The 72,089-nt window shown below is 36.4% G+C and overlaps 2 protein-coding genes across 5 annotated transcripts; one reads left to right on the forward strand and one right to left on the reverse strand.

Annotated features, from left to right (window-relative positions):
- Positions 1–964: 964 nt before the first annotated feature.
- Positions 965–47,843, reverse strand: PLCZ1 (phospholipase C zeta 1). Of its 4 annotated transcripts, XM_077778401.1 has the most exons (12): positions 47,715–47,843; positions 35,675–35,906; positions 31,656–31,857; positions 26,972–27,116; positions 22,399–22,548; positions 19,666–19,896; positions 18,274–18,421; positions 14,259–14,375; positions 12,759–12,931; positions 6,280–6,412; positions 2,090–2,239; positions 965–1,094 (listed from the first exon to the last, which is right to left on the reverse strand). In XM_077778401.1, the coding sequence occupies exons 2-12, from the start codon at positions 35,727–35,729 to the stop codon at positions 1,009–1,011; spliced, it is 1,590 nt and encodes a 529-aa protein (XP_077634527.1). In that variant the 5' UTR covers positions 35,730–35,906; positions 47,715–47,843; the 3' UTR covers positions 965–1,008. The 4 variants fall into 4 exon arrangements, 3 of the variants coding, with proteins under 3 accessions (XP_077634527.1, XP_077634526.1, XP_077634525.1); XR_013338642.1 differs by lacking the exons at positions 965–1,094; positions 47,715–47,843 and adding an exon at positions 5,533–5,657 and having other exon boundaries at positions 2,182–2,239; positions 35,675–35,795; XM_077778400.1 differs by lacking the exons at positions 22,399–22,548; positions 47,715–47,843 and having other exon boundaries at positions 35,675–35,795.
- Positions 47,844–49,658: 1,815 nt separating this feature from the next.
- On the forward strand, positions 49,659–50,723 carry CAPZA3 (capping actin protein of muscle Z-line subunit alpha 3). The gene has a single exon (XM_077778403.1). It carries the CDS (start codon positions 49,807–49,809, stop codon positions 50,704–50,706), a length of 900 nt encoding a protein of 299 aa, XP_077634529.1. The 5' UTR covers positions 49,659–49,806; the 3' UTR covers positions 50,707–50,723.
- Positions 50,724–72,089: the final 21,366 nt, after the last annotated feature.

Below are 72,089 nucleotides of genomic sequence, written 5' to 3' on the forward strand. Positions count from 1 at the left end.
GTAGTAAAATATGGCAAATGGGTTATTCTGTATTTTTCTGGCCAGCAAAAGATAATGTATTAGTAGACATCTCAAACCATCATTTTTGTTATTTTAGCTAGAAGTTCAGATTTAATTTCAACAAATACCTATCAGGATCCCCTAATCAGTCATAAATTGTGCTAAGTACTTTTGCTTCACTCCATGCAACAATGCAGTAGGATAAGTATTAATATGCCTGGTTTTTAAAGAAGAGTTCATAAGAAACTATATTATTCTCCATATGTCATTTAGTAAATCAAAGTCCTGCTGATGGTGAGAAGCCCAGCATAAGAAATAGCACAGGAATCTCACCTCTGATCAAGACACAATCTTCAAAGTACATTTATCATAGATTCAGAAACATTGTGAGTTAATTCAGAGATGCAAGCATAGAAGCCCACGTAGTAGATTTCTTTTACAGGTATGGAGATTGAATTCTGTTTGACTGCAAATCAATTTCATATACACTCATAAGAATGTCTGTGTAATTACAGAGTACCAAATCTAATGCACAACATCTAAGAACTAGCCTGAGAAGGCAGAGGCTAATTACCACCTAGGATATAAAAGGACACAAAGCACCTGGGAATCTAATTCCTTTTCACTACCATATGCAGTAGTGGGTGTCAAGAAGTTAAAACACTTAGATTTCACATTTCTTTTTACTGATAAATATTTGCCAACATATCTTATATAATCAGACATATTTTAAGAGCTTGTAAGCTCTAGCAATTTAAAATGATATGAGCAGGTGGCAAGAGCAGCCTCAGCGGCAGCACAACAGGAAAATCTGGCTGACAAGAATGCCATACTGTCGCGACTCTCCGAAGGGTTGGTTCCTTTTTTTCCACCGTTCTATTCTGTACATTACAGGTGAATTTGCTCAATATTTCTGTTTTGCAAATAATTGTTTTGCTGCATGTTAAAAAAAAAGATATAGACATTCATTTTGACTGTTTTATTAGATATGTCAGGTAGTATTAGTTGCTATCTGATGTACCAAACGTAAACAAACAGTGAGGCAGGCTCAAGACTCTCGCCCAGTTTGGAAAAGAGAGGAACACGACGGTAGCCTGCAAAAGGAATCAGAGCTCATTAGAACGGTAAAGATAAATCGGCAGTGTTCTCGATAGCACTGCTGAGAAAGAACGTTACCTTTACTAAGCACAGGTAAAAATCACGACGGCATAGTTATATTCATCTTGCATGTTAATTCCCCACGGAAAAAAAATATATTTGAATCTTTTATTCTGACTTCTTACTGCCTAACACTGAACACACAGCTCACACTTCTCCTCTCTCAAAGTGCAGTGTGCTAAATTAGCCACCACCCTCTGCTTCAGAAAGAACGGAGGACCAGTGGGGAGAAGAAGGGGGGAAATAGTGGGGGAGAGGGAGGGAGGCAAACCATGAAAGACTTTTGAATACAGAGAACAAACTGAGGACTCATGGGTGTGGGGATGAGGGGGGAGATGGGCATGGAGGAGGGCACTCGTGGGGATGAGCACTGGGTGTTATATGGAAACCAACTTGACAATAAACTATTTGTAAAAAAAAAAAAAAAAAAAGACTGTTTCTGAGGTACAGTTCAGATGGTGTCAAGAAGTAAACACGTTGCCACGAGGTACTTGGGGCATAGTATAAATCACCTCAGCAAGCTGACTACAACATAAAGGCAGCCCTGAAAAGAGTCAAGAAGGGATTGTCTTAGGCTCCAGTCTCTTCTTGGGTGGAAGAATGAGTCACTGCTTCTCTTTGATTCCCATGCTTTATTTCTTTGTGTTAGTCATGACTACTCTTAATTGAAACAAAAGAGCGATGATCCATGTAAAGAAATGCTCATACATGCCAAGTTGGTCTAATTTGTCTTCCCAGCAATCCCAACCCACAACCCCACCTTCTGTGTGAGAGCGCATTTCTATAATACCACAGAGAGAAAATGTGTGTCAACTCATAAAATTCCCTTTACTTCTATCATGGATAGAGCTATTTGTTATATCAATGTGTGTCTTTGGTAAATTTTAAGTTATAATTGTTATCACAATCCTCTTACTTTTAGGAATATTACCTTTGTTCATGCTTAGAACTGGTAAAGTATATTGGCCAAGAAATTCATTTCCAGCTATTAAACCTTGACTTTCAACAACAAAACGCATCAATGCCAATTCTGGCACTTGAATAATAAATGTGAATGTTTCATTCCATCTTGGACTGAAAGCTGAAATATAAAGGAAGATATGATCAAAAAACATAGGTGCATTCTTTAGGGAATAATACATAATATCTGTACTCTGAAATTTTTCTTTTCAACACTTAGTAATATTAATAGCTTATGTTTTAGAGCACTTGAATTTTTCACACATCCAATGAGAAAGGAATAATAATGACAGTAACAATAATTATTAGGTCCTTAGTATTGCTGAGCAATGTAAGACCTTTAAGTAGATAATCTCATTTAATCCTTACAACAAACCCATCAGGGTTATTACAACCCACATTTACAGATGAGAAAACTGAGCCAAAAAGATGTTACATAAGTTCCTCATGGTTTCACATACACAGCCATTAAGTGGCAAGACAGGAATTTAGACAAATGGAGTCTGATTTCAGAGCAGAAGTGATTGATCATTAGGCAACATGACTGCTGTGTTTAGGCATTTCATTAACAAATATGTTAAATAACATCATTGTGCTCTACCAGCTCTTATTATGGGAAGAACTCAACAGACCATTGTTGGCCTAAAAGCTAAGTGCTCCAAACCCAGCCTTTGATCCTTCCTTTGACTAAGTGCTCATTTTAAAGTCCCAAGTTGATGAGTAATTTAGATCTCTAGCAAAATAAATCATCCCAAACAACAATTTCTTGCCAAATAAGAAATCCATCACAATATGACCCAAATCATCCAATTCTTAAGTGAAATTTAATGGAATCAGGAAATTCACATCCAGATAAAATATACAATCTACTTCATAAAGACTCAAAGGTGCAGAGAGAAATAATATGTATTGTTTTCATGTACAAAGGTAATGCCATGCCTGCTATGTCAATAGGTTTTGCCCTTTAGTTACCCTTCCAGACGCATTAAAGAATTTGTGACTATTATATTTTATGTGTTCTGTCATATATCTGTGGTCAGCAAGCATACATTTACCTGAGAGTAATCCAGGATACAGCCTATGCCCATGAAAATATTAAACCAATTGAGTCATGCTGGTATAATGAATTGCCTTAAGAAAAGAAATAATTCTGAGGTGCCTGGGTGGCTCAGTCAGGTAAGCATTCAAGTTTTTATTTCCACTTGGGTCATGATCTCATGGTTCATGAGTTCGAGTCCCACGTCCAGCTCTCTGCTGTTAGCACAGTTTCCACTTCAGATCCTCTATCTCCCATTCTCTCTGCTCCCTGCCTCCCACTTGTGCTCTCTATTCAAAATAAATTAATTAATTTTTAAAAAAGAAAAGAATTCCATAGAGTACAGGAGCAGGTGTAAGAGTCAGTTCTTTATAGACATTGCAATGTGTCTGCACAAAATTCTTACACGGATTTATCTTCCTCTTCCAGCCCTACTTTACTATAAACTGTTTCTCTTTCTCTCTCACACATATATCATATGTATTGTATGAGAAGGGTTTTTTAGTTGTGAAAGAAAAAAGAAAGAAAGAAAGAGTGGGAGAGAGAGATGAAGGAAGGAAAGAAAGGAGGAAGGAAGGAAGGAAGGAAAGTAAATCAGGATACCAAATTTGATAGTTACAAAATATACTTTTCTCTGCATGACCAAAACTGAAGAATTACTTCCACATCTTATCCAAATATGATCTTTTTCCTTCTGGAAAAAGGAAATATGATCTTTTTCCTTCCTTTTTCTTCATTTTGTATATCAAATATAGAAAAGAAAGTACCTAACACCTCCTCATGGCTCCCGGGATTTTCCATGACCATTTCCAACATAACTTGTACATTTTATCTCACGCTGATCCCTCTTAAGTACCTTGTACTCCACACATCTTAAAATTCAATACTTTCACCTAAAGTGTTTGAATTTAGTCTTCTCCAGGTTTTAGCATTCATATTATTCCTTTTGCCTGTAATGCTTTCATCCACAATCTCCATTAAAAAAATCCTATTCATTCTCCAACACCATCTCAAAACGTGCCCCTTCCACTACAATCCCTGTACTTTCCATAAAACACTAGTGACTTGGGACACCTGGGTGGCTGAGTTGGTCCAGTGTCTGGCTCTTGGTTTTGTCTCAGGTCATAATCTCACCGTTCGTCAGTTCAAACCCTGTGTCTGGCTCCAAGCTGACAGTGCAGAACCTGCTTGAAATTCCTTCTCTCTCCCTCTCTCTCTCTCTCTCTCGACTCTCCCCTACACGTTCTTTCTATCTCTATCTAAAAGAAATAAACTTTAAAAAAACACTAATAACTCTATCATGATAGTTTTTTTTTTTTAATGTTTTTATTTCTAGGAGAGAGACAGTATGAGGAGGGGAGGGTCAGAGAGAGAGGGAGATACAGACTCTGAAATAGGCTCCAGGCTCTGAGTTGGCAGTCAGCACAGAGCCCGACGCGGGGCTCGAACTCACGAACCGTGAGATCATGACCTAAGTCGGACGCTTAACCGACTAAGCCACCCAGGCGCCCCTCTATCATGATAGTTTTATTGCATCTCATCTCCCATACTGAACCGAAAACTATGTAAAATAGTTGGCACATACGTAATGATACCTTTAATAAGTGGAGATCTTAAATTTTTTTATACTTAGCACCAGGCTTCTAATAAAAACAGGCTGAGTAATGTTAGATAAACCAAATTTAATTTCTGCAGGAATATTTCCATAAAACCCAGGACATAATCTAAATTCTAGTGGGAGCTAGAAACACATTATAAGAGGTGTGCTATATAAATAAATGTTCTGTGCCTCTTGCCATTAAGATTCCAGTATGGGGATGAAGAGAACCAGAGATAGGTTACTATAAGCTTCCTGACATTAGCAATTACCGTTTCTTGACACCATTGTAATGTACCTTCAGCTCTAAGGAGTGCCAAAGAAGGCAGCAAGTCATCACCAATATCCCTTCCCATTGACAACCTACAATGAAGTAGCCAAACTTCCCACATCTCTTTTCCATGCCCTTTGCACAAGGGGTCACACTGGGAGAGTATTCGGGGTGTCAGTGCAGGGGGAAGACGGTGGATATTACTGGAAATTACTACCCAGAAAAAACAGAGTAATAAAACTGCACCTGTTTTTCTGTCAGTGCCATTTAATCTGGTACATATTTTTAGACTCTGAAATGAAGTCCACTATACTTTGGGAATACCCACTCAAAGAAAATTACAGACTCAAGAATCAGTTCCAAGGTCTCCTCCAAGGCGATCCAGACTAAAGGTCAATCCCAGGAATCTACACTTTAATGTCCTTAACGGTTTCAACCTCAACAAAGAAGTGACAATGTCAGTACTGTATTATGTAAAATATCGCAGGAGGCCAGAACTGAAAATCTTACCCAAGTCACTTCTTCCATTTCTACATTTCCCTTCTGGCAAAAATGACTGGATTATGAATCCAAATATTGTATGAGTGGGTTTCTATGGCATCCTTAGCCAGAGCCAGAAGCCACAGATCTTTGATCTAAAATAATTCAAACAGCGAAGTAAAAATGGGTAACATGCTGTATCAGAACAATTTTATTTTCTTTATTTTATACAAAGGCTAGAAGCTAAGTAGATTTGCAGCCATAAAAATGCCTCTCGACCTCAGCAATATGGGACATAAAAAGGAGGTCAAAGTGTAAAAAAATTCAGTAATTTGGGGTGCCTGGGTGGCTCAGTTGGTTAAGCATCCAACTCTTGATTTCAGCTCAGGTCATGATCTCATGGTTTTTTGGGTTCAAGCCCTACATTGGGCTCTGCACTGACAGCACAGAGGCTGCTTGGGATTTTCCCTCTCTCTCTCACTCTCTGTCCCTACCCTGCTCACACTCTGTCTCTCTCAAAATAAATAAACAAACTTTTAAAAAAGCAGCAATTTTCAGACCAGCTTAATTTTTGTATCTGTAATCTGAAAATATATCTGAACAATACATTGAATCTTTATCAGATTTTTGTTGCATATAACACTTAAACAATAAACCTAATGCAAAGCCCTTGCCTTATGAATAATAAATATGTATCAAAACTCTATCAATAGATGAAGTTTAAGATTTCCAGCAAGAAGTATAGTAGAAGTTCAATAAAATATATTAGGAGCTCACCATTTCTTTTAATGACACGAGTCTGCTGTTTCGTTTGATCATTTGGAACACCAAAAAGTTCTAGAATCACTAGTGTGTCAGCTTTGTTAGATGATGAATGGCTACTGGGAGGTAACTGGGTACCACTGATGAGCTGCACAGAAGCATTTGAACACAAGAATTTAGCAGGATATCAAACTGCATAGTCACATAATTTGAAAATAAAACATGTTATTCCAGAAAATATTATAGACTCTCAGTTCCCACAAAAAAATTAAAAGTGGAACATAGTGCCTATTTTAAATTTTAACCTTTTTATCCTCAAGTGTCAATAGGAAAATACTAGGAATGTGTCTACATTATTCCATTTTCACTATATAATTATAGTAGAATTCACATTGACTTTTATTGTCAACATATATTTTATTTTAAATATGTTTATTTTTATTTATCTGCTATGGGGGTGCTGAGATGGCTCAGTCAGTTAAGCATCTGACTCTTGATTTTGGCTTGGGTCATGACCTCATGGTCATGAGTTCGAGCCCCGCACTGGGCTCTCTGCTGTCAGCATAGAGTCTGCTTCAGATCCTCTGCCCCCTCTCTCTTTGCCCCTCTCCTGCTTGTGCTCTCTCTTACTCTCAAAAATTCAATGAATATTAAAAAATAAAATAAATCAAAGCATTTGTTATGGCTATTAAAAACCTTTTCTTAAAAGTGCTGTTACAAGGAGCACCTGGATGGCTCACTCGGTTGAGCGTCTGACTTTGGCTCTAGTCATGATCTCACAGTTTTTGGGTTCGGCCCTGCGTCGGGCTCTGTGCTGACAGCTCAAAGCCTGGAGCCTGCTTTAGATTCTGTGTCTCCCTCTTTCTCTCTCTCTGCCCCTTCCCCACTTCTGGTCTCTCTCTGTCTCTCAAAAATAAATAAACATTAAAAATTTAAAAAAAAAAGTATTTTTATCATCACAGTCTACTGCAAATCAGACTGAGTTACTCTGATAACATGAACTATTGTGAAATTCATATTGTTTGTCTACAGCCAAAAATTAGAAACAATATGAATACTACTTCTGAAATGTAAGAAAAAACACTGCATAATTTCCTATGACAGCATTTTTTGATAGCATAATTTATGTTTGGATAATTTATCACAAAATCTTACATTATCTCTGTTGTCAATATTATCATAAGTAACCTGAGTCTGACAAAATCCATGATTTCATATGTATATTAAGGACTGGGAATCAGAACACTAAAACTAACTAATCTTAGTTTTGTTTAACCTTTTGTTAGTCAAACTAACTGTTGAAGTTTTTTCTTAGTTTAAGGAGCAAAGTCCAAACAAAAGATAATATTTCAGGTGTATTAATTTGTAAAATATACTAATGTAAAAATTGAGGTAAATTTCAATTTCTGAAGATTGTAATAAACAGGAAGAAATAAATAAGTTTGAAAAAGAAAAAAGAAGGAAGGAAAGAACAAAAGAAGAGAAAAAAAGGAAGCAGAAAAAGTGCCAATGTGTAATTTTCCCTACATCCACACATTTAAACATTAGCTGGAAACCAAAGTGACTGTACAAATATTTAACAACTGGTATGGAATGGGCATTGATCAACCTGCATAAATTAGACATCAGGATAGTTAGACAGAACATGGGCCATAAACAACTAGACACTGACACCAGAACCTACCAGCTGAATATCCCCTGTGTAGGTAATAGACCCTTACCAATTTGGAAAAGGTTCAGCTTTGGTGTACCTCATGCCAAAAAAAAAATTGTCTTACTAAAAATAATAATAATTGAACATGAGAACTGAAAGAGAATTTAGAAGCTATTATTCAGAGAATTTTTACACTCTGATTCACAGAGCCCTTCCAGGGGCCCCCACAGAAGACAGATGTCAAGCAGAAAGCCCTTAGTGGTCAACGAGAGTACCTCTGCTTTCATCTGTTCACCTTATGCATAAGACTTTGGACTTGGAAAATGGTTGCATTGTTTTTATAACTTTGAAAATGGCTGACCTAATCCAAAACTTTTAATTTGAGAAATGACAAAAATTAAACCAGAAATGTTGAAATGTCTTTACCGAGGACACAAAGCTAATGGCAAAACAAAGACTTTTGATCCGCAAGTCATGCCTTCTACAATTTGTACAAGTTGTATTCACAAAGCTCCCTAGGATGATCAAAGCAAGCAAGCAAGACCCACGTGATTATGGCGGCAGTTTCCTGGGAAAATCATTAGTCCTGCCTGTTTTATATCATGCCACTTATGTCCCTGCATGAGACCCTTCAGAAACAGACAGGTGGTATTTGTAAACATCCGTCATACTATCTTCCACCTTCTCTTTCTCAAACAAAGAGCACGTATCTTCTCGTTACAATTCTTAACTTGAAAAAGAAGTCATTCATTCCATTAACTTACATATATGGAGCATACACTTTGTGTCAGGCACTGTGGATAAGACTTGAACAAAACACAGTCCTTATCCTTACAGGGCCTTCAGACAAGTGAGGGGAAAAGACAAGTACAAGTAAATAAACAACTACAGGCATACCTTGTTTTATTGAGCTTCATTTTATTCCATTTTGCAGATATTGCATTTTTTACAAATTGAAGGCTTGTGGCAATTCTGCATCAAGCAAGTCTATTGGCACCATTTTTCCAACAGCATTTGCTCACTTCATGCTTCTGTGTCACATTTTGGTAACTCTCACATTTTAAACCTTTTCAATATTATTGTATTTATTACAGTGATCTGTGATCGGTGATCTTTGATGTTACTATGCTGATTATTTGAGAGTGACACAAACCATGCCCATGTAAGACAGCCAACTAATAAATGTGTGTGTGTTCTGACTGCAGATGTGGTGGAGACAGCAAGAGAATTACAATCAGCAGTGGAGGCTGAAGATGTGATTGAATTACTCCAATCTCATGATAAAACTTGAACAGATGGGTTTCATCCTTGTGAAGATGCTGTGACGATTTTTGAAATGACAGCAAAGGATTTAGAATATTACATCAACTTAGTTGATGAAACAGTACCATACCACCCCAATCTTCAGCAACTGCCACCCTGATCAGTCAACAGCCATCAACATTGAGGCAAGACCCTCCACTGCAAAAGGATTATGACTTGCTGAAAGCTCAGATGATGGTTAGCATTTGTTAGCAACAAAGTATTTTTCATTAAGGTATGTACATTGTTTTAGACAGAATACTATTGCACACCTAATAGACTACAGTGTAGTAGAAACATAACTTTCATATGTTATAGGGAACCAAAAGATTCATTTGACTTGCTTTATTATGATATTCACTTTATTGTGGTTGTCTAGAATGAAACCTGAAATATCTCTGACATATGCCTGTATAATACCGTGGTTAGTATATGCATGTATAGGGTATTATGGATAAACAAAACTATAAGAAGAAGCGTAACTAATTTAGTGGAGGAAAAAACCTTCCAAAAGAAGTGACTCCATAAGTCTTGAAAAGTAATTGTGAATATGATCAGTTAAAGCTGGAAGAACAATCTAGCCCAAAGAAAAGCATATGCAGTGCATGAAAGTATCATGTGGATGGAGAAGGCTTCTATATGGTTACTGAAAAAGGTACAAGACTGGAAGTGGTGAGAAGTGGGGCTGGAGAATTAGGCAAAGCTCCAACTAAGAATGCAAGCAAGAAGCACAAAGAAATAGTAAGTAGGCATTATGAGGTTAGTACTGAACACAATCTCTCCAGGCAACTTGTGGAAGATGGGTCAGGAGGACTGAGACAGACTAAGTGAAAACCCCTTAGAAGGCCAAAGGAATAAATGTGATGACAGGTGACAAATTCTTTAAAAAAAAAAAAGTAGCATATGACATCAGACCAAAGATTGGATGAGGAAGACATTTCAAAGTAGGATCAGTGAAATTTAGAGATGGATCAAACACAGGAATTGATAAAGATGTAGAAAGAGAGGAATGGTTCCCAATTTTCTAGGCTGAGTTAATTGACAGAGTGAATTTGAGCAAGTTCATTGACATTTAAGGAAAACAAGATTGGACCAGGCAGGGATGTTCAGCCTTTAATATTTTTAAGTTTCACAGAACAGGGATTAAACAGGTAAGGATGCTAAGTAGGATATTTAAAATATGTCTTTGCATTCCAGAAATGAAGTCAGATTAAAGATTTGGGCATTGTTGGTAGCTGAAACCATGAATGTATATAAAAGGACACAAAGAGAATAGTATGAGATGAGGATTAAGAAAAAGCCTTAGCAGTATAAGTATTTCAGAGCTGGGTAGAGGAAGAGGAGTCCACAAATTTGAGTGAGAAAGAATCGTTTGGGGGTGACACAGGTGGGAAGAGGTGAGAAAGCCCCAGTACAGTAAGGAGATTTGTGAGGAGTAGGAGAGGATCACGCAAAGTGGCTGATTCATCCCTTTTTCTCACTAGAACAGCAATGACAATGACTAGACTAGGTGTTTAGAGTAATGCAGACTTTTGCATTTTTTCATTCACGCAAAAAGGCATCGGGGAGACCTTGGTTCAGATGTGGAAAGAGGTTGAAATACCACCTACCTATTGAGTCTGAAGAAATCAACAGAAATTTAAAAGGCACTAAAGGAAATCAATGGAGTCAAAATATTAATGTATACCTTTCAGCTAATACCATAACCAAAAACTAAAAGAAAAAGCTACTAATGTTTTAAATTGTTGTATTAAAAAATACAAAAAGAATGCCAGAGTTATATTTGCAAAGGCAGTTTAATGGACACTATTTTGCTGGATCCTAGAAAGAGCGCCAACTAATTGATTTGGGGCTGCATTGGTGCTAAAGGCAATATCTACCTAGGTACTGTATGCCCCTACTTTAGAGTCTCAAAATCCCTAACAAACAAGAAAAAAAGTCAGTACAATACTTCGCTGGCACTATGCGCTGCAGTGGCCAGCATCATTTCTGTCTCATTCAATTTTGCTATACTGTCTTTCTACCTCCATCTCTGGAAAACAGCAACATCTCTTAAGTTTCTGTTCTGAGCAGGGACAAAAAGGCTAGGGCCTGAAGTGGATGAAAATAGTCCCCTAAACCCTGGGACATCAGGACAGTAGAAGAAGCCAGCAAAGGAAGACTTACGGGGCATGCATTCTGGGTGATAGCATTTTCCTGCACTCTGACAGCCAGAGAACCAGAGAAGGGAAGTTCTTACCAGCCAGCACCACCAACACACTCCCCTAAGTGAGGACAGGAGACAAAAAAAAACCCTGACAGGGCAAGGGGTGCTACGTGGCTCAATTGATTAAGCGTCCTACTCTTGATTTCAGCTCAGGTCATGATCTCATGGTTCATGAGATCAAGCCCTGCACTGGGCTGTGCACTGACAGCACCAAGCCTGCTTGGGATTCTCTCTCTGCTCCTCCTCCGCTTGAGTACATGTGTGCGCTCTCTCTCTCAAAATAAATAAAATAAACTTAAAAAAGAAAAAGAAAAAAAGGAATCGAGGATGGTTCATATTGTTCTAGGGGGAACTAGTTAAATAAAGGGAGGGACCAAAGAGCCCTCTCCACCCAATTTGTTGCAAACCGCAGCTGCAGATACAATCTAAAATAGAATTGCTTATAACTAAATGGAGGAAAAAAGTTAGGGGCTTTTCAGATGATACAGTGACATTGAAAAAAATATATAGCACTTACGTTATAGAAGAATAAGAAAGTTTTCAAAAAAAAGTTTGTACTGTTGGAAACAATAAATTTAAGACAGCTACTTTTGCTCCCAATAAAAAGACACGGGCTATATAATAAAACAAAAGATGAAATAATAAGACAGAAGAAGGAGGAAAGGGTGCTGGCTAGGATACAGACAGAAATAAAAAGGAGGCAGTGAGAGGTAAATAAAAATTGAAGAAGAAACCGATAATGCAGAAGACAAATTCTCATCTACATTAGAATCAGTAAAGAATCAAATCAGGTATGGAGGAAAATCAAAAGCAGAAAAAAAAGAGAAAGTGACAGGAATTCATAAACACGCAGGCAGATACTCAAAAAAAGTATATGGATACTTTCGGTTTCTAAGTAAATATTCTAACCAAAGAATATTCAGAGACCAGGGGCAAAATTTCTGAGCTGTGAAAGTCTAATTCTGGATATTAATGAAAAGCAAGTAGCTCCAAAAATATTTTAGTAAAATTCTGTAAAGTTAAGAAGAGAGTATCATATCCACAGGGTAACTAGCAGGCTGAACTCAGCCTTCTCTATCACAATATTAAATGCTTAAAGATGATGGAATAATACAAATTTTGAACAGGATATTTGGAGAGAATATTTCCATTCACAAGAAGGCAATCATTCATGCCAAAAGTCAACAGAAAGGTTTTTCAGCTATGGAATGATGCTTTTTAATATCTAGAAAGAGTAACTGAAAGTTAAAGGAAATCAGTGGAACTCAAATTATTAATGCATACTCTTCAGTTTATACAATAATCCAAAAAAGTAAAAGTTGTTAATCTTACCCTTATTGTAAGTGTAACTGGATCACTCTGTTTTGGTGGTTTATTTGGATTAAACTGTGTTTTATTATCTCTTAGGAACTGTGGTTTCAAAAGATATCCAGAACTTCCATTATCCAAAAATTTCCCATTTTGAAGATCCATAGGCAGACCAGGGGTCTGGAAATTTAAGGCCACTATGAGAAAAAAGTATTTTGATATCATCAGGAATTGGAGTGTAAAGTTAAATAAACACAGTTAAAAGATTAACTGAAACCTAATCATGGATTTTGTATCTCTAAATATTTTAAGAGCAAGCATCATTAGCCAAATAATTCCTGATTTTGAAGCATTTCTTCCTGCCATGTGTATATTAATTTATGAAGGTGAGTATCAAAGTTTAATTTTTAAACTATAACTTTGAGTTAAAAATCAAAATGGCATATGATATAGATTATAAAATAGCAATGTACCGATCAGATGACATTCAGGAACTATGAGAATAGAGAAATTCAATATACAAAATGCCAGAAGAAAAGACACCAAGTATATTATATACTTTCAAGTCCAAAGGGATACTATTATCACTTGAGGATAAAGTGAGAAATAGGCAGAGCAATAATTGCTGTTAAGATATAAAAATATGTCCGGGGCACTTGGGTGGCTCAGTTGGTTAAGCGTCTGACTTCGGCTCAGGTCATGATCTCACAGTTTGTGGATTCGAGCCCCACATAGGGCTCTGTGCTGACAGCTCAGAACCTGGAGCCTGCTTCAGATTCTGTGTCTCCCTCTCTCTCTGCCCTTCCCCAGCTCGCACTCTGTCTGTCTGTCTGTCTCTGTCTTGGAAATAAACATTTAAAAAGTTGTTTTAAAAAAAATAAATTAAAAATAAAAATACATCCATACAGGCTGGTAAATAGCCACTATATATAGTACCATCCCCTCTCCCCACAACGTCCCCTCACCCACCCACCCTACCTCCACTCTCCCCCTCCCTCCACAAACCTATGAGTCTTGTCACAATCCAGGAGCAGAGGGCTTCACACCTGATACCTTCTGACTGGTTAGTGCCTGTGTGACAACAGCTGATCGATTTGGAATAAGGAAAGTTTGGTAAAGACAAATAACAAAGCTATGCAATCTCATTCACTTTTCAATACTGTGAATGCAGAAGCTGGTGTAAAAAGGTAGAAGTCACTGGATTTAAAGAAGCCCTTAGCAAATCCTTCAAAGAACTTGATATTCACTGTCCTCTGTCATCCATTTAGATTTCTTTTTTTCTTCCTACCCCTCTCATGCTAACTCTTCATGAATTTAACGTCCATATGCCTAATCCTCACTTAGACTTACCCTCTCTGACCCATTTAGGAATAACTTAGGCTCTTGAAACCAATGACTCATCATTATTGTCTGACCCCAAAACACCCAGGGTCAAAAAATATCTACTCAGGAACTCTTTTCATGAATCTTCATTAATTCACAAAATGAATTTACTTATTTTTGCCAAAACTCAGTGTAACATACCCATTTGACAGCCTATATTCCAAAATTCTTGAGGATTAAAATTAGAGGAGTCTGTTCTTGTTGCTTTGGGATAAATTCTGGTAATGAACCTTGTGGTGTGAAGAACAAACTCGTGGGCTAAAAAAATATAAGAACATTATGAGAGATTTCAGACAAATTAAACTGCTATGCCTTTATATATTATAGATTTCTAAAATTGTTTTGGTACTTTTGATATGTATTGTTTTAGCAAAAATATTTGCAATTCATGGAAATCAAAATAAATCCAGGCCTTTGTTTGACAGCGCAATTCACTGTTATTGAGAAATTAATCATTTCTATTAAACAATTTTGTGTGTACTAAGCATTCACTTGAGAAAAAATTATTCAATAATATAGTTCATTTTTTCACATCCAAATTAATCTCACTTTGACATAAGAATATATAAAAATCCCAAATAAAATGCATCCATTTTTTTAAAAAGAAACCGTATCTTTCTTTAATTTGTCTTTTTTTTACTTTGATTTTCACATTAGGACAGAATCACATGTAAATCATATAAAGAGAAATAATGCCATCCAAATTAATCAAGCTGAATAGCCAACAGATTCTCAGGATTGAAAGGGACCTTAAGGTTATTCAGTTCAGCTCCCAACCCTAACCACCACACCATCTTCCCTTAAATTCCTTCCATGTCTGTTTGCTTCTCTCCATTGAAAGAAAACTTGCTACCTCCGAATACAGCAGTGCCCGCTTATTTGTGATTTAGCTTTCCATAGTCTCAGATACCTATAGTCAACCAAAGTCCGAGGCAGATCATCGTACTTCTGACAAATCACCAGCTAGTCGCTAGTACCTAACGCTGCGTCGCAACACCGGACACCTGCATCATTCACCTCATCTCATCACGTGGGCATTTACCATCTCACATCATCACAAGAAGAAAGGTAAGTACAATACAATAAGGTATTTTGAGAGGGACCCCATTCACATAACTTTTATCATAGCATAATATTATAGTTTTCTAGTTCATTATTAGTTATTCTATTTCAGTATTAGTTGTTGTTGTTAATCTCTGTGCCTCTTTTATAAATTCAACTTTATCGTAGATACACATGTATAGGAAAAAACATGGTATATATAGGGCTCAGTACTCCAGAGTGTCAGGTATCCAGTGTGCATCTTGGAAGGTATCTCCCATAGATGAGGGAGACTACTGTAGTTCTGATTATTTCAAGTGTTTTCCTTACTGAGATAAGGTCTATACTTACAGTTCATGCACACGCGTGTGCGTGCGCATACACACACACAGTCCATTTGTTTCTATTCATGTCTCTACTTACATATTTTTATGAGTTTATACATATATGCATATATTCTATTTAAATCACTTGAGATTCAAAACTAATTTACGCCCTTTACCATTGGACATCTTCACATTTATAAACACAGATTTCATGTTTCTCTAAGCCTTTTATTCTTTCACTAAGCAGATCCTATTCCCACAACTACTCCTGCTAATATGGTGACCAGGATTAGGAGAAATGGCTATTGCCTATGGCCCGTTATCTTTGGTAGTCAAACTAGAATAGAGTCATTGTCAAGTAAAAAATTACAATTATTGAAGATAATAATAATAATAAATTTCATCAGCTCTCAATTTTGGAGTTATACACTCCTGGAGAGAAAGTTTATTTTGAAGTGACTCATGTATAAATTTACACCATGTATATCCAACTATCCTGATTCCTTATCCATCCCTAAACAAGATGTTTATCTTTTGGTAAAATGTATACTCTCTGGATCTTAATCTTTAATTTTGGCTATCTACAAAGTGATAAATATGAATGCTCACTAAAGACCCTTAACATCATATCATCTTGTTACTTCTGAAATTGAGTTTTAGAAATTAAACATACTATGTTATAAATGCAATTTATGTTCATTTTAGATAAATGAGAAAATCAAACAAGAAAAAATAAAAAATAAATCTATATACAATCTCATCTCTCAATTAAAAACCAGGTAACCTCTTAGTATGTATCTTTTCACTCTATTGTCATATGTATGTTCTTATTTTTTACATAATCTTATTGTTCCCTTTTACAAACTTCCATTTTTTACTTAAAAAGAATATGAAAAATAATTACATTTCAGCAATATTCACCTACTACATTATTTTTAAATGATTGAAATGTCTCCACACATATGAAAAGTTGTTTCTAATTTTTCTGCATTATAAACTTAGTGACATTTAAGTTTTTAATAATGATGGATATTCATGGACTATACCTTCGCCCATAGCATTAATTATTTATTATTGGCTTTTGGTGGAAGAAAAATGCTCTACACTCTTTCAAAAGAGACTGTGATGCTATACTTTATGATTCAACTCAGAACTACCCAGTCCTTTTTCAAAGCTTGAACAGGTGGCTAACACAATGAGAGTGAGAGAATTAGAACTACTTTTGCTGTGTGCAGAGGTCTTGTCCCCTTGAACAACAAAAATCATCCAATAGCTTGAAAGAATAAAGGCTAGCAAAGTAGGTCATCCAAATTTAAACCCTGTTGACAATACTCACAGAAAGAAATATGTTTTATATAACACACAACATAATACACACACATAATTGTTTCATAAAATAATACTCTTACTGCATCTCTACTCTATTATTCTATTCTATTCTATTCAAGTCTATTCTATTCTATTCAAGTCTAATCTAATCTATTAACTGTGGTTCAGACCTACTGAATTTATTTCAGGCATAATCTACAGGTGAAAAACAAGCAAACAAAAAGGACCTAAAATATCCAGAGACAGTCTGAAGAGATGAGCTGAAGTATACCTCAAAACACTTGGGGCACTGGTGGCCAGCCCAAAGAGATTAACCAACAAATATATCAGAATCTGTATTTTCAAACAGTCACAGCTTTTTTGAGTCAGTTGCAGGTGCTGATTTTCCTGCCATGGTGTATCTACACAAGATGGTAGATTGTATTTTTTAAGAAGGATTTGGAGAGTCACCTGACTGCTGAGTTAATGGCTTATCCCATTTTACTTTTTAAAAAATGTTTGTTTTTAAGAGAGCACAAGAGAGGGAGGGACATGTAGAGAGAGGGACAGAGGATCTGAAGTAGGCTCTAAACTGATAGCAGAGAGCCCGATGCTGGGCTCGAACCATGACCTGAACTGAAGTCAGATGCTTTATTTATTGAGCCGCCCAGCTGTCCTGCCCGCCCCTTTTTCAGTTGAGGTTATCCTCCACCATACAAGTCTAAGGAAAGGGTAGGGTCTGCTTCCCATCCTCTTTCCAAGATCTTGCATCTTGGGCTCTAATGAACAGAATCATCCTCCTCAGGTTCTGAGTCAGAAGATGGTGAAAAGAAGCCACAGAGGCCAGCGGCACCACTGCAGATGCCCTGGGAGAGTATGCACTGTGTACAGCCATCTGGTAGCCTGGCCTGGATGCACGTTCTCCCTCTCCTTCACCTGGGACATACAGCTTCTAGGTTTATTTAATTGTCTATTTCAGGTGCCTGCTGAGTCTCCACAGTTCACTGTGGCTCCATGCTCTCTATCATGAGCCTTCATCATGTCCCTACAGGAAATCTCACCTTTACAGTGCTATCAAAGACATCTTTCAAAAACGCATAGGGGATGGTGTGACTCCTGAGATTTCAATCTTCTGCTTGCCTTTGATTCTAAGACAAAGTTCACTTCCTTGTAATTTGGTTCTGCCTACTTCCATAACCTTTGTCACTCACCACTCTCCTCTACAAGCTGCTCACCAGAGCTCCCCCTACAAAAGTGTCCACACTGGACATTCTCAAACAAAATTTCATGACTTAAAGAAATTGATTAAATAAGTTCTGTGAAATAAAACTTGGTGTGACACAAGGCATATAGCCTCTTTTTAAATCGCGTTAAATATGTTGAAATTTTATGAGAATATCATTTTTATAAATGCCATTGATCAATCTTGACATCTTAGCAGTGAATAAAACACTTCATCTGTTTGCATCATATGAATTTACCTTTCAGCTTTAAAAGTTTTCGGGCTTCTGACTCCCCAATAGAACTACTTTCGTTAAATTGCTGATACAGTCTTGAATGCTGAAAACTTCTGAACTTCTCAGCTTTGGTATAAATGACAAGATCAGATAGGGCCAGAGCCACCTTTACCTTTGTGGTATAAAAATAAAATGTAGTCATTTCATATTTGTGTATGAATCATTTGAAAAATTCCTTTTCCAATAAGGAAAATATGCTTTCAGATCAATTACATCAGTCTTTTCATAATAGCATCTCCTCAAAAGCCATTTGGATTGCATCAGTGTGATTATTTTTCATGATAATAGTATTTAATGTCAACATGAGACAGCCTAACATCTAAAATCTCAACTAATGTAGTAAATATTGAAGATAACAATTATTACTATTTCCTTTTTCCCAAAGATGTTTATGAATTTTACAACCTTAGGGTATTTATGGATGAGTAAGTGTGCTTCCAATGTGATCTAACATTTGGGAATTACTTCTGTTGTATAATATACAGTTGGTCTTTGACAGCCCAGCATCTATGTCCTCTGCACATCTGTTAGTCCCCTCCCGTTTTGTTTTGGGGAAACATTCCTTACTCAAGCTCAATCCACGTGCTTAAGTACTGACAATATCGCTCGGACCTGGGTAATCAGAGCTTTGCTTTCTGCTGCAATAGCAATTGACTCAGGGATGTACACATCGATGGACCATAGCCAAGCACAAAAAAATTTGCTTGGTCATCTGAGAGATAAATAGGTCTTCCATTGGATTTGTGCCTGAAAACATATAAAGCTAGAGCTTTGCAAAGTCTTGCACCAGTGTAGAGAAAGGAGGTCCAAAGTCAGAGAAAAAGTCCATTCTGTGGACTTTACTTGAGACACTATACCATGTCATTTCCAAAATGCAAAGACCTTTCCCTGCACTTTTCATTGACATAGGCCAATTAATTCACATTTAACTTAAACCAGCTGAATTAGTTTCATGTCACTTGCAACTCAAGATCACTTCTTTTGTCATGCTAATTTGCATACTTATGATACTATATATTATTACAGTGATTTTCATCTCTCTGACAGTATGGTCTCCTTGAGGGCAGAAATACTATGCTCTTTGTATTTTGCACAGTGCACAATGTCTACTACCTAAAAATGCATAATATTTGACCACAGAGAGAAATTAAAAACAGCTAATATAAGAAAAGATATAACTTTAAAATTCTCTTTTCCAATGTTAATTTTTTTCCAAACAAGTTTTAAATGATAGACTAGAATTTTTATAAGGAGGAAAAAGATTTTTCTCTCCAAAAATTTTTTTAATTCTCCACCAATAAGAAAATAAAACAACTTTTCCATCACTTGTAAGATTTTCAAAAAGAGTCATCTTACCTTCCTTTTCTTGAAAAGTGGTAATCCACCTCTGCTTATTGTCTCAATTTCCTTTCCTGGATTGTTTTCTGAACTAACCAATGCTTCTGATCCTTCAATTTCATCCTCCACCGCTTGATATATCTCTTCACATTCCTCTACTTGACCATGCTTATTAGAACCTTTCCTTTCACGGGTTTCCTTTAAGGTTCCTATTTTCTTGTTCTTAACTAATATTTTGAATTTTAATGCCTACAGAAACAATTTGAAAGAGAGATACAATTACACATTTACAGGGAAGTTTGTATTTTAACAGTTATTGAAAAGTCTTTCACCATGTTTTCAATTAGCCCACAGTAATAAAATATGTAAGAATTAAAGAATTAAAAATTAACACACGTGAAAATTATATGTACCTACACATACCACATATTTATATGTAATCTATATATTTTATATTTATGTCTAATATATTTTATATATCATATTTATGTATGTTAAAATACAATGCTACAAAAGTTAGAATGTTATAACTTCTGGTAATAAATGCTTTCAATCACTACTCTGTTACCCAATATTAAAAAGTATTAAATGAGATTAGGTATTCAGAAATGTCTATTGTAATGTTTGACATCTAGAATAGACTGAATTTAAGTTAAATTAAGATTTAAGTTAAGATTTGTAAATCTTCTTCATATTTCAACTTTATTTCCCCATAAACATCATCAACTTAATATTTCCATCAAAACCAGGATCATGGCAAAATTCCCCATCAGGGTCCCTCATTCTAAATCCTAAGACTTGCCAGAGTGGCTAAAATGAGCAAATCAGAGAACTCTAGATGCTGGCGAGGATGTGGAGAATCGGGCACTCTCCTACACTGTTNTAAGACTTGCAGTTCCTTTCTTTCCCTTAGTTATTCCTGCCCTTTTCAATTATTAATTAACTTATCAACATATTTATTAAATGCCTGCTATGTTTTATATATAATGCTGCAGGAATCTGGACTATGAAGTAAAGCTCTTTTCTCCAAAGAGCTTTGATGTGTCCATTCCCTTTGTTATCCTCAAGTACCCACTCAAATTATTCCATCATCTTGGGCCTTCTCTCTATTACTATGGCCCTTACACTACTCTCTAATATGGAATTTACCAAAGTTCACTATGCAATCACATGCATCAAAAGCATCACTTGGAGTGCTTATTAAAGGAACAGATTTCTGGGATCTACTGCAAAATTGGAGAATCTGAATATTGCATTGTGGGGCTAGAATTATGCCTTTTTAACAAGTGTGCAGGCAATTCTTTTGTACACCAATGACTGAGTGAGGTATGAGAAAATGACCTAATTCCTCATTTACCCATTGGAAAGCATCTCCATACTGTAGCATAGGAGCAAAAACATTAATGAAAACTGCATATCTTGCTGCTAAGAAGTTGATTTATAAATAACAGGAGAAGGGATTCTATTCCTAGAAATCTAAAAGCTATTATAGTTTCCTGAATTAGACAATTAGATTAAACCTTAGATTACATCTTGATTAGATTAAATCTTTGATGATATGTTTCCACCCTTTGCACAAGGTCTTTAATATCTCTATCTTGCCACAATTGAACACATGTAGCCTCTGCCCATTCTTATGGGGTGAAGGAGTCACAGTGGTTCCATCTGTTCAATTGTTTTTGTCAATCTCAATCCTACCATGCCATGCATCCTATACTCATCACCAGTGTTACAACACTTTCATCTTTAAATTTTCCACTCATCTAAATAAAATAAGGAAAAATATTTTTAAAAATTCAAATATGACAAAAATACTATTCTACATACCAAAATGATGACACGTCAAAACTAAATTATTGTTAGAATAATTGATTGTTAGACAATACTATCATGTAAAAAAAAAAGTTTGTTTATCACCTGGTGAAATTTGGAGTGTGAAGAGTGGGTTGACAGAGGAAAATAAAAACTGGCCAGAGAAAAATGAGGGAAACCTAAAATATGCGGCATTATGGAAGAAAGTATTTCAAGGAAAGGAAGGAAGCTTCCCACGATTGAATGTTATGAAGGAAACAAGGCAGGTGGTGATTGTAAGAGCTCTGTTAGGATTTACCCATAGGAACGTCTCTGAGGACAACAAGATACTGACTGAGGTGCAGGTGGAAGGGGAAGCTCATTTGGCTTGTGAGGAGATGAGAAAGTGGAAATTTGGGTTGAGACAGAGAATACTAAAGAGATAGCTGAAGACAGATTGAAATCATGAGGATACGATGGGGCTGTTTTTTTAAACCAAGGTCTTGAGTATGCTCAACTGAAGATGGAAAGGGGCCCATGAGAGACAGAGAAATTGAAAAGAGCAGATAGAAAAAAGAAAGAAAGAAAAGGGAAACCTGCCAACCAGATGCTAAGGAATTAGAAACGAGCTCTATTTACAACCTAGATCTTTACCCTTTTCTGAGCTTTTGCCTATAAAACCTACCAAATCCTTGTGGCCCAATATTAACTGACTTGAAACTTTGGAGTCAGGGGGTAGGACACACAGTAAAAATGTGGGTGTTTACATTTATCTCCATACATTCTCTTTCTCAAAATATATTTACCTAAATGCTCACAGGAACATTTCCCAGGTAACACATTGTAAAGACACACCCCTATAACTGGTCAAGGCTAAGACTTTTCATTGATCTCTAACCCAATAATAGTGACATGCTTTTTCTTTTTTGATTAAACTGAGCTTCGCAGACAAAATGTTACCTCTGGTGAAGGTAGTTTGTCTGGAAAATCATCAAGTATATCAGAAAGCAAGGCATCTCCAAAAACAGACTGCAAAGTGTCTGCCATCACTTCTTGTTGGGAAGGGGAGCAGTGATTTTCTAAAGAGAGCACCACTGGGTAGTCAGATGTCTAAAAAATTAACCATCACTATGGTTACTGATCAGAACTCCTCAATGATTGTATTGCAATTAACAGAAGCAGTTAATCTATCTTAAAACTTACATTCAACGTTCTGTACCTTTGCAAAATAAGTATTCTTTAAACTGAAAGTACTTTGGGTTTGACATAACAGGGAACATTAAATCTGTATAAAAAGGAAGATTGTTACTGTTTATAGTAGAAATATAGGCAACAATGGAAGCATCCAACAGTGGGTACTTGTTTAAATAAATTATGCCACATCTATTGAAAGGAATTATATAAACCTGGTAAGAAGGAGGTAGAGCCATATATACTACTATAGAAAGTTAACTATAATATAATCTTACAAGGAAAAATACAAGTTGCTTAAGAGTAAACTTCTACACTTTGCTATTTTAAGCATATATATGTTTGCTTATCATATATGTATTTATTTTGATATTTTTAAATGTGAAGGAAAAACTTTAACACCAGTAAGGAGAGGAAAGTTAATTTTCTACTTTTTTTGTTTTAAATTCTGCAATCAAAACTCATTACTTTATCATTAGAAACAAAGATAAAGACATAATAATAAAGAGAACCTATTAAGTAAAGATTACAAAGAGATTTTCAGCCCTCTGTCACCACTATAAATTTGAAAGGTGCCACAAAATAGAGAAACAACACTCATTTTGGGATCTCATTCAAAATTATTTTCTTTGCTTTGTTTCCTATATAATTACCAGGGCACAAGTTTACCAGTTGGTAAACAAACCAAAGACTGGCAAGGTCTGCCATGTTATCGCAGAGCTTTGAATAGGAGATGCAACATTGTGTATATTTCATGTCTGAGTATATTAGTACCTTGTGGCTACTATAGCAATTTGCCAAAACCTTGGTTGCCTGAAACAACGGAAATTTATTCATTCATAATTCCTGGGGCCAAAATTTTTAAATCCATTTTACTGGCTAAAATCAGGATAGCAGCAGGCTCTAAGGGAGATCTGTTCTTTGCCTTTTACAGCTTCTGGTAGTTGGCGGTTCTATTCCTTGACTTGTGGCCATATCACTCCAATCTCTGCCCCTCGGGTTCATGTCATCTCTTCCTCCGGGTGGCATTAGGGCCCATTCAGCTAATCCAGGATAATCTCCTCATCTCAAGGTCTTTGATTTCATTACATTTGCAAAGACTCTTTTTCCAATAAAATAACATCTACAGGATCCAGGAGTTAGAACTTTTGCAGGCCCTTGTTCAACCCACTACCATAACCTCGTATCTACTCACATGCATATACACTGACTCTGTCTAACATCAAGAGAACAGTGTAAAATTTTTTCCCAAATACAAAAAGTGATCTTGAGACTAGGCAAAGTGATGACCTAGCAGATTTCTCAATTAGCCCTGACTGCACTCACTCGGGAGAGTTCATGTTTTTTGGGGGTGTCTCCTGTGGTCCTTGGCTCCATCTTCAGGGAAAGCCCTCTTGTTTTTTATCCTTGGCCACATCTTTTTTTTTTAATTATTTTTTTCCTTTTTTTAAGTTTATTTATTTTGAGAGACAGAACATGTGAGTGGGCATGAGAGGGAGAGGGAGGGAGAGAGAGAGAGAGAGAGAGAGAGAGAGAGAGAGAGAATCCTAAGCAGGCTCCACAGTATCAGCACAGAGCCCAATGAGGGGCCTGGACTCACAAGACATGAGATCACGACCTGAGCCAAAACCAAGAGTCAGACGTTTAACCAACTGAGCCACCCAGGTGCCCCATATCCTTGGCCACATCTAAAGTAGGTGTTGAGGAGTTTGCTTTCCTTAATGTCAGGCAACTTTTGCAGCTCACTTCTTGACCAAGAGTTGTTTTAAGGCTCAACTAAAATTCTGGTTTGTGTTTTATTTTGCTTTGTTGTATTGTGTTGTGTTTTTGGCAATATAATTCCCCTTAAAAAGTTAGACTTCTTATATGCTTGCTTCTAGTAAGTTACAGGAGCCAGCAACTATACCCAAAGTTCTTACCTCATCACAATTATCAAATCTATTTTATTTTATTGCTTTCTCTTCCTCAAATTAATGGTGAATATCTTGAGTAGAAAACTGAAACTTCATTCTAACATTTGCAGCAAAAACAAATCACCCTGTTCAACTGAGAAGTCTCATTGAGTGTTACTCAAAGCTTTTTTTTTTCTTCTTCATTCCATCTTTTTCTCTTCAAGTTTTAAAAGTTGTAGGGGTTTCCATCTTTGTGAGGCCTTTGAATTTTAAGGTTGCCTCAATTTCCTCAGTTATGCACCTGGAATGAAGTGAGAGGATCTGCTATGCAAATATTTGGGGAGAGTATTTCAGAGAACGGGAATAGGAGGTGCCAGGGCTCCGAGATGTGTCTGGGGAAGAGTGGAGAAACCAGAATGGCTGAGTGAACAAGGGGGAGATTAGTAGAAGTTGGAGGTAAAAGAAAACAGGTTAAACATGGATTTTAGTTTGTGTTTTGAATGGAACTGAAGGTTTTTGAGAAGGGGAATGACATGATTTGACTTGCCAAAAAGTCTCTCTGGCTGAAACATTGAGATGCAACTGCAGGAGAACAGGGAAAAAAGCAGGAACATTGAGGTAAGAAGCCATTGCAATCATCCAAGTGAGAGGTGCTGGCAGTTACCTAGGACAGTCATAGTGAGAATGTGGAGAAGGTGTTAAGCTTAGTGTATATTTTGAAAGTAGATCCAAGAGGATTTGCTAAAGAAGTTATTTAAGGGTTAGAGAGAAATGAGGGGAGAAGGGTTAAAGTTGACAACACAATTTAGGCTTGAACTCAGGAATTAGCTATAACTGAGATGGGGAAGACCATGGGAGGAAGAAGAAGATCCGGGGCTTAATTCTAAACATGTTCTGTGAAATATGCAAGTGGAGATGTCAAATACATAGTTGTCTATATTGGTATGGACTTCAAGGGAGAAATTTGGGTAGAGATATAAATTTAGAAATTATCAGAAATGGGAAGTTAAGAGACTCAATGCCATACATCAATGTTTTATACTAAAATAGAAATGTTCCATATTTTATATGAATACTTGGTACATTTTTAGTATCTTGCAGTCTCAAATAATAAAGCAGCTGATTTCAATTTGTGGTTTTTAAGTTATGTTTATATTTATAGGTAATGTATTGACCTACTTAAGAGAACTTTAGGTTTATCAAATTTGTAAATTTAATTTCTTAGATATGCACTGTTTAAGTACTCAGTAAGATTTTGTTAATTCTCTTCAGTGGCAAAGAAACTGAAGTACTTAAGTAAAAAATCAAATATTCTAACTTTAAAAAAAAATTTTAAATACCTAAAGGTGCTTAATTAGCCATGTTATAAATAGAACCAAGTATTACTTAAAATTAAGTGATTGTTAAAATCCACTCATCTTACTCAGTTTATAGACTAATTTATTTGTACGCTAAATTTAGAAGTGCTCAAAAGACCTAGATCTTTGAATCTCTAACTTTAACAAACCCAACAATTATTTTAGTATCCAAAGTAAACTTCTAAACATTCTTTGCGGGGCGCCTGGGTGGCTTAGTCGGTTGAGCGTCCGACTTTCGCTTAGGTCATGATCTCGCGGTTCGTGGGTTCGAGCCCCGCGTCGGGCTCTGTGCTGACTGCCAGCTCAGAGCCTGGAGCCTGTTTCAGTCTGTGACTCCCTCTCTCTCTGATCCTCCCCTGCTCACGCTCTCTCTCTCTCCTAGAAATAAAAATAAAAAATAAAATAAAATTCTTTGCTGTGGGTGCCTGGGTGGCTCAGTCGGTTAAGTGTCCAACTTCGGCTCAGGTTATGATCTCATGGTTTGTGGGACCGAGCCCATACCAGGCTCTCTGCTGTCAGTACATCGCTCCCTTCAGATCCTCTGTCCCTCTCTCTCTCCCTCCCCTGCTTGTGTGCATTCTCTCTCTCTCTCTCTCTCAAAATAAGCTTTAAAAAAAACACATTCTTTGCTGTATGAATAGCTGCCATCATAGTCATAAAAATTGTCAACAATCTACATAACACATTTTGACATATTTTATCTTGTGTATTGAAAGTAAAGTAGCTGAATATTGATAAAATATTTACTATTATATAGACCAGTATTTCTCAAACTTTTTTTTGGCTGTAACTCATGGTAAGAAATATATTTTACATTGTGACACAATTACACACACACACACACACACACTATGATATATATATATATCATAGGTAATTAAACAAAAAATTCCCTGAAACATGCACTTTACCACTTGAGATTAACTTTGATAAATCTACCTTTAACTGTATACTACATTAACTGTAACATAAACCGTAACACACAATTTGTAATATCACTGATCTATACTAAGCCCAAGCATTATAGGATTTTGAAACAAGTAAATTATATTGTATTTAGATAACTATAATTTAGCAAAGATACGCACGTACTAAGAATGCATATTTGTGTATTGCTTGGATAACAGTTTTAAACAAAAGCTTGCTGGTGAGTGTATAACCATGGTATACGACAGGTTCATTTTGTGATCCATCCCAGCAGTCAATTTCCAGACAACGGCAACCTTTCACAAGGGCACTAACAAAATGTAAATGAAATAAATGGTCATTTCTGGATCATTAAAAATGTATACCGCAGTATGAAAATATCACAAAGACTATTTGTGATTTTGCAATAAATGCAGAACTGAATCCATAATAAAGACAAGTTGTTGTGTTAAACTGAACACACTTTTCTTCTTACTTTCTGTGAGCACAGCCTGAGGTGGAAGTAATATGTGCCAATTCCAGTTCCAGCACCATCAAGATGGTGTGATGTGTGGTGCTGTTGACTCTGAATCCTGAAATTTCTCTCTATTTCTTACACTCTGTTTTCTACAAGGGCAGGAACTAAAACTTCAGTCTCAGAAAAAAAATGTTTGTTATATATGGTTCACTATCGATAAACATTTATTGTGTTTTTATTAGAAAAATGGGAATGTAATGTATAAAATGGGATGTAGGAAGAAGCATGGAAGGCAGACAGAAATGATCTCCTAAAACACAATATTGGAAGAGAGATTGAATGAAAAGAAGGCTGACCTGAGACTCAGGATCTTAGAATAGAGAGCTATGTGCCAGGGAGAAGGTCAAAGAAGTCCCCTGCAACACATGGAGATATTTTTCTCATAGAAAACCAAGTTAACACTTGTTTTCCAAGAAGTATATTGGGTTATCCCACTGTCTCTTGGTCAGTGGACTTCAGTAAGGACAATTTTGCCTCCTAGGAGACATTTGGCAATGTCTAGAGACACTTTTCGTTGCCACAACTGGGAATGGAAAGGAGATTTGCAACTGGCATCTAGTGTAGAAACCAGGGCTACTGCTAAACATTTTACCATGCACAGAAACAGCTCTTCCCCTCCCCGCCCCTGAAAAGAATGACCTGACCTCATATATGAAGACCTGAAAAACTCTGCCCTCAACCATAACAGGAGAAGGGAGTGTGGTCCCAGCACCAAGTACTTGATATAGAATCAACAGTTCTTCCAAACAGAAATACAGAGTATCAGAGACCATATGAGAAAATAGAGTTTTTCAATCTAACACTTCTTCGGGGGAGCAGATTTAGTCTACTTTTGAAGTAGATGATTTAAGAAATATTTAGGTAGGAGTGTTAACTGAGAAAAGCTAAAGCAATTATGACCCCAAAGTCCAAATGCTGAATTAAAAAAATAAAGAGACCTTATGCTTCTTGGGAATAATATAGATGAAAGATGAAGGTAGTCTGAGGAAGTAGAGGTTTAGAGGGGAAGAAAATTTGTAAATTTCATCTATCTTATATTTTCCAAAACAATGGAAAATGTAAAATTAAATAATTAATATATTCTTTCTTGAGGTTTGTTTTTTAAGGCCACTTTGGTTTTACTTTTTAAGTGCACATAGCTTTATTCAGGTATATACTAATGTACTGTAATGTAAAATTTCAGAGTTTTGTTAATCTGCTTGTCCTTGCATTGGAGAAATGACCTAGAATGTTCTTCTGAGAAAATCGTATTTACCCATTGATATTTCTATGGGTGAATAAGGTGACCATTTAATATTATGTACAAGTCCTCAATTGGGCTATATTTGTAGAATTCAAAATGAATGTATTTCTCACCTTGTGGATTTATTTACGTATTTAGATTTTAAATTAGAGAAGACGCAATATCTATTTATAAACTCTATTAATTGCCAGTTAAAAATGTTTGCATTACTTAGTTGATTGTCAAAGTAAATTGTCTTGCCCTTTTTACCACGACAGCATATCAAGTCCTCTGGGCTGCTAAATGCTCTGCTGGGAAAACAAAAAAACTACCAAAAACAAAATTTAAAAAAAAAAAAAAAAAAGCTTTTCATGAAGGACAACCTTACTAATACTGGTTCTTGCTACTTCTCCATATAACTTTAAATTTTTATCCTTAGATCAAGCCAACCTTTACCAAACTGCTTATTTCAAGTACGTGGTTTGGTCCCCAGCAAAAATGATTGAGTGGATTGCACTGTGTCAGGCCAACCCCTTTTATTCAGAGGCACATAAGAGGAAGTTGAGTCTTCCCCACTGGTGTTGTGGAAACGACGTTCTACTGAATCCTCTTTTCAGAAATGGATAATAGAAATTTCTCTGTCACTCAGTAAAAAAAAAAAAAAAAAGTCCCACTTCAATAAGTTTAAGGGACTTTTCATGGATGAAAATATATAACGCTATAAGGCAGTTTAGCATTAACTCTTTAAGAGTTTTCCTCTTTTAGAGATGAGGAAGTTGAGACTCGAAGAGGTCATATCTGTCACATAACAACAGAGCAAAAGAGAGGAAAGATCAGCACCAGAAGCTTAACATTAATCAATACACATTACATTATACCACCTCTTATGCGTACAGAAATTTTGAAAAACTTGCATTCTAAGACTGTATCTTCCACAAGTGGGTAAACAAACAGAGAAGGAGATACAATTACATTTAAATGTTTACTTGGATGGAACATTTTTTTCCTTCAAAAGTAAATTTTCTGCATTTCTAAATCAACCTGATTAAAATGTATATTTTCTATTTTAAAAAATAAAGGAATTAAGTGTGTGTATCAATTTCTGTAATGAAAGTATAGCTATGAATTCTTATAGAATTCTAAACGGATACATTTCTGAGCTTATGGATTTGTGTGTTTACTTAAGATTTTAAACTGGAGAAGCTATGTTTATTTGTAAGTTTGATATAATCATGGAATTATAAGATATCTTTTCTATCCATGTTTTCCTTGATTAATGTCAACCAATTACATAGCTTTGAATATCATCTATAAGTTGATGATTTCCAATTCTATTTTTCTACTCTGGATATTTCTTCTAAGTCCCAGACACACATACTTAACTGACTGTCTAACCTACCCATTTTTTAAAATCTTCCTTCCTTCATTCTTTTTTTTTCTTCCTTTCTTTCTTCCTATCTTTCTTTCTTTCTCTTCCTTTCTCTTTCTTTCTTTATATTTGAGAGAGACAGAGAGAGACCACAAATGGGGGAGGCACAGAGAGAGAGAATCCCAAGGAGGCTCTACACTGCCGGCTCCAACATGGGGCTTGAAATGGGGCTCAAACTCAGGAACCAGAAAATCAATGACCTGAGCCAAAATCAAGAGGTGGAAGCCTAACCGTCTGAGCTACCCAGGCACCCCTGACCTAGCTAATTGATAATGAATTGGTATCTCAGCTGAATGTGGAAACTACTGCATTCTCGCTTTTGCCTCCTCATGCTACAACTGCCTCCTCAACTTCACTATCTTTGTCACAATAGTGTCGCCATGTGCTAAGTCATCAGGCCAAAAATCTTGATAGTACTCTCTTCCCATCATACTTCCCTTCAAATCACCAGGTAAGTTTTCTTGACTCTGCTTCCTTTCCTTCAAATGTTTCAAATTCAGCCACTGATCTCAACACCTGCCTAATGAGTTCATCATCTAAATAACCATCATCACCTGCATTGCTACCATATCTTCCCCAATCATCTTTTACGTCCACTCTTGCACCATCAGTCTTTCCTGCACAGTAAAAAGTAAATAAATTATGATATTTTAAGAAAAACCTCTCCAACTGCTTCCCAATACCACTGGAATAAAAGCCAGTCTCCTTTCCACGGCCTCTAAAACCCTCATAACCTGACCTGGTCTACTTCCTCAAACTCATCTCCCTTCATTCTCCACTTGTTTCCAGCCACACTTGCTTTTACTCATTTGAACATGCTGTGCACTTACTATTTCTTCGATTTAGCATGCCCTTCCTGCAAAGCTTTTCTGAGGTTTCCTCTTTATCATCACTCAGACCAAACTATATCACCTCTTGAGAAGACTTTCCTAACCCTTTAACTAAAGTAACACCCTCCACCCTGTTATGTTACCCTCGTTCACTTTCTCTATGTGACTCAACAGTCCTTGAAAATATCTGTTCACCTGCTTATTATGTCTATTCTCATGAATACATGAGCATAGTAGCTCTGAAAATCTTGTTCACCCGTGTATTCTCAGCTTGCTGACTAAACTGAAGCCAGGTATCAACAGAGTGATACATTGTAGAACGCAAAATTAGAAGTGTAGCATGGACTGCTTTTAAGCTATGTAAATCTATCTATCTATCATCTATTTATCTACCTACCTATGTATCTATGTATCTATCTATCTATATCATCTATAAATGCCAAAGTATATCATTTATCTATTTATTGGCTTTACTAATAGCATTGTGTCTTGATGTCTGGGAATTAATTTTAACCATATTTTTTAGAATCTGAACTGTCTTGGCTAAATAAGATAAGAAAATTCTTCTTCATATGGTTTTCTATAAGAAGTATCCAAATTATTCAGGAAACCTCAGGGGGCCAATAACAAGGGAAAGGAGGTCAATAGAATTAGAAGGAAAATGTATGATATTAAAACACAGAATAATTATATAGCCATGCAAATTTCAGCTGTCCAAGATATGCAAAATCAAACTTTGTTTTTCCTATGTTTTTGTACAACATGCATAGCCTACTTTTACTGTGAATTGCCACTTTTTAGAACTTCCAAGTGTTTTAAAATGTAATGGATATAAAAATCAGAATAAATACCTTACATATCCCCAAAGGTCACTTGGTCCCAGTAACTGGTCAGATATCAAGTATGTATTATGTGAACTTGAAATAAAATAATCATTTAATGGATGAGTCATATCTTGATAAACTCTTCTACAATCAGGTTTAAATATTAGACATTCAGATGAACCCATGTATCTTATAAAACCTTCAAATGACATCTGGTGTGCTCTCTTAACTATAAGAAATAAAAGGATGCAGAAATATTATTAACTGTACAAAAATTACATCTCACTTTAAACCTTATTCAGTAGTAGAGTTTCTAAAGTATTCATTTAGGATTAGTATTGATACTATTTCTAATTTTACTTTGGAAACAAATTTTTTCTCTAATGAGTACCCTTAGTTCTTCTATATCAACATTCAAGTAGAGAGTATATTACTTAATCTCAGATTTTTTAATATTTTAAAAATACATGTAAGAAAATACATATATCATAAGTGAGTAAATTTCTATACTGACATCTAGAAAACCAGCACCCAGCTCAAAGAACAAAACATTGCAGAACCTCAGAAGCCTGTCTCCTGCTAAGTTTTCACTCTCTCTCAACTAATTTAACTGTATTCAGTAGTCTGGCCTCTAATCACCTGGATTAATTTTCTCTGTTATTTGAGCTTTATAGGAATGAACTCATACAGTATGTATTTTTTGTGGCTGATTTACTTTGCTCACCATTGTTTCTATGATTTATTCTTGTAGTCACATATAATTGAGCATTGTTTATTCCCATTGCCATATAGTATTCCATTGTGTGAGTCACCACAATTATTTATCAGCTCTATCCTTGAGGAGCGATTAGATAATTTCCAGTTTGGAGCTATTACAAAGAATACTTATACAAACAACCAACACATATCATTTGGTGCAAATATGTACACATTGCTAGTGGGTACATGCCTATGAATGGAATTGCTGGTTCATTTGCATGTTATCATCATAGTAAATTATCTCTGAACTTTTATACTTTTAGCATAACATTACCAGAATTATCTATTTAAACAGAACATTGGACAGTTTTTGTTAAATCTAATTACTTGTTATATGTCAAACATGTTAGTTAACTTCTCCCTCCCTTTGGAATGGTGGTAATCACATAACCCATTCCTATATATTAGTTACATATATTAGCTCTATAAATGTTAGTTGTTATTATTTTGTTGTGCATAATTCAGTTTGTCTCAAAATAACAGCTGATGTGAATATTCACTTTAAACTAGAGAGTGATCCTTGGCAAAGAATTTTATTTCTGAGAATTTATACTATAGAATTACTGACTCAGGCAATAAATGCTCACACTAGCATTATTTATAAAAGCAAAATAAATGGGGGGAGAAAACAAATTAAAACTCAAAATATGATATGATTTAAGCAGCAATTAAAAGTAATGTATCAGAAAAAAAATATACAGTGACAAGGTAAATGTTTATGATTTCATAAAAATGAAAAATCCAGCATTCAAAATGCTACTACAGTTTTGGTTTAAGAAAATGAAAGCTAGAAGAGAATAAAAAAAGTTTATATGCATGTCAGCTCTCTGTTTCAAAGGCATGCAAATTTAGGAGTATGAGAGCATATGAGGCAAATGCATCATATGTTGTAATAATAAATATTTGCATGAATGTATTTATGGTTCTGGTGCAATTAGCAGTGATTTCTTTATAGCCCTTTTGAACTATTGAATAATTAAGTTAATATCTTTGGTAATGGAATAGAAAACAAACTCTTTTTGTGCCCTTAAAAGCTACCAGATTGAGATGAGAGTTAATCTCATGGATTTACAAAAACCTCACTTGGTTCACATCATGCACCAAAGTGGGATGATGTTGAGGAACCAGCAGCATTTGGGACTATATGATCACAATTCTAATTGGCCTTAATAAGTCTCTAAAGTGAACAATAAGCATGTAAATAAAACACAAGGTGTTGGCTGTGTGTACAAGAATCTGAGGCTGAGGGAGGCTCAAAAGATAAAATGGATGAATAAGGTAGTATTAGAGTAAAAATGCAAATACAATTCCAAGATGTCACTGCCACCATCCCATTATCCTTTTGTGTCTTTGATTTACCACCTGTGGGTAACCGTGCCAAAGTAATTTTTTTTTTTTTTAATAATCACTAGATGAGTGCTACTCAGAGTGCTTATCTATGAACTGGTTGTTTCTAGTCAGCAATGACATGAAGAGCTTGAGCCAGAACATAAATCAATCCATTACCTCTTTAGAGAAAGTTTTTCTGTCAAAAAAAAGTAGTCAGGTGAACTCATCAGGCATGCTTAGTGATGTAGTTGTTTTACATTCTGGTGCAAGCTCTTTATCTTGTTGCAAACCTTTAAAAATTTAATAGGGATCACACCAAACTCTTATTAGCCCTGAATTCAGTCTTACCATGGCAACTCTCTGAAATATTTTCGTGACATTGAGTCTATGGAGCCCTAATCCTAATTATAACCTGCAAGACAGACATGATTTGATCCTTGCCTATCTCCCAAGCTCACCTTGCCCTTATTCTCCAAGCTCCAACCACACTGTCCTCCTCTTTCCTTGAATTCTCCAGCTCAGGTCCAATACTTCTCTTCCCTTGATCTCAGAAACTTCTCCCATTTTGTCACACTTCTAGTTCTTTTTCATCATTTCAGTCTCAGCTCAAAGTTCACATCCTTAGAGTGGACTCCCCTAAACACCCAACCAGAGCTAGTCTCCCTTGGTTGTTTATTCTCTATCGCTCACAGTACAGAGCATTCTGTGTAATCACCCTTTTATACATTCATTTATTGTCAATCTCCCCCACGCTGCCAGTATTAATTTAAGATCTAGTTTGCCTTATTCTCCACTGTATCTCCAGCCCCCAGAAGCAGACTTGGTTGCCACAAATAAATACTTCAATAAATTATGACCATATGACTCAACAAAGGAATAAGTTTGATTGTTAGAACCCATATTGTCATATGTTAAATACTGATACATAAAACAACTTTCAAAGGCAGAATTTGAACTTTCATATCTCCCTTGTTAAATAGATATTTTGAGCTATTTTTATTAATTTCTGTAGAGTTAAACAACTGCTTTAATGCTGCTTCTGCATAGTGATGTGAATATTTTATTATGTCCTTATTATTTCATTTAAAGAAAAGAATAAGTAAAAAATGTGAAGTGCTATGTCCATTAAAAAGTGTCACAAAGATGGGGCGCCTGGGTGGCTTAGTCAGTTAAGCGTCCGACTTTCGCTTAGGTCATGATCTCGCGGTTCGTGGGTTCGAGCCCCGCGTCGGGCTCTGTGCTGACTGCCAGCTCAGAGCCTGGAGCCTGCTTCGGTCTGTGACTCCCTCTCTCTCTGACCCTCCCCTGCTCACACTGTCTCTCTCTCTCCTAGAAATAAATAAAACATTAAAAAAAAAAGTGTCACAAAGATCAAAAATTATATGACACATTATTAGATTAGATAGTCATGTAGTTTAGATCAGATGACTATATTTAAAAAGAAGGAAAAGAAAAAAATTAATGTTTATGAAATATTGTAGACAATTATGTGTAAAGACAAGGGAGAAAGTAGTAATTTTGTAACATTTTATTCATTTCCTAGAATAGTTTTCACTTAGCTAATTTAATACTTCTATGTATTTTCAATAATATAATGTATGAAAGTAGAAAACTGCCTATTACTTGGTTTTTCTCTTATTAATGAAAATGAAAACACTTTCTTTCATTACAGTACATGTAACAGAATTTCATCTTGCTTTCTATACCTAACCTTGTCTCTGAACACTTACAAGTAATACCAAAGCAATTTAAAAAAATAATGAGGTAGAAAAGGATGTAATTGTTTACATAATGTAGTTTTCTAAAAGTTTCATATACAGTCTATAAAATATAGAAATAAAACTGCCAACATTATCCAGAACAAATCTGACCCACCCAAAAATTGAATTTGAGAACTATAATTCATGAAAAGTATGTTACATTTAAATATTTGATAAAACTTTGAATTGTAAGCATACCTTCTTCAATAGGCTCATATTTTTGAATGATCTCAAAAGCAATAGTGTGATTCATGTCAAGTATATACTGTTCTTGTATCAAAAATTGGACCAGGTTTTTTTCAAAAAGAAGTTTCCGGTTACCAGAATACGTGTTGAAAATCTCAACAATTTCTTCTCTGTGTGTAATAATCCGATAAATTGATCTAAATTCTTCTATGGTGATTCTTCCTTGCTTCAGTCTGTCATTATCCTACTAAAAAAAAATGACTGGTGGGCTTACATTGTGAATATAAAAAACACAAAAAACAAATAAGTTAGAGTATTTGTATAATATATGTAATAACTAATACATGAAAGAAGATGAATCTTACATTGGATTCTCATCTCAAATAAAATCTATAAAACTACATGAATGACATCGAAGTTGGAAAAAGATAAGTGAAAAATGACCACATAAAACCCAGTGGTCATAGTGGGAATGAAAAAAGGTGTGGAAGATCATCAGGATTCTAGGTTGTCTTTCAGTTACACATTTCATTTTTCTCTTCCACTCTCCTTCAGTACCTTCTTAAAACCAGACAATATGTAATCCCATGCCACTGATATGCGTAAACATCAGAGTAAATCAGACATTCAAGGTCACTGCAAACTACAGAAGCTCCCATAGTGGTAGTAGTACTACAGTAAATACAGTAGTTATATAGCATCTTGAGGAAGCAGAATGTACATAATCATTGAAGAACTGGGGGTGAGGACAGACAAGTTAGGTCCCAATAAGAAAGAGTGGATTCACCTGACTCTTGTGGAAAACTTATGTTAGAACTTTATAAGATAGAGACAAGAAAATGGGCTGGGTCCAGTCACTGAAAGTAACAGAAACACTGTGAGTTTTCTGAGTAGGAAAATGACTAGTAGAAATAAAAGTTTAGAATGATTAGTTTGCATAACCAATTGGAAGAGATACAACTGCAGGATGGAACAGAAGATGCAACCCAGGTGGGAAGTGGTGAGTAGAAAAAAAAGAACAGGTATCAGCAAAATTATGAACGTAGAGGTCAGAAGGACTCAACGTATGAAATCTTGCATGCATGAGGGAGAGAAGTCACCAATGTCTAGAATCAGGGAGAGTTAGAATAAAAAGTAGTAGAATCACTTACAAATAAAAACATTGGAGGTATAGGCAGTATACCTTAGAAGGACCTTTAATTTCAAAAGAGGTTATTTATTTACATTTTAATTTTCTCACTACATTGTAAACAGCTTGAGTACAAGGACTATGTGTGGAAAGGCCATTGTAATGTGGTAAAATCTGACAATTTGTAAGAAGGAGCTAGCATTATATTCTTAGCTCCAAACTAGGTGGGAACTTTGGACATATAAATTAAACTCTCTGAGCTTCTTAATCTTCATCTGCAAAATGGGGATAGCACTACCTATTCAAGTTGCTGTGAGGACTGGAGACATTAAACATTAAACGGAAGTTGTAGGTATCAATGTATTGTTACACTTTATCAAGTTCTGCTTCCCTCACATTATCCAGCCTAGAGTTTCATTTTTTGTGCTTCTGCCTATAAAATGAACACCCAGGGTACAACAGGGGGTAAGCCTCCTGGAAATGACCTATTCATCTCATCTGCAAACTTTCAGTGGTAGACCAGATAATCTGATATGAAGGATGCAGAGGGAGTAGGAGCTGAGAATAAAATAGGAAAAGCGCCAGTTTAGTTCACAAAGGAAAATTAATCCATGTGTACAGAGCACCCTGAAGAAGCAGGGACTGAAATAAAGCCCCAAGTGGGAATGAGATGGAGATAAGTTTGAGAGAATGGCTGGGATCTATGGTTGTCAAATTGAGCCCAGAGCCCATTAAACAGTAATAGCACCTTAAAATTATATAATCTTAGAGTAATTCATATTATCAATTTATCTTAGTTGACTAACAAGATTGGACTTACTATTTTTAAATTCTGAATTTTGAAGTCTATATATGTAAACATTACAGAATTAAATTTATTTTATTTTAGTTCCATCCCACTCATAATTCATTATAAGATCTTTAACAAGCTCATAATAAACAAAATGTGCCATAATTCCTGAAAATTTAATTGTATAAATTAAAAATTACAGTCCTACTACATAACTGTGTAAAATAAAATATATTATCCACTAAGTAATGACAGTTTTATTACTTTTGGGCAAGGTTTAAACTTGGCCTTCCAACTTATTCCGTTTTGTTTTTCCCAAAAGATCAAAGTTGTCATCTGGTACTAGAAAGCATTAAAGGTATAAAGTTCAAACAAAATTTCACAAATCCAAAATAATTGCTGTAATTGATCCAACCCAAAGGAGTTAACCATAAAAAATTAATTAAATCACCAAAAAATAAAAACCCCACACAATAGGTGAAAATTGTATTACTGAAGCTGGGAAGTTTTAGTTTTAGTAGAAAGAGAAGGAAACGGAAGGCAACAGGAGTCAGTAATGACGGAGCCTGGGTAACAGTATCTGCAGCAGGGGAGGAAGGAAGAAGGGAAGGGATGGGCAAGAAAGATTTGAATTTAAAAACTGAGACACAAATAGTGGCTGAAACACATAGAATAACAATGTATTAATTTAATATCTCCCCTGTAGGAGGAAACTGGAGTTCTGAAATCATATGTCAATTGTTCCCGGTCCCCCAGGCATGGTAGACCGGGATTTGAACTAACTCCAGAACCTCCCAGAAGAGCAGCAGGAAGACACACATGTCTTATACACCATTGTGCATATCGACTGTATATAAGCAAAATTAAAATGTGTAAAATACAAGTCTGATTTCTTCAACTACCTCGTAAATTGCTCAGTATTTCTTTTTTGTCTCTAAGACAAAATCCAAATTGCACTGTGTGGCATTGAGGGTCCTTTAAGATGTGACTGATGGTGTCTGCTCTAATCCCTTTCTTCCTTGCACCTCATACTTTTGGCGCTCTGAATTGTAGTATAAATAACAAGCTATCTTGCTATTGTGTAGGCTGTTTCTTCTGTCTGGAATACCCTTCTTTCACCTCCTATTAATTTTTACTCATTCTTTTTTTTTTTAATTTTACTGATTGTTGAAAGAACGTCCCACTCTAGAAGTCTTCCCAAAGTCCCTCTCTATCTTCCCTCCCAACCCCCCAGGCCACATTAGATATCCCCCACCTCTGGGTTTTTATAAGACTCTGCATCTTCTTCTATCATAGAGTTAATTACACTGGAGTGAAAGCCTTTATTTTCTAAATCCCTTCTAGAATTGCCTTGAATAGGAAGTTTGCCATTTGTTTCTTATACTCTAGGTGCCTGGCTGAGGGTGTTCAGAACATGATCTATCATCTAAACAATTCTGGTGAAATATGTGCATTTAATTGGATAAAAGAGTTAATATATCCCTAAACCTAGGAAAAATAAGAAAAGATATTTTTAAATACATATTACAGAAAATATGCAAAATGTCAGGCTCCACTTCAGGGAATACTGTAGCTTTTAGAAATGTTATGTATTAATCATTTATAAGTACAGCATAAAACAAGAGTAATGAAGCCAGTTTTCTCTTGTTTAAAAAAATATTCATTAAGTGGTTATTTTTTACAAGGCATTTAGAAAAAGAACTTTATCAAAAAACTAATTCAGTGTTTATGTATAATTTAAAAACATATCTTATACCTTAAGATCATAAATGCCATGAAGATAGATATTTTATTTTTTTTATTCCCAAATGCCTAGAACTGGACATATCCTAGCATAGGACATTAGTGACTGTATGTTTAAATGTATGGTTGAAAACATGAAGATAATAGAACATATTAAAATAATTCTATTGAGGGGCACCGGAGTGGCTCAGTTGATTAATCATCCAACTTCAGCTCAGGTCATGAGCTCAGTGGTTCATGGGTTTCAGCCCCACATGAGACTCTGTGCTTACTGTCAGTGCAGAGCCTGGAGCCTCCTTCGGATTTTGTGTCTCCCTTTCTCTCTCTGCCTCTCCCCTGCTCATGCTCTGTCTCTCTCCATTTCTCAAAAATGAATAAACATTAAAAAATTTAATAATTCTATTGATATTCTGATAGTATACTTCCAGAGAAAAGAATCAAAGCTTTTCATGTTGTTACCATTTTCCACTGTTCAGTTTGCTAGTAAAAAGATGAGATGTCACTTAAAATAAATTCAAGAAAGTTAATCTATCAAAACATATAATTTACTTTTAAATTAAGATGAGGTGTTTTAAGCTTGTCTCTAAAATTACACTAAACACAAAGTATTCAAAATATATCACAGGAAATAATATGACTTTATCATCTTTTTCCTGAACTCTGACATACTTTTTTTTTTATTTTGTTAAAGTTTATTATTTATTTTTAGAGCAAGAGAGAACATGTGAGCTGGGGAGGGGCATAAAGAGAGGGAGAGAGAGAATCCCAAACAGGGCCTGCACCGTCAGTGCAGAGCTCAATGTGGGGCTCAATCTCACAAACTGTAAGATCATGACCTGAGCCGAAATCAAGCCACTTAGCCAAGCCCTCACATACTACTTTAAACTGCTTAGCAACTTTGTCTTCTGTCTTCTCTTCCCTCCTAACTAAATATCTGAATCAGAAATGAAATTGGGTAATATGGGTGCAAAGGCAACACCTTATCAGAACTCTCTGGGAGGTCATATTCTAGAAAAGGAAAGCCAACATGAAAGTGTCTTAATAGAAACTTTATACACAACAGACAAAGAAAGTTCAGTAATTCTTCTTAGAGACAAAAAGAAAGTCTTTATAGAAAAGGTGATCCTGGAGCTGAGCTTTCGATGAGAAGGAAGATGGTTGCCTGAGAATGGGAAGAAGAGTTATTCTTATTGTTGGGATTAGAGTAAATAAACACATGACAGTACAAAACAGGAGGTGATTAGAAAGGATGTTAGTGAAACTGCAGTGAGAGATAAAGGTGAGGTCAAAATTCATCCAAGGGGCCCTTGGCCCTGAGGCCCTCAGACTTCATTCTCCACCAGTGAGTTGCTGATGATCTTTAATGAGGGAAATCATATAGATTTTGTTTTAGAAAGATCACTATGGCAGCTATAAAGAGGAAAGATGCTAGGATTAAAAGCAAGGAATCAGTTCGTAGGGCTATTCAAATTTTAATGGACATATAAGTCACCAAGGGACTTGTTAAAATGCACAGTCAGCTTCAATACATCTGATGCTGCATTTCTAACAAGCTCCTTGGGGATGCCAGAGATACTAGTCTGAGGAGCTCACCTTGAGTAGCAAGTAGTTGGAGATCAATTGACTTTGTATAGAAATAAAATACACCTTAAAAGATTTGAAAATTGGATATGGAGGCAAGGTAAAAGGAAGAGTCTGGGAATCTCTCAGGTTTCTGGCTTAGATAACTGAGAGAATGGTGCTTCCATCACCAAGAAAAGAGAGGAAAACAGTTTTGAAGGGAAAGATGGTTACTTAAACATACTAAACTTGAAGTATCTTCATCCAAGCCAAGACAACTAGTAGACAATTGTTTGGGATGGGAAGTGATGCATTACTGGAGAAAACACAAGGATTTTGCAGACAGATCCAGGTATGAATTTCCACAGTAATATGATATAAACTATATCAACATTTCTCACCTCAATATCTTTATGTGTAAAAAGAGGCTAGTAACAACGTCCTTGGATATTTGTTAAAATATCGTATGCAAAAACCTAACATAGTGCCTAGAATATGGCAGGTGATGAAAAAAAGTAGCATGTATATGGTTTTGTTGTTCAGGATAGAAAACTTGTGCTTTGTTCCCGTTAAAGTAGTAATGGAAGCCATTCAAAGTCAACAGGGTGGTGACATAGGAAGCTTCAAAACTCACCTCCTTCCAAAGACACACCAAATATACAGCTACATATGGGACAATTCCCTCTGAAAGAAATCTGGAAACCAGTGGAGTGAACTAACTTGCCTATATATTGGGCAAATGAGAAAAAAATTCCATATCAAAATAGGCAGGAGAGACTGGCACAAAATGTCTCCACAAACCTCCCCTCCAACATAATGACATATAATTGAGAGTGAACTGACAACCCTCAGCTTCTGCCTGAGGAGTGAAGAGTTTGGATCCAACTTGTAGTGCCCCAACTTTTAAGACTTCCACCTGAGAGATAAGCCCCCCAAACACCTAGTTCTGAAAGTCAATTGGGGCTTGTATCCACAAGATCCATGAAACTATGGTAAATAGTTCTTTTTTTAAAAAAAAATTTTTTTTAATGTTTTATTTCTGAGAGAGAGAGCATGAACAGGGGAGGGTCAGAGAGAGAGACACACACAGAATCCTAAGCAGGCTCCAGGCTCTGAGCTGGTTGTCAACACAGAGCCCATTGCGGGGCTCGAACCCACAAACTGTGAGATCATGACCTGAGCCGAAGTGGGACACTCAACCGCCTGAGCCACCCAGGCGGCCCTTTGGTAAATAGTCCTTAACAGCTCACAGGGACTCTTGGTGGCTATCCCCTCAGGGCTTAGCATGGAGCTAAAGATTAACATGTAGTTTTTCCTTGAAAGAGGCCTACTTGGTCACCTTGAAAGCCATAGCCTAAGAGTTGTGCTTCTAATCTAACACAGGGCAGTTATAGGCCCTGTAGATAGGGCAGACTACAATCTTCCCCAGAGGCCACAGAGGTCAGCAGGTAACATCTTTGTGCTTTCCCTCTATCTTCCTCCAGATCACTAATATCTCCCTGAAACAAGTGTTAGTACACATATGGCACTCCAGCTTTTACAGCTGCCACTCATGGAATGAAAATCCCTTGACTGCCTGGCCCTGGTAGCCAATGGGGTTGGTGCTCCCAGGTCCAGCAGAACTGTGGCAAACAAAGAGAAAATCCTTGGCGAGTTGTCCCTCAGGAGCTTGGTGCAGAGGGAGTTGACAGAGACACTCTTTTCCAGTCTTTCCCTGAAAGTGGTTTATTTGTATACTTTACAAGCTGCTGCCTGAAGGATCGGCTTCTAATCAGCCCACATCTGGGTGCTGACAGGGATCCTCCCCTCAGGAATACTGATTGGTCTTGGCACTCCCTAGGTGACTGGGAGCCACTAAGAATAAAGCAGGCTGCTTGGACAATCACAAAGGCTGAGAAACAAACAAAAGCAAAGTCTGGGATGAACAATAAGGTTCTTCTTCTAAACAAGGCCACTCCTTCAAAGCTGTTGGAGGTGGCTGTTCTATCTAATGTACAGAAACTTAACACAGAGAGTAAAAGAAAATGAAGAAACAGAGGAATATGTTCCAAACAAAAGAACAAGATAAACCCCAGAAACAGATTTTAATGAAACAGAGATAAGCAATTTACCTAATAAAGAATTCAAATAATGGTTATAAACAATATGAAGATTACTCAAAAAATTAAAGATAGAACTGCCATATCATACAATTCAACTTCCTCATGAAGGAAGGGGTGATGGGGTGGAAGAACTGGGTGAAAGTCGTCAAAAGGTACAAATTTGCAATTATAAGATAAATGAGTACTAGGGGTGAAATGTATATGATGACAATAGCTAACACTGATGTAGGATATATAATAATATATTCTGCAGATGTAATGCACAGCCTGGTAACTAAATTAGTAATACCATATTGTATATTTGAAAGTTGCTACAAGAGTTATCTTAAAAGTTCTAATCACAAGAAAAAGAAATTTGTACCTATGTGAGCTGATAGATGTTTACTAAACTTATTGTTAATGATTCTTCAATATATACATATGTCAAATCATCATGCTGTACACTTAAAACAAAGGCAGTATTATATGTCAATTATATCTCAATAAAACTGGAGAAACAAGAAAGGTTAATAAGATTGTTCAAGAATTGTATGTAATGTAAAAAGAAAGAAAATTAAAGACATATGGAAAAGGAATGATCAGAAATTTTAAAAGTGATGTCATAGAAGTCAGAATAGGGAGTAGTTTAAGAAAAGAGGGATAAATAAAATGCACAGAGAGGCTAACCATTGTATTTACCATTTTAAAAATAGAGGTTTTCAAGGTAGGTATAAAGGCAAAATTTATTGCAATGAATCATTGAGGAAATGGAGAAAGAAATGTAAAGGTGTCTTTCAGTTTATTTAATATGAGAGAGAATGTAACTTTTAAAAAAGGATATGGAGTGGGGCACCTGGATGGCTCAGTTGGTTAAGCATCCACCTTCAACTCAGGTCATGACCTCACAGCTCGTGAGTTCGAGCCCCGCATTAGGCTCTGTGCTGACAGCTTAGAGCCTGGAGACTGTTTCAGATTCTGTGTGTGTGTCTCTCTCTCTCTCTTCTCCACTCATGTTCTCTCTCTTTCTCTCTCTCTCCTCAAGAATAAATAAACCTTTTTAAAAAATTAGAAAAGGATATGGAGCTAGACTGTGGAGGACCAACTAAAATAGGAAATCATAAAGTTGCAGTAGAACCAAACAATATGTGGTTGAATTGACCCAAGCTGCAGATTTGTAGGGCAGAGGCAGCAGAGAAATTCTTTACCTCCTTCCTCTACCTTCTAACTTTCAAACCACTCTACAGTGCTGCCAGATTTATTCTAAAATTTGCACTGTTTCCCTCCTCAGAAAAGTTCAATGGCTACCCATCATCTATAAAAGAAAATCCGGGGCACCTGGGTGGCTTAGTCGGTTAAGCATCCGACTTTCGCTTAGGTCATGATCTCGCGGTTCGTGGGTTCAAGCCCCGCGTCGGGCTCTGTGCTGACTGCCAGCTCAGAGCCTGGAGCCTGTTTCAGTCTGTGACTCCCTCTCTCTCTGACCTTCCCCTGCTCACGCTGTCTCTCTCTCTCTCTCTCTCTCTCTCTCTCCTAGAAATAAATAAAAAACATTTAAAAAAATTAAAAAAAGAAAAAAGAAAATCCAAACTCCATAGCCTACTACTCAGGATTTTTGTGATCTGGCCATACTTAGCATTCCTCACCAATTCCCTGCACACATTGTATATGCAAGTCATGCTTTATTACCTTTTATTCCCTAAGCACTTCTCACACTGTTTACTACATATACTGCTTCTTATTCTTTGAGGGACAAGAATGCTATCTGTACTACAGCCTCTTTAATAGACGCCCAAGTTTGAGTCTCTGTCTTCTCAGATTCCCTGTAAGTATTAGCTATGATATTTATTACAATCTACTTATAAAATAGCAATTTCTGCATTTCTTTGCTTCCTGATGAGAGAGAGAGCAAGCAAGAGAGAGCACTTTACTAATTTTTTACAATCCACAGTTTCTAACAGTCCCATGGACATACTATAGATTTAATAATGGTTGTTAACTGCTTAGAGTATTTGAAAACTTAAGGTAAGTCCTACAACAATATGAATTCTTAAAATTAAGAAGGATGCTATTTCATATTCAACCAACAATTAAGAATGTAATCTCAGACTAACAATGTATATTGAAATGACACAGAATATTTCTTATAAAATATATTGCATGCTGCAAATTAATGACAATGATAAAAGCAATAAAGATTTTTATAATAAAAGGATAAACAAAATCTTACAGAATTGCCTCCCAAGTCATGACTCAACAATTGATTTTGTAAAATGAAATTTAGAATATTTTGCCAGAGTCATAAGGGTACACCTTCTTTACTTAAATTTCATAGTAAATATTCATCCAATAAAGAAATAAATTCACATCAGAATTTATGCCAGTTTCTTAAGAAATCAATAAATATAATGCAACTTCCTATATTTCTTGAGCAATCATGATTGATATGCTTGAACTAATATTTATTGAGTGCCTACTTTTTGTCAAGACTAATACTAGAACACCCACAAATAATATTTAATATTCAGCACAATCCTGCAAGATGACTATATTAGTATCCCCATTTAGGAGGTTAAGACTTTTGCTTAGAGAAATTTCTGATTTGCCAGGCACTACACAGGCAAGATCTGATGGAGTGAAGAATCTCCAGGCCCATTGAGCTTGCCAATAACAACAGCCCTGAGATGTTGGAAGAGTTTGGTCACCAAAATAAGATTCTTTATTTACTCTGGCTACAAGGTGTACCCATGAAGTTCGGAAAGATAAACAACAAAAGTTGAAGCAAAACAGTCGAATGTTTAAGCAGCTTAGTTTTTAGCTATCCAGAAAATTTCATTAGCCAACACACCTTCCCTAGTATTCTCTTTAATTAACATCTAATGCATATATGGCAATTTAGCCAAAGACAACAAAGTATCATCTATTTTAATAGATAAGAATTTCTTGTCATTTCTTAAATTATTTGAGGTCATTTTAAAGAGGTTTTCTGAAGAATTCTAAGCAACCTTTGCCCCTCTAATTTTTATAATTCACATAAAAAAGGTTTCGCTAAACAAAATAGACCTTCATCCTGCCATGTCCAAATAATCGTTAATATCAATTAATGACCTATTCCTTTACTTGTTAGAACTGTTGCACATTTTATATAACACTTTTAAATATGGGATGTATTTTAATCAATGCATCTCAGACACTTATCTTCATTTTGCAGATAATGCAAAGCAACCTGATAATCATTGAATAAGATTTATCATATTGCACATTTGATACAGATTTAATATATTGCCTCTATGTTGTGTTGAATGTGAATTTTATTAAACTAAACAGTACATATTTGGTTCTCCATTGAGTGATACCACAGGGCAGGTGGGGGGGCAAGCAGTTCTTATAAAGATCTTTCACAAACCTTGTCTTCTTGCATTCATAAAAAACAATCTGAAACGTCTTTTACTGCAGTCTCTTGTGAAGTGCAGCTTTTTTTTTTTAACCTCCTCTTTGTGATTTGTAAACATGGGGGCTAAATCTTGTTGAGAGAAGTACTTGATGGATCTATTCAATGGTCTCCTGTGTCTCTACAACTTTTCTGAGCAGAGGTGCCAACACTTACTTCAGAACTAGTTTTCAAGGATGTTTGCATGATGAAGAGATAATATCCCCCTCCAGGGGAAAAAAGTAGGTTTGTTTACTGTGCGTGATTATAATGATAAGGGTGCCCTCCAGGGCAGAGGTCAGACAGGCTTACATCCTGTAATAAAAGATTTGGGCTCCTTAAGCTTGAGGTCCCTCTCTGATAAGACAACCCACTGTGTGTGCCTGTGTCAGTTGGCTCTCTTCACATCATGCTTTGGGAAATGAGGCTTGGAGAAATGGCACCAAAATGCTGATACCCTTGTGATGGCTATTATTGTAAGTAACAAGAAATAGCACCAAAATGGGGATACCTTTGCAATAGCTATTTCTGTAACAAGGCTATTTTCTCTGAACCAGAAGCCTACCTCTGCCATCATCCATGAAGTTATATCAGGCTAACTGGTTAGCCTACAAGTAGGTTAACACGGGCTTCCCAGTTTTCATTAATGGTAACAATTTCACAGACTGTTATCTGGGTAGTCACTTTCAAACAACAGTATCATATTCAGGATTTCTATCTTCTTAACTATCTGGATTAGCCAGTCTAGTGTTCTTGCCTGATTTGCTAAGAAAATTGCCATTTCTAGCAGAAAACTCAGCTGAAAGAATGGCTTTGTCTTATTTATTGATGATCTTTCCCTGTGTCCTCTAGTGAAAGAATTGATCCAGTTTCCCTGCCCACTAGTTCTTCAAACAAAGAAAACTTTTGGCATGATTTTCTACTTTGAAGTGAGTAAGATACCATTTTTCTCAAGATGTCTTTTTCCTTCTATAAATTACTAACATCCAATCCATTTACCATTTCTTCATTTATGTGATTTTGATCTAAGGATGTGGCCAATCCTAATCTTATGTGAACATTCCTGTATCTTCAGCTAATTATGCTAAATTAGTAATCTGGTATTATTTCAAATTTTATCAACAACTTATTTTATCTCTTACCTAATTTCTCTCCTTCTTGATCATAAACATATTTAGCATAATTAATTGCTTTAATTCTTAAGAGACTAATTTTTCATATGTATTTTCTGTAGAAAGCATCCAAGTATCTATTGGCATTCTCCTATATTGGGTTAAGTCCTTCCTAGGGTGGAGCAGACAGGGGGTTGGATATTATCTCACCTTAAAGATAGATTTCACATGAACATAATTGCACTGAATATCTAATTTTTCAAGTAATTTGTGAGTTTTTTCCAGGTTAATTTTTCCACCTCTAAATTCATCCCGAATCTTCGACAAAAACCATGTATGAAGCACAAAAAAAGAAGTTAAGGAAATTCTCACAGAAAATCATTTAGTACTTAAAATCCCTAAGGAACTATTTGATTTCTCTTCAATTTAACATTTTTTACTTTTATTTTTAAGGGATAGTCTATCTTTTGCTGAAGTGACAAGACAATTCCATGATAAATAATGGTTACAACGAAACTAAGTAGGTACTATTCTGCAGTAAAGGTACAAGAGGGCATGCATAACACAATACAAATTACAGGAAAGGAATAAAAATAAACAGTTGGGCAATTAGTTATTATTTGGGAAATACGATCCATCTCCTGAGACACTGGGGACTTGGGGGATCACTGCGCTTCGAGATAGCCCTGTCACTTGACCTGTCTCAGCTTCCCTTTCCTAGTCTGAAAGGTGGGCAAGTTTATAGTTAAGGGAAGTGGGGGCATTAAATAAGTTCTCAATATATTCCTGAACACAGTTTCTGCTACTGAGTGTTCAATAAATAGTTACCATGTTTGATATAGTTATTATTAAGATGACATTAGTCAAATGTCCAGCTACCCACATGCCCAAAAAGGCAACATTTTAAGTACCACCAAAAAGGGTTAAAAATGCCATGCTGATTGTATGCTTGTTATGGATGAGAAAACTAAAATAATCAAGCTTACTTATTGTATCCAGACAAACTACAAAAATTAGGACACTTCAATTGGAAAAACTGAAGTTGGGAATTAATACGACAGCTTATAAAATCATGAAAGGTATTGGTAAAATTCGTTCAAAATTTCACTCAATTTTAGATTGTTAAAACTAATGAAAAGTGTTACATGTAAATGCTATGACTTAATAATGGCAAAGCTCATGTTCTGATAAGAAAAAGACAGAAAGCGAGGGAAACTCAGAAAAGCTTAGGACATATGGAAGGTAGCAGTTTATACTTAAATGAGAGAGGCTTAACTTCAAGACTCTTCGGAAAAAAAGAGAGGAGAATCAAGTAAAGAGGATAAATCAAGAGAAAGAAGAGAAAGGAGGAACAGAAAGGACTTCTAAATGGATATTTGTTCTCCATATTTTCATGATCTGTTCTGTTTCTCCTTGCTTAGTAGTCTCTCCCCATTACGAGCTGTCACAGGTTTCAAATATAGTCAACTCTGCCCTTTTGTAGTAAAGGAACTTCTTGATATGCATCAGCTGTTGCCTCTGACCCTTTTCTAGAGAGAAAGCAGAAAATACAGAGTGGTTTGTGCCTTTGTTCTTTAGAGATAGCTCACACTTAAATCCCACAGAAACCACATAGAAACAAGGTGTGGTCCCTGCACTTCACTGCCCTTGAAAGTTTTGGGCTACTTGCTTACATTTTGACAATCTTCAAACCCTCAGTGTTTATAAATGCAGTATCCTCTGCTGTTTGGCATGTTTCTATCAACTGCCATCGTATCTTGTTTTATTTTTAGTATTTTGTTGAACCCCCTGAAACTTCTGAGCATAATGTGCTTCCAGTAGGTTTGGGGAAACTATTCTGAGGGACTGAGGATAAATCAATGCCATTGTCCCCGAAGGTGCAAAGTGCTGCCACCAAACACGTTAGAAACTCTGGGCTGCTTCTCCAGATCCCTGACAACATACACTGCACACAGAGACACACCACTCTTGAAGAAGGCTGTTTGGGAAGCTAAGTTTTTAAAATCTTCAAAATACGTACAGCTGGATGGCTGGGAACCACGCTGTCAGGTGACTGTCATGTTTTTCTTTTGGCCTGAACACCCATTGTGATATCATCGAAAGTTCCACACTTCATAGAGAAAGCTTCTTTATGACTTCATCAGGAGACTCGGAGCCTGTCAGACAACCTGTTTTCATGACTAGCCATAGTAATCTTAAGCTTGACTGTTTAACACCTTGATGGGAAAGGTGTCTCATGGAATGTTTTCTCATCCTTTGAACACTCTTTATTTCAGAAGCTTTGCTTCTGGCGCAACCAAGCATGTCACTTAGCGTTCTGAGTAGGAAAGAGAAAGAAAAAGTAATTCGCAGACTGCTGATACAGGCTCCTCCCGGGGAATTTGTAAATGCCTTTGATGATCTCTGTCTGCTTATCCGTGATGAAAAACTGATGCACCATCAAGGTGAGTGTGCAGGCCACCAACACTGCCAAAAATACTCTGTGCCGCTCTGTATCGACGGAAATCCAGTGCTCTTGTCTCACCACAACGTACTTGGTGACTTCCGGTTTTTTGACTATCAAAGCAAACTTTCCTTCAAATTCGACCTGCTTCAAAACCAGTTAAAAGACATCCAAAGTCACGGTATCATTCGGAATGAGACAGAATACCTGAGAAATGTTGTTCTGTGTGCCTTAAAACTGTACGTGAACGATCACTACCCAGCGGGAAATTGCAACGTGCTGAGAAAAACTGTGAAAAATAAGGAATTCTTGATAGCGTGCATTGAGGACCACAGCTATGAAACAAGAGATTGCTGGAATGGCCTTTGGAAATCTAAATGGATTTTCCAAATCAATCCATTTCTAACCCAAGTAACAGGAAGAATTTTTGTGCAAGCTCACTTCTTCAAGGCTGTCAACCTTCATATTGAAATTTCCAAGGACCTGAAAGAAAGCTTGGAAGTAGTTAACCAAGCTCAACTGGCTTTAAATTTTGCAAGGCTTGTGGAAGAGCAAGAGAATATATTTCAAGCTGCAGTCTTAGAAGAATTACAGGAGTTATCAAACGAAGCCCTGAGAAAAATTCTACGAAGAGATCTTCCAGTGACCCGCACTCTTATTGACTGGCAAAGGATACTCTCTGACTTGAATCTGGTGATGTATCCTAAATTAGGATATGTCATTTATTCAAGAAGTGTGTTATGCAACTGGATAATATAAAGGATTGCTCCTGGTAATTGTCTCAACCTGATTCAACTGTATTTCTGGGAGGGGTATTGGTATATTCCTAATGTTCAGAAGCCACTAGAGATGCCTATCACTTCACAAATACAAGTTTAAATTAGGGAGAAGTGTAACAAATAATTTTACTCAAGTAATATTAACCAATAAGGCAAGTAAAGGGTGATGTAAATGTGCTTCTTGGTAGCAACCATCATAAAGCCAAAGATGTGTGTTAGAACCTAAAACTGCTTGATAAAATGTGGCACCCAAAAGTATTACAAAGGTGATCAGGGTTAAGGCTGTGTGTGTGTGTGTGTGTGTGTGTGTGTGTGTGTAGAAATGACCTTTGACTTTCTTTGTAACTAGAGAAGGTATACAAAGGAAAGTCATTCTGGAAGTGATAATTTACATAATTCAATTCAGTCCTACCCAACAAGAAAGAGTGGATTTCACTAAGTGACATTAGTATTGTGGGATATTCCATGAAAACAACAGATATCAAAAATCTACCTCAGATGAAGAACTAGTAGCAAATTTAGAGCCTCTGCTCTCCAGGAATTGGGATTACTCAAATCCCCAGGCTTTTCTTCTTCTCCTTTCCTTTCCTTTCCTTTCCTTTCCTTTCCTTTCCTTTCCTTTCCTTTCTCTCCTCTCCTCTCCTCTCCTTTCCTCTCCTTTCCTTTCCTTTCCCCTTCCCCTCCCCCTTCCCCTCCCCTCCCCTTCCCTTCCCTTTCCTTTCCAATGTTTATTTTTGAAAGAGAGGAAGAGAGACAACTCAGAGACAGAGCATGGGCAGGGGAAGGGGAGAGAGAGAGAGAGGGAGACACAGAATGGGAGGGAGGCTCCAAGATCTGAGCTGTCAGCACAGAGCCCAACTCGGTACTCAGACTCAGGGACTGAGAGATCATGACCTGAGGCAAAGTCAGATGCTTAACTGACTGAGCCACTCAGGTGTCCCCAAATCCTGGGCTTTTCTGAAAACTAACATGGTCTTTGAAAAATCAACTGGAAAAGCCTGACCTGTCAAGATGGTATAGTCAAATTCTTGTGAAGTCATCCCTGTAGGCATTTATAAGTGCCTACTTCATGCCAGGCCTGGTGCTAAATGATTTGCACACAACTTTTCATGATTCAGGTAGCACTATTAGTATCTCCATTTTATGGGAGAAGAATCTAAGGTCTTGAGTTGTTTAATTCATCCACTAAGTGATAGGTGGGTCTGGCTCTGCTCTTAACCTCTAGGGTATGACCACTCTCCCTGGAGGCCTGTTTCATTAAGACCTGTAAACTCTATAATGATTTAGGCAAGCATTTCATCCAAGGGACACTTCCACAGGATCTACAACTGATGGACTGCTACTTTCTAGCCAAGACAATTAGCTATTCAGTCACCCTTTTACTATTCCCAGCGAGGTTACTGACCACTCGCCTATGCTCTCAAAGAATTCCAAATCTAAACCTCTCTGATAAGATTGCAACAGAGCATCCCCTAATTCTGACTTACTGGTAGGTAAAATTCTCTGTAGTTTGGATCCATGCTGTTGAGAAAAGATCTCATTCTACTTAATCACTGGAGCAGACAAGGTTAGAATTTCTAAATCTCAAACATTTCTACCTCAACAGGTGGTTCTTGGAGAATCTCAGGAGAACTACCTAGGGCGTATCTTTAAAAATACAACTTCCCAGGGGCGTCTGGGTTGCTCAGTCAGTTGAGTGTCAGACTTCAGCTCAGATCATGATCTTGCGGTCCATGGGTCTGAGTCCCGCATCAGGCTCTGTGCTGACAGCTCAGAGCCTGGAGCCTGCTTCGGATTCTGTGTCTCCCTCTCTCTCTGCCCCTCTCCTGCTCACACTGTGTGTGTGTCTCTCTCTCTTAAAAATAAACATTAAAAAAATACAACTTCCCAATATCCATCCTCAGATGTGACTTAGTAGGCTGAGAAATCTACATTTTAAACAATTTTCAGAGATGACTCTGTTATAAGGGATCCCAGTACCACATTTTAAGAAATATTGGTCCAATCATAAACCCAATCTTATACTTTCTATCTACTCAATTAAAATCATTTCCTGTAAAACAATTGCCAAATGAAAGCCATGTCTACTACTTCACTGGATTTGCTATGCACAGACCAAGGACAGGCCTTTATCTATTGTTAAAAAGTTAAGAAAAACCTTTCTAAAGAAAAGCAGTCAAGACAGTTGCTCTCATTGCACTAAAACATACCCTTCTGACAAATTATTTAACAAAAATTTGAATTGATATTATGGCTTTATATATGTAAGTGTTGATTTGCCAGAACTTTCCAGAATAGGGCTTGATGGTTTATGGAACAATCAGAGAAGCACTTAATTCCCCCTGGAACATGGGTTTTTTTTAATAATATTTATTGGTATTTCTGGATATAAAAAGTCACATGTACAAATCATAGAAAATGCTTAAGGTATAAAGCATTTTGGTCTATTTCCTCTAATTCCATCTAATTTTAAGGAATTGTTTTAAATATTAAGAACTCACAACATATAAAAATTTTTACCCTGTTCTTTTTATATAGCCTCCTATGTCATAAATATGGTCCTGTGTTATTAAAATTCCTTGAGCACATAATTTTAATTATTTACACGATATTTATACAGTTCATGAACCATAACAAGACAACTATTTCTTGTTCATACATAATTTAAATTTTTAGCATTTTATTTCTGTTATTAATTGGGTTATAGTGAGTATCTCTATGTGTAAAACTTTGCCCACATGGTGGATTATTTCCCTTAAGATAAAGTCCCTAAAATTGTATATTGAAAAGATATGAACATATTCATGATTTAATACCTATTGCCTAATTGCTTTCCAGATTTAACAATTTATAATCCCATCAATAACAAAAGAGAGTGTCTAGCTCACCACAGTAACCTTGGCAATATTCAATATCAAATGTTTTCTTTGGTAGGCAACAAGCCTTAAAAGAATATAAAACAAATAAAAAGGCTGTTCATTAACTTATGCTATATTATACCAAAATCATTCCCACATTGGTTTTATTTGGTAGTTATTTTCTTTGTATGGAGCTGGAATAGCCAGAAAAATTTACAACTACTCCTTCCTGTACCTTTATCATAGACACACACACACACACACACACACACACACACACACATACACACACACACACACCCCTACACTTAAACCTACTCTAGCAATATACATATATAAACACATACCCAGGCATATACACACATACACAAAAAATGCTTCAGATTCTGAGGACTCAGTGTATTGGTTTTTTTCAGTGTATTATTTTTTAGTATTCCAGTGTTTTCTCATCCCCGTCCCATTTCCAACCAGAGTGTAAGCTCCAGTAGAATGGGACCATTCTATTGTCTATTTAAGGATTAAGTCCATTACTGCCTGTCATTTGATAGGTAATGAGTGAATGAGTGAACAAATGAATAAAGGTAACAAAGACATGAAACATGGTAGGTTTAGTTGACCGTAAGATTTTGTAAGCCATCAATACCTGCTGTCCCTTTAGGAACTATGTATTCCTCTGCAGATTCCCCCAGCTGATGTTGAGATGCTTTATTTGATTGCATTCTGAAACTGCCATTGGCTGCCTACTGCTCTGATGAAAACTTTTGCTCTTTTCCCACTCCAAATGGACAGAGATTTCTTCTCCAACAAGTTTAAGAAAATCAGGTTCTTCAAAATTCATATATTTCTTTCAATTGTACATAATCCTCTGGCAAAGATTTTTGTGCCCTTTCTCTTGGGGGTAGGGGCTGATCCATAGGGCTAATCCAATGGCTATTATCATATTCTACTCAAGCAGAGATTCAGGAGGAGGGTAGATCCTTCAACCCACCTGCTAAAGTGAGTCCCTGCTGTTCTGAGGATATGCCCTAGCCTCAGGATTGCCTGGAGGCTAAAGAAGCCTTCACCTTTACTTTCCTGTTGGAATTTTGATTACAGTATACAAACCCCAACTACTCCTTTCTACTTATCATTACGGTCTCCAGTAATCAGAGTTCCTACTGGACTCTGCATATTTATGAAGTTCCCATAACTCATTAGATTTTAATGACTCAGTACGAAAAGTACTTTCAGGTCCCTGTCACTCAACCGATTTTTTTATTTATCTCACCTTTTCCTCAATCTCCTCATCCACACATATCTCTTGGATTCTGACCCTTTTTCTTGGATAATTTCAGCAGCTTCTTAGGATATAGTACTATTGTTAAAGAGTGGGTTCTCAGTCTACTGTTTCCTATATTCTAGTGAAATCTATCTCAACTCCACATCAGTCACTAGTCTCTCTCCTGATAAGCATTCAATTTAGTCTTGTCTATTGACCCCAACAGCCTTCTTCATGATGTGTTTTGAATTTTTCTACTCTACTTAAGCTCTACTTCTGCATCAGTCATTCATTTAGTAAGTGACACTGTCCCTTTACTAAGAAGACACATGCTTTCAAAAAGAGCTTCTACAGCTTCCTTTCTCTACACTTAAAAATATATTTATTTTCTTCTCCTGAAAAATAGTCTCCAAAGAAGTGTATGTTCCTTTGTAAGACTAACTCTTCCTCCTGTTAACTTGCTCCTAAGTCCTTGATCTTGTGTCATCCAGGCTCTTGATTCTTCAATTAGCCTTTTTGGCTCTTAGTTCCTCACTAGCCCCATCTATTTTGGCTCCTCTCCTCCACCAGCAAGCATATACAGTTCCAAATGGCCAAAAAAAATTTCCCTATAAATTTCTCGGGTCCTTTCACCATGAAACTTTTCAAAGGCTTATCCTATTCTTAATTTTTTTCTGTATCTTTATCACTTATTATTTTCTTAAAGGAATTGATTTAATTAAGAGACTGCTATGTTCTAGGCATTCTACCAGCAATTTCATCTGCCTCATTGATTCCTTATAAGAATTATACAACTGGGAATTATTTTTTACAGCTTAGGAAACTAAGAATATTTTTAAATAGCTTTGCCAAATTGACACAGCTGGTAAGGGACAGAACTGGGATTCCAAATCAGGTCTGTCACACTTGAAAACTCCTGTTCTTTATACCATATCATGCTCCCTTAACTCTGCACCTTCTGGCCACCAGTGTAATCATCTAATAAAAATCCATTCTCAAAAGTTTTCGATATCATAATTGTTGATTCCAATTGCCTTTCATCAGTTATTGTCCTGAGACCATGACTACTTCTTTTTCCTGAAAAACGTTTAATTCCTCAGTTTTAACTGCATCTTAGTCTCCCCTTCCTCTAATTCCTTTCATTTCTCCTCCTCCATTATACCTCACACTCAAACACAAGCATCCTCCAAACCTTAGTTTTCCAACCTCTTTTTTTTACATTATCACTTTCAGTCACCAACATCTTCAGGAACCACCCCATTCTTCACAATATTCATCACAATATTCATCAGGTACAACAAGACTGGAGAAAACTCCAGTACCCACAATCCATGGCCTATTACTGAGTAGGTCTTCAAAACAGTATTTTCAATATCATTTGCATATTTTTTCTCTTCCCTCTTGGCTTCCAAACTTGTTGTGTATTTTTTTTTTCACTAAGCACTATATTTATTGTAAGATACATTGACCACACTCTGCCAGAACAGCTTTGCATGAACACATCTTCCAGTTTGACTTAGACCTCCAAGAATATTCTATCTTGGCACTGCTTCCCCTTTGTCCATACTCACTGCTCCTTCCCATCACATTCATCCAACCCCAGTTCACCTACACTCTAGTAATAAAAACAAGACATCTACTAAATAATCATACAGATGGCTCTAATTAACTTGACTTTAGGCTTCTTTTCCAATATCACCTACTACAAATCTTACCTTATAATGTCAAAATCAACATTGCCAGAACTAAGATGTTATTCTTACCTGCTCCTCTTTCCTTCAATCAAATTACTCTTTCTTCTTTTTTGCTCTTAGAAGCACTATCTTTGTCATTAATTCAAGGTCAAAACTCAAGCATCTTTAACTTCTTTCTTATTTTCTAAAATTTAATTACTCATTGAACCTTTTTATTTATGTCCCTGCAAGTATTTTTCTTACTTATTCACTCTTTCACCTTATCAATAATCTTTGTTACTTCTCACTTATCAAGTTTTCTAACAAGTCTGCCTGCTTTTCTTTTTTTAATCTCCAATCTATTCTATGAAGTTCTGCCAAATTAATTTTCATAATCCTCAACTGATTATTCATTGATGTTACTCACAGTCTTGATCAAACACTTTTTAAAAATACTGATTGACTAGGGAGTAGATTTCACATTTTCTGGCTCAGTGTTCAAAGGCTTTCCATGAACTGAATGTCCCTTGCTCTTACATGAACCTTATATGACTAAACTAGACTTAATCACCTCTTCCAAGAAGCCTAAAAGACGCTTCAACAGGAGTGCTCTCTAGATTTCTTAAATGTAAATACATTTTATGTCTACTTCTGCATTGGTAATTGTCTACATTAATTTGAATATTAGTTGTGAGTATTTGCCCTGTTTCTCTTAATAGGCTAAAGGAAAGATTTTGTTTCTTTCATACACAATGTAATAGAAATCTATAAAACTTTGAATCAGAATATCTAACTTCAAGTCTTGGTTCTCCCAACTGCTACTCTGTGACATTAAAAAAAGGTTATAATATATGACTTCTTTGACATGAATTTTTCCATTTGTTAAGTGAGGATTGAGTGCACACCTAGAATAGATTTTTTTACATATTCTGTGTGAACAATAAATGATTGGTGAGTAAGAAAAAAAAATGTCCAAGAGAAGAAAGCTTCCAATAGTCTCTCAGGATGAGAACCTAGCAACAAGCATTTCTCAAAGATAAGAGAAAGTTCTTGAGAGCATCAATCCTAACAAATTCTCCACCTTTCAGGAATTGTAATTTATAAATACCTCTGAGTTGGAAGTACAGCTGTGCATTTTAAAGACCATAGTGTCTGGCACATGATAAGAATAGAATTCCCACACTATATTGCTCTGACAATTCATTCTTGATGTTATATTATATGCCATGTAGACATAGATACCTTAAGGAGGCTCCAGGGACAAGATTTGCCTTCTTAATTTAATCAGTCTGTGCCCAAACAGAAAACAGATGACAAATACAAATTGTGTAGTTCAAAAAAGATATAATGAAGGGATTATCCACAAAGATAAGGGAACACTGAGGAGAGTAAAATGACATTAAATCCATTCACATATTTAGGTCAAGGTTAGGGAGTGGCCACTAGAAACTAGAGGGGGGAGTCAATATAACGGTCAATATACCAGGCCACCAGAAGAAGGGTTTCTGTGTCCCTTCACGGGACACTGACAGCCTGAGGAGGCCTCTCAGAAAGAGAGAAAGGACATAAGTGCTCTCCTTTTTTGTTTTCTCCAGCTTCTGTCAGAGTTCCTCATTGGCAAAACCAGTCAAAAGCCAGAGGACAAGGGAGTCCACGCACATCAGCCTCCAGTGGCCAGTAGTAGGATGGGGAAGGGAGAAGGGAGATTTGGAGGGGTGAATGGAGGGTACTAGACACACATTCATTCATTCTGAGTATGATTCCTGACACCTTACAGGGCTTTTACTTTGGTAAGATGAACATCCAGCATTTACTAAGTATATTTTGTCCTTTTGTTCATTTAGAAATGCCATTAGGTTAAATAAATAAATATATTTTATAGAGCTACATAAAAGATGTGTTTGGAAGGATTTCAAGTAATTTTTCTTAATATTTTAATTCATTTTAACTGCCTTGAAAAGGGCAACCTCTTCTAGGTTATAAATGCAACAGCTTTCCTGAATTAACTTTATTACATAAACATAATGCTTATCATACTGTTCTTATCTCCCTAGTCACTTTTTATTCTTATTTTAGAATATGTAAAGTGCTCCTCACTTTACAAGCACCATGTTCATGTTCCAAACTCAAATGAATAAAAAAGAATATTGTGTGACGAGGATTTACTAATTGGACAGATTTATTTTTTTCATTCCTTAGGAATGTGATCTGTGACCCTAATGGCATGCAAATGCAGCCCTCAGTTCAGAGACAGTCATAGCCTGAGACCGAAGAAAGGGAAAATTCCATAAACATTATATGTGTTTTTACCACAGATACCTGAACAGTATCATAATGTTTCTTAATGAGTATTTCTCATGTTCACTTCAATGCTTCTTTTTATACTTCATTCTTGGATAAACAATCTTCAATCTAACAGCTCAAATTCTTATGGGTTTATAAAAAATATAGGATTTGTAAAATGTATAAAAATTTGTTTACGAAAGTAAAGGAAAACCAGGGCCCTTTTGCAAAACTATTATCATAGCATAGCAAATACCTAAAACACTATAGAAAGCTCTATAGTGTTTGTTTGGAATTAAATTAGCTATGTCTATACTGGTAATCGTATGTCAAACTGATCTCTTCACATTTTTGGCAGTCCTTGTGGAGTACCATGACCTCTAATAGCAAGACCTCAAGAAATAGGAGAGGAAAATCTGGTGACAGTGGCTTTTTATAGTTACATGGTACCATTCAGTACATTTTATTGGAACTAAACTGACTCCCAGCACACAGTTATTTGCAGGGAATTTGACTACGGAAAATCTGAGTTAACCTGCATTACCTGACTTAGCTTGGTCCAACATAAACTTGTAACCCACTTGCCAATATTCATAGTCCCACTGTATCGGTTTTACCTAAGAATATCTCACATCAAACTCTTCAAGACCTGGTAAAATAAGCTGACCTAGCTGCCAACCCACACATGCATGTATTTCAGTGCCCTCCTAACAGACTGCATTCCAAAGAGGCTCCCTTATGCTACTACAAATTTATTTAACTCCCTCCCAAAATCCTTCTACAAAATATTTTCAGTATGATTAACTCTGTTTTCCTTTATCTTCTTATTACTCAATTCCTTACTTGAAATTCATTTTCAAAAACCATTCTTCATAAACGTATTCCATTAGGAAAATTATTCTTATTTACTTTGGTGATCCCATTATTGTGTCTGGAACATAAGGAGTATTTATGGTATTTGTTGAATAAGTAAATGAATGGTTAAATGGATAAAGACATTGAAGAAAGAAAATACACTCTACTCCTGTTTCCTTTACTTTCTTCTTTTTTTTCTTTTTTTTTCTTATTTATTTTATTTCTTAAAATTTATTTATTCAAGTATAATTAACAGAGTGTATTCTATTAACTTTAGGTATACAATGTAATGATTCAACAATTCTATTACTGTTTCCTCTGTATCTATTTAGATACATTTTCTTCTAAAGATTTTAATTTCCAAAGCATTAAGGAGTGAATGTCAATTTGAGAATGCAAGCACAAAGGATGTCCTACAGTTTAAAGAGAACTATCTGGGGAGAGTCTGGGTGGCTCAGTTGGATAAGCTTCTGACTTCAGCTCAGGTCATGATCTCATGATTCATGGGTTCAAGCCCCGCATCGGGCTCTGTGCTGACACCTCAGAGCCTAGAGCCTTCTTCAGAGTCTGTATCTCTTAGAACCCTCCCTTTCTCATACTCTCTCTCTCAAAAATAAATAAATATTTTTAAATTTTTTTAATAAAAAAGTAAAAATAACTGTCTGAGATTCATGGACAAACAAGTTAAAAAACGCTATATGTACCCCTACTTGGGGTATCAATGTACATTAACATATTAAAGTCTCTGAGATAGTATATCATTTAAAAATATATATGTAGTTGAGCGTTATCTGGAAATCATTGTGATTCTCCCCTTTTTCCTTCACCACTCACATCTAATCTGTCTGCAAGGTCTTTGAGTTTGACCTCCAAAAGGATATATGCCCACCTCCCTCCATCATTGCGGCCATCACTCCAGTCCAGGGCACATCCCTTCTCAAAGGAACACGGCAATGTCTTTCTCACTGGTATCTCTGCTTCCAATCTTAGTTTCTTAAAACCATTCCAGCAAAGTAACCAAAATAAGCTTTTTAAAAAATAATAATTAATCCTCTGCTTATTCCTACATCATAGCAGTAGGTTTAATATTCTTAAAGTCTAATCTTCGTATACTGGTCTATATAGGATCTCATGACCTCTGGCTCAAGCCTCACTACCAAGTCTTATCAACCACCATTCTTCTTTATCCCTGATCACTCTTTTGTCCACTTGGGCTTCCTTCTATGCCTTTTCTATATCAAGCCCTTTCTTACATGAGGGGCCTTTGTAATTAGGTTGCTCTGCCTAAAAATATATCTTTCAGCTCTTCTTAACACCAGCTTCTCTACATGCCTCAACCCAAATGCCATCTTCTTTCCTTCCTTCCTTCCTTCCTTCCTTCCTTCCCTTTTCCTTCCTTCCTTCTTTCCCTTTTCCTTCCTTCCTTCCTTCCCTTTTCCTTCCTTCCTTCCTTCCTTCCTTCCTTCTTTCCTTCCTCCCTCCCTCCCTTCCTTTCCTTCTTTTCCCTTCCTTCCTTCCTTCCTTCCTTCCTTCCTTCCTTCCTTCCTTCCTTTCTTTCTTCCTAAAAGTTTACTTTTTTGAAAGAGAGAGAGAACACACAAGCAGGTAGTGGGCAGAGAGAGAAAAGGAGACAGAGAATCCCAAGTAGGCTCTATGCTGTCAACACAGAGCCAGATGCAGGGCTCCATTTCGTGAATGGTGAGATCATGACCTGAGCTGATATCAAGAGTTGGTCGCTTAACTGACTAAGCCACTCAAGTGTCCCTCTTTCTTTCTTTTTTTACTTGAAGTACATTTGACACATAATGTTCCATTAGGTTCAAGCATACAACATAGGGATTGGACAAAAGTCTACGCACCATGCTGTGCTCACCACAAGTGTAGCCACCATCTGTCACCATATAGCACTATCTCAATATCCACCACATCACCAACTTTATTTCCTTCATAGCACTCACTACCACTTGAATTTTTTTAAAATTCTGATTTTTCTATCCTGGAATACAAACCCTATGAAGGTAGCAAACTTGTTTCTTTTGCTTACTAGAATATCCTCAGCATCTAAATAATGCCTAGCACATGATACGGATCAAATATTTGCAAATATGTTTGTTCATAGGACCCTCTTTCAAGTAAAATTTATAACATTACACAGAACACTCTGCTGGATAACAAAGAGTAAGACACAGTGTGATTCATTTCAGAATAACAAATGCAGAAATTAAAAATAGATGCTCACAAATAATACACATTTTTTCAAGAAAACACTTTTTAAAAAACCCACTTTGACTGTATTAGAATGATTTCCTATGCAGGACAAGTAAAAAGAAATGGGAAATAAAAGAAGTAGATAACTTAAGTACATAAAAAGCCAAAAGAAAAGAAGCAAGGAAACAAATGAAAAAAATGAACAAACCCAAAATAAACAACTGAAAGCAAAAACAGAGGAAAGTAAGGAGAAAATAAACAGAAGTAAAAACGGTTTCACTTATTCAGAAGCAACGTGAACTTAAAGCCTCCAAAGATGAAGTGAAATTCCCTCCTGCAATTTCCAACCCTCTCCCACAATTCCTCGGGGGTTAGAAGGCACCACACTTCATTTCCAGCCCATGTGATTGTGAAAGATGAGCCGAGAAATGAGCAAGGCTGTGCCCTGAACCAAGACAGTGATTCCACTCATGTGACTGAGATTTAATTCCTCATGATAAGCACAGACTGAAATTGGGAAAGAAGTCCATCTCTGGTTTTGCTTAGGGGATGATTAAAAGGTGAGTTTGGCTTCATAGCTGCCCCTGGTACCGAGGCATTGTTCAGAAAAGAGCAAAAGATGCCAGGTCTCCTACAGGCCATAGGGTTCCAGCTGGGAAATCGGAAAGGCAGTGTATTTCTTACCAGGTCAGAGGATTATGAAAGTCTGACCATAAAGATACAGCATGGCTTTCCTGTGACATGCACAAAATTGTAGCAATGTTCTGTTTAATAAAACTGCTTTGTAGAGAGTACATAAATTACCTGCTTTTCCAGTTTTGTGCGTTCTGATCGTCAACGTTATTCATCCCTATCTTGTTGCCTCACCTAGTTTTCCGATGGTGAAGACAATTTGCAGAAAGAAGTTGCTGAACTATTCATTTTTAAATTTTTTACTTATTATAGTTCAATGAGTATGTCAGAAAAAGCAAAACCACAAAGATAAAATCCATTTATCTTTAAGCAGAGTGTTGCATTCAGAGGAATTTGGCTGTAAAATTATTAGTGATATTTTTCTGGGAAATGACAGAATAACAGAAAATGAGTTGACGCTTTTCAAATAGGTATTGGAGATGCTTTGGTGCCCTTGCCACATAATCACATGTATTCTCGGGATGTCCTGGAGTTTCTGCCAAAAGAACAGACAGTGCAACACTTGATATTAGACAGCCCATTTACATCTACCCCAAGATATGTGATTCTGGGGATTGCAGTGCATTTCTACTATTAATACTATAGCACTAGAAAATATTACAGGCATCCTTAAAGCCAAATACAAAAACATATACATTATAAGCATATTACTAAAATATGGCTCTTACATAACTGAAGCCAAAAGATGTTTAGAATGACTACAGTTGAGAAAATATCTTATGGAGTCAGGAGAACTCAAGAGCGTCCCTTCCAAACCATCTGCCATGGCCATCCATCTAAATCCAGAGTTAAAAATGTGTGTATGCTATCCACCAAATAAAATTAGTCAGTCCCCTTTCCTACATTCCACCCTATTAGCCTTCTCCTAAGAAAGTGACCATGGAGAAGTTTCACATGATGCCAACATTAAACTCTTTCCGAAGGTCTACAGAACATGGGAATATCTAAATCAAGATTAACTCATCTACCATTGGTGAAACAAAACATAAACTGTTGTTTGTAATGTTTTATAGCATTGGATTTATGACGTATAGAATTTACTTTTCATCAATGTATTCTACAGGTCATTGTTCTGAAAACACAGTACCAGGAACTGTAGAATTTGAAAGGTAACAAGAGATGATCCTTGTACCCCAAAAGCTTGATGATGCAATGCCAAGGAAACAGAGGAATAATTGTATGTCATATAATTAGTATCCTTATAAAGAGTGATAGTTACTACTATTTAATGATGATATTCCAAGCTTTCTACCATTTGGAGATGACCATTTTAACAGAGAATTTTATTAAGAAATTAGTATCTTTGGGGCACCTGGGTGGCTTAGTTGGTTGGGCGTCTGACTTTCGCTTAGGTCATGATCTCGCGGTTCGTGGGTTCGAGCCCCGCGTCGGGCTCTGTGCTGACTGCCAGCTCAGAGCCTGGAGCCTGTTTCAGAGTCTGTGACTCCCTCTCTCTCTGACCCTCCCCTGCTCAAGCTGTCTCTCTCTCTCTCTCTCCTAGAAACAAATAAAAGCATTAAAAAAAAATTTTTTTTTAAAATTAGTATCTTTGCTCTTTGCTCCTACAGACCCAAACAATAAAAAGAATGAAAAAGTCATATTTTTAATGAGACCAGAGTTTTAAATTCTGGAATCCCTTGTTCTAGAATTAACAGGGTTTTGTGTGTGTGTGTGTGTGTGTGTGTGTGTGTTTTCCTGATTCAGATCCAGAGAGAGTGAATTAAGTTGGCTTATCCCTGAGTGGCAGGAGATGATGGGTTCTGTGTTTTGAAGGTAGAGACAAGTGAGGCTAAATGAAAATCTGGCAGAAATCTATGATTTCTAACACATGGCAAGAAATGTCAGGAACATAGATAAGAAGATGCTTACACAACCAGAGGAATTATTCCCAGCCCCAGCTATGTGATTGAAATTGGACATTCTACCTTTCTTGCATTTAGGTGTCATGAATCCATTCCTATCCAGTTCACGAAAATAAACTGAGGTCCAGTTTACAAGAAATATGAATTTTAAAAGACCCTTCCACTGACTTATTCTATGATCTCCTAGACAGCTTATTTTCTATTTTTCTGTCTTAAGAAAAACAAGAATATTCTTTCATTCAGTTATATTTGTTAAGCCTATTCTTCATGCCAAACCCTTTGTTAGGCACTAGGAGCACAAGAAAAAAATAGGCCATTTCCTGTTTCTGAGTAGGTCTCATCAGCTGAGTCAAAGTTACTGGCATATAAGCAACTAAGTACATAACAAGCAGAATCATAAATGATGCACTGGGAGAGTAGCAAACTTTCCCTGGGGACATTAGGGCAGGCTTGCATAGTGGATGCTGTCACCACCCAACCAGGGCACACTCCTCTCCCCACCATCAGGACTAGACCCTGACCGATGCTGGGAGACCCCAGCCCCTCGCACTAATTCAGGACAACTCTGCGCTGTTGTACACAAACGGGCTGTGAGCGAGATTTGCGTTTAGGACCCTGTTCCAACCAAAGCTGCTTTCCTCATCTGCTCCCCACAGAAGCTGATTCCAAAAGGACTTCCCAGTAAACGCTCTGCAAGCAAATCTCTGTCTCAATGTGCTTCCTAGAGAACTCATGAAGGTTTGGCAAAGGAAGTAATTGAGACGCAAAGGTTCACCAAGAGTTTGCTAGACAAAGGTGATGGCAGTATTGATTTCACCTAAGCCCTGCGGTCCTAGAGAATAAAGACGGTTAATCCTCCCAACCTTTCGTTTTCCAAAACCCCCCACCCTGTTGTGTTCCAGGAAATGGCTTACTGCAAGGAACCACCTTTTCAACTTGACTTGGAAGGCACTCTTTTTTCTCTTGTCTCCCCTAAGACTCTCAGAGGACTCCCTTGTTTACACATGACAAGGCCAGGCACCACCCCTCAGCATTCTCCTTTTTTTTTTTTTTTTTTTTTTTTTTTANGAGATAAACTTCCCTTGTTCATCTGACTCCTGCTTATTAAAAAAACCAATCCCAACTGTAAAATTATTCCACTTGTAACTTCCCTATTCTTCTGTATAAAATCTAAGGCAAAGCCACTCTACCGAGACCCTGATCCTCAGATCCAGGGTGCTTGCTCTTCCTTTGCAATAGTCTAAATAAAACAAATCTTCCTACACATTCTGGGTTTTTTGCCCTTGGCAGGGAAATGAATGCAGGCACAATGAATGCATAATGAACAAAGGCCCTGAAGTACAAAAGGACCTGGTATTGTCCAAGAAACACGGGGAATTTGAGGACAGGAATGTAGACCTGTGGTGGAGACCAGAACGGATGGCAATCAACTAGGGTAGACTGAAGTGCCTTGCATGTTAAACCAGGCACTTGATCCTTAATGGGGGAAACTCCAAAAGCCTTTTTACAGTCCTTTTTGGAATTAAAGAGTTTTGGCCACCAGCCGGGAGAGAATAGGTCCTGAAATGGACAAAAAGGCTTTAAAAGTTGTCATCAAGAGAACAAGGTCTTCAGCTCACAAATCTTTAAAATCCTCAAAAGCATTTTGGAAAACTGTATATCCATCTGTAGATTTATGTACAAGGTACACTTGAGATTTTTCACAAAAAGTTTAAACAGTTGCATGTAACTTCAAACATGTTGTAAATAGTGACATTTTGAAATGAAATATTCATATCAAGTTTTAGAAAGTATCCAGAAGAATCTAAATAGCCTAGATTTATCTGAAAAGTAAGTGAATAAGCATTTTGCTAATTTTATATAATTCCTTTATCTTCTTGAACTTTTGCATTTCATTTCACCAACACATTTTATACTAATGTATTGTATTTTTATGCCAGAAAGGCTTTTATTGGAAGTCTTTTACATCAGAAGTTATAATACATCTTTGCTACAAAAATTTGTATATAATATTTTCCTGTGCCATAGACTCTAAAAGTTTTTTTAAAATTTTCTTCTACAACTAATTATTCAAAAACATAAATATATTATAACTAAATGATTATTAAAGATAAAAATAAAATTTATTGGAAAGTCACCACATAATGATATGGATCAAGGTAATTTATTCCTAATTAGTTTACATACCTATGAATGAATATTATTGCTAGAAAGAGAAAGGGTTCAACATAAAATCTATTTTTTATTTTTATTTCATGGATATAAGCTATGAGCAAACAATCAGATAAATAAGTGGATAGGAATCAAAAGGTTTATTTTCTAACAATGAACAATATCACTCAGTTCTTTAAATTCTTCCAAATTCCTCAAATGTCTGGTTGGCTCAGTTGGTTATGTGTCTGACTAGTTCAGGTCATGATCTCACTGTTCATGGATTTGAGCCCCACACTGGGTTCTGTGCAGATAGCTTGGAGTCTGGAGCCTGCTTCGGATCCTGGTCTCCCTCTCTCTCTGCCTCTCTCCCATTCACACTCTATCTCTCTCAAAAATAAATAAAAACATTTCATTTTTTTTCTTTATCTTCCAAATTTTATAGCAAAATCATATGGTAATCTGCTATTAAAAATATTTTAACACTGTATCAATTCATAACTTGTTAGGTAGCCCTGCTGTTGTATTAAAAGCAAACAATTAGAAACCAACTTATTTACAAAGGCTTTATTACAGGCACTGCCGCTCTCAGTTTTTTGGGGGACAACAAAAGCTTTACCCAGACTCATCCAATGACTAGCTTTACGCTGTAACTCTTTCACCTAAAGGTATTTTATTAATCCAATGTACTCAGAGAAATAAAGTATTAAATTCAATACATCTTTGTGAGAGCAACAATCTTTTATGACAGTGTGGTTTTATCTTGTCAAAGCCTGGGAGCTGCAGAGTTAACTCATTTGATTTGTGGAAAAGGTCCAGCATACAACCTAATTAGCAAAACAAACCCGCAATGTCCAACCAATCAACCAGACCACCAAAAAATCAGACTTCAAGTTTTCAATTCCAATAAAAGTGTTACTACACATTTTTAGAAATATAAAAATTCTGTGAAGTTAATTAGAAATCAGGTCTTGTAACATAGATCACTAAAAGTAGTCGTTAAGATTAAATGTTTTCAGATCTAATGTAATTTAATTTATCCATATTCTAATAAGTGAAAACTTGATATGACATTTTTATTTCTCAATGTGCAAGCCCATTATGTGTAAACTTATGAGTCATTAATGAAGTGAAAAGTGTGATATGAAGCATAGTATTCTTTTAGTAAGTGCGTACATTTGTGTCTAATTAAATAAAAACTATGTATAAAACATAATAAAGTCAGAATCAAAATTCCCTATGTGTTTCATGAACAAAATGCTGTATACTACTAAAAATTTCTTAGTCCAAAAATTAGCATACGGTTGTAGTTTTTGCTAATAGGAAGTAGAAAATGTTAAATATTTTATAGACAAAAAAGATTAGACTGAAATCAAAATAAATATTTTATGAAAAGATTTGAGAAAATAAGTTTAACTCTTAGTAAATGATTGATTCCAGTCTAAAAGAAATCATATATGGGGGAACCTGGGCGGTTCAGTTGGTTAAGCATCCAACTTCAGCTCAGGTCATGATTTCAAGGTTCGTGGGTTCAAGCTCTGTGTCGGGCTCTGTGCTGACAGCTCGGAACCTGGAACTTGCTTTGGATTCTATGTCTCCCTCTCTGTCCCTTGCCTACTCACATGCTGTCTCTCTCTCTCTCTCAAAAGTAAATAAACAAAAGACATCATACAAAATGCACATTTACACTTTTAATCCAGTATCTTAAAATTTTTGACAATGTCAAAATAATTTCCAGTTACATGTAAAAGAGTCAGCAATCCAATTTTTAATCCTTCAGGTCTTTATTATTGAGGTAATGGCCTGGCTTGAGACGACTATTAAAAATAGTAGGGGAATGCCTGGATGGCTCAGTTGAACATCCATCTCCTGATTTCAGCTCAGGTCATGACCTCACTGTTCATGGGTTTGAGCCTCACATCAGGCTCCACACTGATGGTGCAGAACCTGATTGGGATTCTCTTTCTCCCTTCTCTCTGTCCCTCATGCTCTCTTCCTGTCGCTATCTCAAAATAAACAAACTTAAAAAAATAGTTAGAAAGAGGGGTGCCTGGGTGGCTTAGTTGGTTAAGCGTCCGACTTTCGCTTAGGTCATGATCTCACGGTTCATGGGTTCGAGCCCCGCGTTGGGCTCTGTGCTGACTGCCAGCTCAGAGCCTGGAGCCTGTTTCAGAGTCTGACTCCTTCTCTCTCTGACCCTCCCCTACTCATGCTGTCTCTCTCCTAGAAATAAATAAAACTTTAAAAAAAAATAGAAAGAATCGGTTAACTTTAAATGACAAACCTTGTTCTCAAGACACTCTTTTTTAAGAACTGTGCATTTTCCCACAACACTCAAGGCATTAGAAGATGCAAAGTCACTCCCTTTATCCCAGTCTGCAATGTACCTCAATTCAGAACATGACAACTCAACCAACCCTCAAACGTCCTTTTGCTTCGAGCCCTAGAATCTTTTACATCCTGGGAAAATGTACCAGAATAAGATGTGGGTGAAGGCCGTGCCTTTGTTTCATAGAATGGGGGTATAACTGTTATGAAAAGAAAGGTGGCAAAAGAAAATCTGCCTGGATGTATAGGAAGGTTCTCCTCAGATATGTTTGAAGAAAAATATATACGGAATTTGAGGATCTAGAAAATAATTCCCTAACTACCTTTGCAAACTCCCAAGGTGCTCATAGTACCATTGGAAGACTGTCATCATAAGGCTGTGCATGGAGTTCTAGACCTCTAGAAATAGGAAGCAAATCATGAAAGACTGAACAAAAGCATGAGATATCTGACAGAGTTTTCGTGTCTTATTCTATGTCACAAAAGATTTTGCATACTTGCTTCTTTGTAATATTTCTATGAAAGAGTAGAAGGAGTCCATTTCTTTATGTCACAAACAAAAAAAGAAAGAAATTGTAATTGAGGGTCATGACTCCCAATCATTTCAGATGTGAAATAAAAGGGTCACCTTGCTCCCAGGTAAACAGTGATCAATCTGTTCCACTGAGTTTGCCTCTTTTTTTTAAAGGTTTTTATTTATTTATTTTTCAGAGAGATAGAGAGCATAGGGGAGGGGCAGAGAAAGAGGGAGAGAGAAAATCCCAAGAAGGCTCTGCACTGTCAGCACAGAGCTCAATGTGGGGCTCAAACTCATGAACCGTGAGACCATGACCCTAGCCAAAGTCAGACACTTCACCCATTGGGCCATCCTGGTTCCCCAAATTTGCCTATTAAGACAAGGATGTGTTGGGATGAGTAGTAGAAGTGGGGTGGCAGGAGACCTGCCCGGGTAGAACAGAGGGAATATCTTCACTATTCTATCATTTGAAATAACTTTCAAATGATTTGACGTAAACTTTCCCAATGTAGAGATAAAAACCAAAACTCCTTAGGCTGATATCTGCCTCCTAGACTTCTGGATATTTCATGGACTGCCATATGAAGGAAGGAATTAATTCATTTAGGACTTACTAAGTAGAAGTCCCTTTTTGACTAACAATTTATCTAAATGAGGTGACACATAATATTATATTTTTTAAATTGTTAAATATATATGAAACATATAAATAAAAAATAAAAGGGTATTAATTTTTAGACTTACTCTGATTTTATAAACCTAAAAATTGAAGAAAAAGAAGGAAGGAAAGTCTTTCTAAAGAAAGCCTTGTAGGAAAACTGCTTGAGTGCTTTAATTTCCATTTTAAAAATTAATCTTGCAACGTTTTATACAAAATCTTATAATTGGTTCCACAGTTAATTAAAATTTCATTAGTGAGCAGATATGAAAAGCATAGCTTATTTGAAGTATTTATTATTCCTTCTTGGATTGTTAATGAATAAACCCTCAAGTGCATCTGTATTAAAAGTCACCTTCCCGCTCATCTATCTACATTCTCAGAAAGTAATATGTGAAAACCAAGAGGGCTTCATATATTTGGTGCTATTATTTTTCCTGCCTAACTTGAGAATGTAAATTTATTCCATGGTACTTTCTGAAAAATTAACTACTGTTTCAACTATCATAGTCTTTTCCAGTCCAGTTATTTTAATAATTAAGATTTGATTTAAAGTTCATTTTCATTTCAGCATATTATAATTTTTGTCAACATTTTTTCCTTCATCAAAAGGTTGGTTTGAAGTCACGTCAACAACATTAAGTGTTCTAATCTGTATACTCTTCACAAAATACGATGCTATTTCATTCTCTGGAGTTTGGTTTGTATTTCATAATCTATTTAAAACAAATTTAAAAGAAACTAATCACTGCTACAAATGTCATGTGTTTTTGAAGACACATGGGATATTTCTTAATTGCAAATGTCCTACGATGAAATTGATTAAATGATCTGTGAAGAAAAATGGAGACATACAGATAGTAGTAGAATATTATTAATATCTGCTTCTGCATTTGGAAAAGCATGAAAGCCTTCCTTAAGGGTTTAAAATATTTCCTACTATGAAAATTTCTCACTTAATTTATTATAAGCCAATTAAAGAAAACTATTATAATTATGAACATTAGAGCAGACTAATTACTATAAATATACATTTTTCTCATTGCTGTAGCAGGGCAAATTTTTCCCACCTGATGTGGGAGTAAGATGATTTCATGAGGGGTATGAAGTTTTGGGAATTCTCCTATCTTTCTACAACAAACAGCCTTGTAGGCATCAAATCCTAAATTCATTTAAGGGACAAATACAAAGATCAGGAAAGGGAAGGCTCTAATCCCACTCAGCCTCTATATTAGGATCAACCACCCAAAGTTACTGACTGATAGGTGACCACTGTGGAGACACAGGATTGGCAATTTCATATACTTCAGCCTATAAAGTCAATGATCGTTTTTTAAAGTTTATTTATTTATTTTGAGAGAGACAGAGAGAGAGCTGGGGAGGGACAGAGAGAAAGGAAGAGAGAGAAAAACCCAAGCAGGCTCCACACCATCAGCACAAAGTCCAATGCGGGGCAGGAACTCACAATCTGTGAGTTCATGACCTGAGCCTCTTGATGTTCACTTTTAATCCAATTTTCTGTTGTTTCAGACTATGTTCTCCATAAAGAAGTTGTGTGGCAGTGTCTACATTGCTACTCAAGAGGAGTGACAGGTGCTAATGTCATGTGGACAGGAAACTTTGTACTTCTTTATCATTGATTCAACCAGACAAGCTCTGTTTTTCGTCTTTTTAATATAATGGAGTTCCCAGTAAACATTGTTTATAAAGAAAGAGACCCTCGTTTCTAAAAATATTTAAAAATGTTAAAAATTATAAACTCAAAAAAATTATAAACTCCACTATTACAAAAAAAGGAGAGTAGAAATGACAGTATCATAGAAATACAGAAGTGATCTCATCCAACACCTTTAGCTTTTAAGGACACTGAGGCCCTAAGAGATTAAGGGTTTTCCCAAGGACCACAGTGCTAGTCAACGGCAAACACACTACAGACCCAACTTACTTCAATTCAAGTCCAATGTTCTTCTCAATATAGCCTTTGACAATATTGCTGCCTTATAATTATAACCCAAGCCT

The sequence above is a fragment of the Crocuta crocuta genome, unplaced genomic scaffold, assembly GCF_008692635.1.
Source record: "Crocuta crocuta isolate KB4526 unplaced genomic scaffold, BGI_CrCroc_1.0 scaffold1173, whole genome shotgun sequence".
NCBI classification, from domain to species: domain Eukaryota; kingdom Metazoa; phylum Chordata; class Mammalia; order Carnivora; family Hyaenidae; genus Crocuta; species Crocuta crocuta.

Excerpts from the sequence above, each read along its gene's own strand:
- PLCZ1 (XM_077778401.1), bottom strand. The coding sequence starts at position 35,729 with ATGAATCACACTATTGCTTTTGAGATCATTCAAAAATATGAGCCTATT. Across the intron at positions 12,932-14,258 it reads GAATATAGGCTGTCAAATGG|TGGCCTTAAATTTCCAGACC; the intron begins GTATGTTACACT and ends TTTTTCTCATAG. Across the intron at positions 6,413-12,758 it reads CAGTTACACTTACAATAAGG|CTCATCAGTGGTACCCAGTT; the intron begins GTAAGATTAACA and ends GCTTCTGTGCAG.
- CAPZA3 (XM_077778403.1), top strand. The coding sequence starts at position 49,807 with ATGTCACTTAGCGTTCTGAGTAGGAAAGAGAAAGAAAAAGTAATTCGC.